Here is a 72,089-nt window from a genome sequence, read left to right as displayed (position 1 = left end):
GTTATAACTAGACTTAGTTTTAAACCAACAGAGAGATATAGTTTACATATTAAAAAAAAATAAAAACAAAAGAAGCTCTGTCTGCTGAGTGGACAAAGTCAATTTAGCCAGGCAAGATCTAGACAGCATTCTCTCTCCATAAACAATGTAAATACCACACCTCTAACATCATTAAAATATATGTAGACATCAAAATCCCTGGGTTCCAGGTGCTACAAAGTTAACTTTTATTGTCATGCAAGAAGTCGTGCTCATATCAACAAGTGCTGCTTACGGAGTTATCTTCCACTTGAGAAAGAATGTTTGGCTTGAACTTTCATCATCCTCAAGACCTTTTATTCTTTTTAAAGGTTACTGTCAATCAACATTTGTGCTAAAAAAACCCCAATTTTCCTCTGCTCGTGGTTCCTTAACTGCTTACATATTACCTTAAGATAATCTTAAAACATTCCTAATCTTCTTTAAAGCAAACCCCTTTGGGTATAGGAACACAGAGATTCAGAGCAAGTTTTTCTTCTCAATCTATTTGTACCTGTCTTGCTAAGTACAATGTGTCAACCAAGCCCACATCCTGGATTTAAATTTATAATGCTCAGTTCACCAGAGGGATTTACCTTTGCAGGCAGGAAAGAGGCCTGTTCAGATGCATCTTAATGCCTGAATCATTTTCAGAAAAAATTATTATGCAAATGAACATGAATAGCATTAAAAAACATATCTTGGAGTTCTGAGTTGCAGTAGGAAAAAGTTGGTTTAGTATGCTTCCCTTTATCCATGGCTGATCAGTACCCATATACCATGGGCTGGTCTGCACTGGCCATTCAACACAACAACAGGGCAGTCCCTGCTGTAGATATGAGAGCAATTCTATGGTTTCTTCCACTTGCCTTCCTCTTATCCATCCTCTAAATCACCCTAAGAAGGGTTAGGATCTGTTGGATTTGGATTACACCCATAGTCTAACATTTTAATCTTCTGTGAAACGCCATTCACAGGAAAATGTGTAATGTCCTCAAGAAGCTGTTTACCAAGCACCGCCTTATTGAGGCAGCATAATTAATGAATATTAATCCAGATAATAACTCAGCAGACAGACAGGAATGCAGTGTCAGCACCCAGCAAGATGAAAATGGGATGCCTTCCTGTGTGCAAAGAAAGCAAACACTTTAATATTAAAGAAATTTCGGGAAATGAAAACAGAAAAGGCTGGGGAGTTCAGCTGGAGGTGGATTTGCACACTGCCAGATTTCTATTTCTGGAACAAGTTTTTACCTTTTTGGTTTTAAAATGAGGAATTATGAGAAACTCTTCAGTGTCCCAGGAAGTCTTAAAATGCAGTAAAATTCATCTTTCTAAATTTTTTGATCAGGCAGCAAGAAGTGATTAAACTCCTTGTTGCCCAAACTAGCAGTAGGTAACTGTAATTTCAGTTACAGCACTGGAAGGAATACTGGGAGAACAATCTATGTTCTTATGTCTCTGTGCTGGCTATGCCAAATCACAGGAGGGAACTGGAGGCTGGATTGTCTGCCATACAGCCTCTCCGGTCCTTGCAATCTTATCCCTGGTCTCAGAGTATCTGTTGCCTATGCAAAAACCTGCTCTTTGGATCTACTTCTCGGATGTAACACTTGGTTTTATTTGAGGAGTTGAAGTTGACTCTTCCCAGGGAAGGGAAGAAGCAAGTACCCAAGTCATGGAAACCTGCTGTGAAGGTCCATATGTATCTCTCTCTGCTCAATATGGAATTGCACTGTGATGATTAAAACAAATCCAGATTTTTTTCATTATACTCCTTTTCCAGAGGAAAAATAAATTATATTTTTCATAAAAATTATCTGTTTTTTTTTTTTCTTTTTAGCTAAACTTCTTTAGGGTGCAATTAGTCTGGAAAGTCTTATATATTGTGTTTTCACATAGGGAGCTATATAGTTCTTTGGAGGACAAACATAAAAGACTTCATGAGAAAACATGAGCTAAAGATATAAACATATTTTAAATACAACGCAATTTTTCCAGAGCTGTGGAGAGATAAAAACATTAATTTGCTGAATAAATGGTTATAGGATCTGTTGACATATTGTTACTGCTAACTCTCAGCAGTACAAAAGTTCCTTGAGAAGCAAAACTAATGAAAACTGGTTGGTTTCCTATCAATCAGGATTCCACAGACACTCTGTCTAACACTGTATATGCTCAAGGCACAGATTTCCCTCTGCTTTCAGGACATTCATAACATCACTCTCCTCTGCTGATCTCTGCTGCCCAGTAACACATTTATGTTGCTGCCTTTATGTGAATGCGGACATGAACAATATATCTCCTCTACTTACTTCCATGAATCATGCAGTTTTGTAGGCTCAGAAGAACTAATTATCTTCAGAACTTCTGTCAAATTTGGTTAAAAACAGTGAAAGCAGTGAGAAGAGTAAAAGGAGATGTGTGCAGATGTGCAGACAAGCACAGAGCATGATCTCTTAAGCCATGTTTCCTGAGGAAAACAAGCTAAAAAAGGAGTGCGGCAGTAGTTTTTTCAAAGCTCGTTCAAATAAGGAGTTACATTGTATATCCTGTTCAGCATGCCTTTTTTTATACTATTGGAATGCAGTTGCATTCATAAGCAGCTATAAATACATGCCATAGAAACAACATATAGTTGCTGCTTCTCCTTGCTCCCAGCCAAACCTCATCTCTCCAAATCTAAGACAAGAGCCTATTTTGGAAACTGAACTTCTGCAATATGTGTATTTGTGCTATTTGGAAAAGGACAAGTTTTTTTGAGAAACAAAACCAACATAAAATGCCCTTGTATCGTTAGTTGTACAGTTTTCCTTCGCAGCTTAAAAGAGCAGTAATTTTAACCTTGTAGGCATTAGGATGCAGAAGCTTTAAAAAACTTATAAAAAACTTCTCAAAAAGGTGCTTTTTTTGTCACCCTAAAATAAAGCAAATTCAATATCTCATACCTACTTTGTAAATACACCTCACAGACAAAGAACAGCAGCTTGCTTTCATAGTGTTGGTATCTTGGAAAAGTTGATACATGCCTCTGGCATATCAAAAATATTTTTCTATAACATCAGGGAACATTTCGGGAATAGGGCCACATGACAAGCACAGCACAAATTCATAAGGGTGCTCAATCCACATTCTCAAGAGATTATTGATTTGAGAGGACTTTTGTCCCTAAGTGGCAAGCTTGCCATTGCAAGGGAAGAGGCAGGCTTAGCAACATGACTCCATGTTTTCTGTACAAGCAGCAGCAGTAGTCCAGGATCTACTCCAGCGGCACAACTCGTTAGGATAAGGCCAGCAGTGTGGAGCAATGGCTTTCAGCTTTATGTTCACACAGAAGCTTGGAGCATGATGCCAAGAACTTGTAAAATCACTTAGTTCTTTTCCAGCACTCCCTGATCTCCAATTCCAAGTTTGGAAGGCTGATGTTTAATTGAATGTATTAAGTTTAGCTGCATACATTTGAGGGAGGAACAACCAGACTGTATCCACGGCTCCTGCAAGCTCTTAGATGTGCCTACAAGACCACAGGCTAGAACTATCACTGTAAGCAAAAAGTCACAGGTAATGCCTGCCCAACAGCCTTAGCCAGTGAGAGGAACCCCTCATCACTAACTGGGAGAAGCCCAGTTTAAGAATACAAGTGGTACAAACCTGCTGACAAACCCCCTGACTTCCTGCACTTCCACTACTGGCAAGAGAAGCTGAAAATCCCTCTGAAAAGTGAAGAGACCACAGCTCTGCTCACAAGATAATTCCTATGACTAAAAAGTCTTGATCAGAGCTTCTGACTATTGCCACTCTTCTGTATAGCAGAGCATTTGGTTTTAAAGCAATTTGTGCTGGATCAAATCCATATGCAAAATGCTGGGCTATGGCAAACTCATTCTATACAAGCATATTCTAAAAGAAAAAAAAAATTAAAAACTGAAGGGGCATCTCATTTCTAGCATACTTTATGCCGGATTAGGTATTGCCTTTCCTCCCACTGCTGGCACAATCCCAACATAAATTCCACTCTCTGTTCTGCTTAATTTGACACTTGATCCAGATCGTATTTGTGCTGCTTAGTGACTTGGTATTAATGAATAAGAATCAGATTTAGGAAGGTCTTTTCCATCCTAAGGTCAATCAGGGTAATTATGATAACTTAGTTTTTTATTCCTGCATTACAGAGATAATTTCTTCTAAAACAATGCAGATCTACAAATTTAAAAATGCTTAACAGCCATAGATCGTCCTTCTTCTAGTAATCTTCAGAGATTATTGAATTCCACAAGTTACAAAAACCATAGCATCAGAACTGAGTGTTTTGTAAGCTATTTTCTCCTTAGTTCGTCTCTTCACCTAAGGGGGATACCCAAGCAAACACGACTGAGGGAAAATAACAACTCTATAAAAATAATGACTGTAACCAAGTTCAGAGAGCTTATTCATTAATATGCCACTGATAACTTGCAGCAGTGCTGTGTGGAAAAGGCTTATGCTCATTTTCCTCTAACAAGGTCTCCTGTCACTGCTACCCTCTCCTCTGGGAGTTGTGTGTATGTGCTTAGACTGCCAGGTTACTCTTCCCCAGTCAGGGTCATTCCCAGAAATCCATGCATCCCAAATGAAGGGTAACTTGTTCCAGCTCATTGCCTGCTCTTCATATCTATCCTTGGCCCAGCCCTACACTGGGTGGTGCCTTCCCCTGCAAAAATTTCCTCTGACAACAAATCCCAGACTTGCAGAATCGCAAGACATGATTATCCTTTTGAGACACACAATAGGTCAGGAGTTTCATGCATACATATCTATTCCCATGCAAGAGTTCAATCAAATGGTTTAACCAAAGCAGTTCAACCAAATACAAAGATTTAAAAATTAGGGATTTATTCTTTAATTTAGCAAGAACACCATCACTAGGTTTGAAGTTCTCCCCTTGGCATCATTAGCACTGACTTCTACTCAATAGGCCTGACATGTCATTAGTGCATCAAATTCATATATGATAACAAATACAGGACTGAACTGTATTATTATAGGCTTAGATCTCAACTCATAAGACAGACTTGGATGTAAGTTATTAATCCAGTGATCTGCAAGAGCCAGAAATCATCCATAACCTTTTCACTATAGCAACTGGAAGATTTATATAACCAAGAGTAGTCTGATGGGTTTATGATTGTATTGAGCTATTCATCAAGACAGTTTCTCAGAGATCTAGACTTGTTCTATTTTTGTTTAGAGTTGATTTCAGATGTGGTAAGGCAGAAACAAGCAACATTTACAGCCTTTCTTCATGGCAGATAAATAATTGAAATATTCATTTCTCGTGTGCCATCTCCATATCTGTAAAGAACAATTTTAAAAGCAGCTTACACCAAAGCCAAAAGAGCTGAACACAGCACAGATGAACACACTGTTCTTACTAAACCAATGAGCCACAACGACCACAACCAACTTATTTACACACATGTCTCCAAGGTGTCCATTGAACTTATTTATTACTGTAAATACCTACCATTGCAGGTCAGATTTTTGTGATGAGATGGTCAATTAACAAGTTGATATCCAGTGAGTATAGCACGGGGTGAGATTATTTATTTACATGAGCAGAAGTATAAATGATGTACTTAAATATGTACATAAAACAAATAAACACAAAAAAACCCAAAGAAATGCCCATGTCCCCCCAGCCAATTTCTTCTATTTGTTTTCTTCCAAAAATCTTTGTTCACTTTTGGCAATGTTCTCAGATACTGTGTAGCACTGCCTCCAAACAAGCAGGGTTTTCAGCACAGAACTGGCTGAGTTTTCATGCGCCATGCTCTAGTGCAAGCATCTGAGGATTATGGTAAAAACTTTGGTCATGCTCCCACCACTTCAACACAGTCTGAGGAACAGGACTCTTTTTTGACAGGCAGCGCCACCATCAAACTTGAGAATGAAATAATAAAGTTGACTGCAAAGCTCCCAGAGCAATCCAGCTAGCTCCCTTGATCCTGTGTTTCCTAAAGGAAGATGCATTAGATTGTAAGAGAGAGCTGAATTGCCAGACAGTGAATTTCTCAGCCTTCCTGTGGATCTCAGAACAGCAGGGTTCATGGTCTCCACCCCACAACACGTGGCAGTGATAGAAGTTGGCAGAAAATCTTGGGACTATTTCACTCCTTGGGACCAGACTACTTACCAAAGCGAAGTGCTACAACCACCAAAGGCTGTTCAGACATACTGAAAAGCAAGTAAACCTACATGAGGAAGACTAATTAGGTGCTGGTTTACCTAGTACTTATTATTTCTCTTTAACTCTTAACTTCAGTTTCACTCCCCACATTGTGGTTAAAAAAACTTTATGTAAAAAGACACTGCACACAAGATAATTGTCCTCAGGTGGCTGGTTTATTTCAGAAATAATGTACCTAAACCATCTGTTGAGCTGCAGTCCTGTAAGGCAGCAGCAGCCAAACTTCTACTGAAGGCTAACATACTACACAAAAAACCATATTAAACCATCACATAAACTTGTCAGATTTCCAGCCATTACTTACCACTGAACAAAAGTAAGTAATACCTTTTACTGAATGCACTGCTTGCACTGTAACAGGAAATAATGCTTCTTCATTCTGGGTACACTGTATTAAACACCCAAGATATATGTACATACAAACGCATATACAAGAACAAAAAGATGTAAACATGGCTTCCAAGTACACATCAAGACTGGAGAAATTCCTCACTTAGAAGGCCAGAGGGGCATCTGGGTGTTTCTGACCTCACAGCCTCCATAACACACAGTGGTGATCTTCACCCACATGCATCATATTCGTAACTGCAAAGTGCTGTACACAGTCATATGTCACCGATCCATTCCAGATCCACTTAGCGTTGCCTACGTGCCAGAGAGAGGTGTGTGTCTTTCGACACCATACCAAAGGTGTATGTGCAGTGTGGCATGGCTTCATTGTGCTCCTTGATGGTACCCTGTCATCAGCCATGACAATGATGCTGCAGGATAAAAAAGAAAGCAGCAATATGGGCACATCAGCACAGCTATGACATCTTCTAAGACAGAGCTGTAGTAATGGGTGCCTGGGGTTCTCCTCCAAGAACAGTTTGCTTCCAGGTCCCTTCCTCTTCTCCATACTCTTTTCAGGTTTACAGGATATTATAATAATGTTTAGGAACTGCAGGCAAAGAGAAAGAGCCTTCTGTTTCAAGCACTGCACAGCCTCAGAACCAAAACTGCCCCAAGCAGTTTATCCATACCAACCTTCCCATCATTTTCAGAACAAGTAGAAAAATCCTTTTCTACAGACATGGCAGCCACAGCCCTCTTCCCTTAAACTCCCCGTGCTTCAGCCTCAACTCCTTCCCTTGTTCCCTCTGTTTGTTCTGAGCAAGCAGTCCTACGCTCTGAGCTGGCATCTCTTTCACAGTTTTGGACACAGGAGCCAGACAGAAAGAGTCCATGAGGAAACTGCTATCCAGTTTATGAATCTCAGCAGAGCTCTACCCTCAGATGCACAAATAAAGCCCGTTCTGACACTATTCCTGATTGACTTCAGTTGATGGAGAATTCTCCTAATGCCAAAAGGGAATATCTCTCCAGCTTTCCCAGGGAACCACATTTGCCTTCAAAACCACAAATCTTATTAAGGATTTCAAATCCTGGAGAATGAAAGAATTCTCATGATATTTAATGAGGGAGTCAAGCAGAATAGTAGCCCCAAGGAGTACAGGTCGCATAAAACAGACTAGGACCAGGCTTTCAAAGCTACAACAGAGCAGAAATTCCCAGAAGGCTCTTCTGCTGGTAAAAGGATTCTGCACACTTAGAATTAATGTAAAACTTAATTAGAATCTCAGTTAAAAAAAAAAATCCATTTGGAGATGATTATAAAAAGGAGGCAGTTATAACAATTATTTATCATCTCTATTTTTGGAAGAGAAATCAGGGGCTTCATTCTTGGAGGCATTCAACAAATGTAACAAGAAGTCAGGTCCTGCTGGCCAGCACAGAGAGAATCTGAAGGGTTTGCACCTGCTCTGATCACCTCCACTCAGCCAGCATTACTGATGCATAACCAGCTGAGTTATTCCCTAACACAACTGTTATTTCAGGATCTCGACCTATTGCCTCACTTGCGGGCCACTCTTCCTCACCACCATCCCCATGCCCGGGAAATTGGACTTCTTCCCATACAGCACACAGAATCTGTGATGCCTTGTGGCCACAGGACGACGCCACCAGCCTGGTGACAGATGTCCTGATGCTGTGAAAACTTCAGCTGATACGTCATGGAGCACAGGAGGTTGGTTATCAGTGCGCCGAAATCCTGCTTTGCATGCGTTGAAAAAATATCCTATAGACAATGCTCTTGGGAGCCATCTACTGGCATTTAGGAATTAACTATTTGCGTGTCCACAGAGAAATTAAAGAGCCACTTGTAACTCTGCCACCTCAGGGCATCTCCTAAACTCCTGCATTCATGACTGGAATCTTTTGAGGGATCACCTGCAAGCTGGTTATTTAACCATAGCTAAGCATTATAGCCCTATTTATTTAATTATTCTGAGCCCCTCATAGGCTCAATGTGCTACCTAAACATTACCATCTTTCCTAATATGCTTGGACCCCAAAAGATGGAAAGCGCTGTAGAAGCCGTGTTATTTTGATGCTAAATGCAAAGCCCTAGTAGGCACTCTCGGGGAAAGTAGGAGGAGATTCCAGGCCACACAGCAAACTCAAATGCCATGATTTGAAGATTCTATTCCATGACTGGAAACACTAGGTAAAGAAGCCAAATAATTCCCAGGAACTAGGTGGGAAGAGGGTAGCTTTTGGTTGCAGTGGAACATCACCACTGGGACAAGAACATGAGATGCAGGTGGACAACTACTCAGTGAAGAGCTGGTCTTCCCCCACCACAGCATGACAGTGTGAACACAGCCCCTTGGGCTACTGCAGATACATTGCAGGTGTCAAACTGGGAGAGAGCAGATGCTGATTTTGCTACATCTCATGCTTGGATGGTTTAAATTGCTTCCCTACTAAATGCAGGTCCAAAGGCAAGGAAAGACTCCCAGCAGTATTGTTGTAAGGGCTGAGGATAATTAAAGGGGAAAAAAATACATGCTCAGAAAAAGGGGTTACCTTTCCAGGAGAGGAGAATTTCCTGGCACAGGGATGTGCTCACAACACACATCAGTTCCCAAGCCTGAGGGCATGACCCAGTTACATTCATGTTATACAGAGGACAGACTTGCAGCAAGCATCATTCACCCAAAATGCAGGGAAGAGTGTGGCCAGCACATGCAGGTCCCCCGCCCTCAATGCCCAGGATTTCAGCTGGAGGTAGCACATGTGCTTCAAATGGGAGCCCTGGCACCTACCAGCTCATGCATTTTGTGGTTAACCAGCAGATAAAGAAAAAAGTCTGGGGCAGTCTCCCAGGACACAGAGTACAGCCAGACCAAAAGTGATTCAGAAATAACAATGTCTTCCAGGAAGGTCTCAAAACTAATGCCTGGGGACTCACAGCAAAGTACCAGGAAACCAGCAAAGAGGAAGTGATTCATGTTTATCCTACTAGATTTTGCATGGCAGAAGGTTTCCAGGGCATTCCAAGAGCCTAGCAGACACAACACAGGTGGGTACCAAAGTAGAAAACGAAATAACCTCGTATTTATCCTGTGAGGATATTGTGCTGTAAATGCATAGACCAAAGAACAGAGGTGAGAGCCCGGGAAGTAATGTCATTGCAACACACATGTGCAATATTTCTTAACCAAAAACATATGAAGTTTGTTTACATAAACACAGATTAAAAGGATCTCACTTATCACACCACCTGCTAGTTACAAAGAAGAAGATGGCAGCTTAAATATATATATCCAATTCCCATTGTGTTTCATACTTGGGTTTAGATTTAAAGCCATGTTATTTTAAAATTAAAAGTAAACCCAAAAATGCCCTGCTCATATATCACCTCTACATCAATGCTCAGTTTTCAGTCAACCATCATTAAAGCACCAACTCTGCATTAAGACCTAAAATGCTGCCAATTTTCTGTGTCCTTTGTCAAGGTCCAGTTAATTTCTTGATGTGAAGTGGTGCTGTTTCTCAGTCCAGTAGCAGTAATGCTCCACGTATTTGGGTCTTCCCCCCCCTCCTTTCTCTTCATGTCATTTTCTGTGCCAACTTGTTTTAGTGAGGCTGTCTGGCATACTTTCCATTCCTTTTAATGGTTTAAAAGAAAACATTTTTCATCAAATGAAAGCACTTTGAACATAAACTATTATGAAGAATAGAATTTTTTTTTCTCCTCAAATGTCAGTTTTGTAGGGCACTAAACTAATCTTTTGAGGTTCCTTATATCGTTAAATTTAGAAAGTCAAGTAATAGCAGTGCTACGTGGGCCAAAGGATGATCTAAGGATGAGGAAAGCAATATATCTTTTTAATAATTGAAAGAGTTGGGAACATTTCCACAGTGAGAACAGACTTAGCAAATTTCTCTGCAAGCAGGACACTTAGATGCATGGAATATTTCAGCCCCAGTAGTAATCCTGCAATGTTCTGTGCTGGAAGTGGAGGTCAGCCTTAAAGGAATTATGTTAGACATACAGTCAGACAAGGCAGGCACCTTGCGGAATAGCTCCTTGCATAAATACAAACACACCACCTGCATGCATGTCATTGCTTCCAAGATGCCACAGCTTCTCCTCTCCTCTCCTCTTCCTACCTGCCTTTTAGAAAACCAGAATTTGACACCATGCTATTTTGAACTATCCACAGCTTTCATTTATGTGTAAAACATCACTGCACATGCAAGTAAACATGGAGCAGACAGGACAACCATTCTCAAAACAATGCCCGTGGGCACAGCCAGGCTGTTAACACACAGGTCTGCATTCAGGACTGTGTTGTCTAGCCCTGCTACATAGGGAACTCCACGTCAGATATTCTCAAAGAATATAAAATACTTTAGGTTCACGAGAGAGAGGGCATTTCCTCCAACAGGTGATTTGATGTCAAAGCCTGATTTATTGCTTCTCACCACTACTCAGAGACACTCACCACCCAAGTATGATCACCCATCTTGGATGACTCAAGTTCAACACTAAGTCCCTCCCCTACCCAGCAGCAAGTGATTCACCCAAAGAGCTCTGAACAGACCATCTCAGGACTTAAGATGGAAAATTCTCCGTGCAGGGCCCAGCTGTTTTGGTACAACAACCACAGCTTTTAAAAATCCACAAACACAACCTGCTGCAGCTTTTTGGAGAGTCCAGCCAAAGCTGTAAGTCTCCACCCTCAAGACACGTGCAAGGCCAGCTGAGTTCCTGAGGGAGAGAAACTCCATGGCCAAGTCTAGACTGGAGCACGTTCTGGGTTTTTTTCCATTCACAGCAGAGTGGCAACATATTTGAAAAAGCAGCTTGAAGCAGACATTGTTCTGGGATCCAGGGAGCACCACACACACATACCTCGCTTTGGTTCCCCTCCCAGCACAAGCTCTTATATTATGAAATCTAACCACAATTACTCTTTTATAAAATAGTGCAGTGTCAAGATCCTGCTGAGACCCAAGTCTGAAATTTTAAAAAAAGAACATTTACAACTAGTCTTGCTTATTTGGAGTTCAACCACAGAGCAGGAGTAAGACCTGATTTATAGCAACCAAGGAGTTGATACAGCTAGAATAATTCCAGACTGATGAAGGACCTCAGCTGCAAATTACTACTGTTTTGTCCACTCTGTTTTAAAAACTGCTAGTTTCCAAAAATGTAGCTCTTGCAGAGACAGCTTGGGCAAGGAAAACAGGATTTCTTGTTCTTATGTATATTCTTAGCATGGTTTAATACACATAAACAAACTGAGCTTGGTTTTCAAACCATAACCCAACAAACTACCTCTTTTTTTTTTTTCTGGTGGCACTGGACAATGAACACCAGAAATTTAGCAACAGCTCATTGCGTGTGTGCTTCCTATTTTTTAATTATTTTTTGTTGTAAGTTACAATACACTTGTTGTATATATTATTACAAAAACAATGAATACAATAGTGAAAGTTGGAGCCAGGACACTTGTGGCCTATTCTTGGCTGTATGCAGATGTGCTTTTCTCATCTTGGGTGAGGTATCCTACTGTCCCTCAGCTGAGGTACTTCTGTAATAGGTGCACTAGGTACCTCTTTCAGAGGATGTTGTGAATTAAGGTCTCCACGTGCTTTGAGATCCTGCAAAGGATGGCAATGTACCAAGCATAAATTCTTTAATAACTGGGAACCAGAAACAGAAGGGCAAACTAATTGCAAGGGTTGCACAGATATTTTTTTGAGAGAGGACAAGCAGGAAATACAAAAAGAGAGCTTGGGCTTAGCAGGCTCAGTGCTGCTTGGTGATCTGTACCTCTGAACATCTAAGCCAGCAGTTTCAGTTCCAGGCTGAGCACCAGTTTGCCTGCAAACTGCAATGAGGTACAGCTGTTCATCAGGCCAAGAAACCCAAAGGAGGATTCTCGCCAGGGATCTTGGGGTTTTATGAGGCATTGAGTGGTGACAGCTTCTCTGGGCGCTGGAAACACATGGAAACCTGCAGGCACGTGACTGCACTGAACAAAAGAAAGATGGTTTCACTTCTGAACTCCTCAAGCCTCCAGACAAAGGGCTCTGCAAATGTTCCAGCAAGATATCCCGGACCAAACACATTCAATTCACTGGAACAGACAGTAACATTTTAAGTTACTTTCACAGAATGTACCTAATTATGTCATCACAAACTATAAAGGCTGTAAGAACACGTGCTAGAGCCAATATCTTGACATCATGCACACATGCTTAATGTCTTACTAAATCTTACAAGAGCAAGAATAACATCTTTGTTTAACAACAAAGAAGCAATGCTGGGTTTACTTGTCTTAATCACCTTATGTATAAGATTATTTTTTCTAGAAATCCCTGCTCATACAAATGAATGTTTGCTGCAATGTTGTTACAGCAGTGCTGTCTTCCATTTGCTGTTTAATTTTCTTTCTTCTGGAAGAAGATTCTCAATGGGCTTCACAGACACTAGATCAGGTATAATTTCTGTTTTCCTTTTTCTAATTATTTGTGTAAAAATAAGATTATGATTAAATGAAACAGTGTAATATACCCAAAATAACTACTGTCAGCGACTACTGTCAACTATTGGCAGTAACAACTAGCCAATACTTTCAGCTGCTTCTGTGAGGACTTAAGCAAGCGAAGCCATTAAGCATGAATAATCTGAATTTTAGGAAATGTTTGTGGAAATCAAATTTGGGACTTGAAATTTTAAGTATCTGCACCCAAATCCTGATCCCAAGCACTGGTTTAATGCAATCAAAGTAACCAACACAGCTCAAATTTTTTATCCCATGTAGTCATGACAAGCTGCTTGAGAACAATCTACAGATCAAGACAATTTCAATGATGAATAAATTCATGAAAGCCCTACACTGTCCAGAAATCATTTAAACACAGGAAAATTAGGTTTAAAAGCATAAAATATACTGTATTTTAAACTACCTCTGAAGAAAACACACAAAAATACTGAAATTTCGATAAAATACTTGAAAAATACGAGCACAAGAAACATAGTCAATATAAACAATGTTCCAATAAGCACATTCACCTCCTACATTAACATCTCTATGTCTTAACCAATCTCTAATTCTTTGTTGGAAGCATTCACCCATTTCCATATTTTTACAAATCTGGCTTTTAGACAAACACCAGATATTCAGTCCTTAGTTAAATGATAATATCTGCTGGGTATATGGTTCAAACACCAAAGAAAACTTAATTATCAGGGCAAACCCTTAATATTTAAATCCATCATCCCTGCAAAGCCCCCCATATTTATCAGCATCACGACTAATGGGTGGGTGGTACAAATAGGAGGGACCAGAGGTAAATCACCCACTTAGGTATGTCCCTTGGAAGCTAAAAAGTAATAAATATGGTAGTGATGTGAAGAAATACTTGGAAAGCAGAGTTTCAGGGCTACATCTGGAAAACAATCCCGAGAAGTGAGGAAGAATGTTCAAGAGGAGTATTTATGGCAAATGCGAGCTAGAGCAAAAACACAAGGTATTCCTCGGAGTTCAGGGCCCCAAAAGAAAGAACAAATTTTCAGCCTCCATCTTGTCTCAGCTCACCAAGCTATCGCTTAAGACATGCTATAAAGTGGCATGTCTCTGCTGCAGACTTCTCTAAGGCAGATAAAGCAAAAAGATAAGGCCTCAAGGCCTCGTGTCTGAGGCACAGTCCCGCACAATGAGACATGCCCCAAGGGCAGCAGCAACACCAAAATTCTCTCTTCTTGAATCCCCAGCTGTGCAGCCTCCAGGCACTCACCTCTACAACCTTTAGGCACACCAACAAATGGAAGGTGACAGCTACACTCTTCCTATTCCTTCCCTTTCTTTAACACTGGGAGCACAGGCAAGAGAGTTGGGCCAAAGCAGCAGTCGCTGTGGATGAGCACTGCCGTTCCTTGGATCTCATGACGGCAAGCTTACCGTGTCTGTGGCCATGCACTTCCCGAGATTCCTCTCTGCTTCCTGCCATGCTCAATTTGCCCCCACTCTTCACTGCCTGTTTTGCCTGGCAGCCAGGTTCCAGGTTTTTGTCCTTTTTTTCCATACCTACCTGGCACAGTGTACGGACCTCAGCCCAGCCAATAACTCTGCCTTGGCCAAGAAGCTCAGAAGAGAAGTCCTCACAGCAATTAGGTTGTCAGCTTTCTTAACCACCTCAAGCAATGAGTTCTAATGACCTTCTGGCTAAACACATCCTCCCTCCTATTCCTTTTTCACCATCTAGATTAGAGATCATGGTAACATAGGGATGTTGGAAAGCACATTATGCCCCTAGCAGGTGTGCAAGAAAGCTTGACAGCAGCAAGTTCCCAATTTCCCTGGTTATGCTCAGATGAATCTGCATACTAATGGAAGAAGAATCAATTACAAATTTCTGTTTATCCTAATAAACTTCACAGGACAGATCATGAAAAGAAGATTTTTGGAAGCCTTCAATTTTTAATTTGAAGCCTTAAACAAAAAAATCTGTTCTGAACTGGCTTAACATACCAGAAGATTTAACATATCACAAGCTAAAGATGCATACATGCATTGGTTTTGTTGCAAATAATTAAATATTAGTCTGATTATAATTACTACTTCTAATCCTTCAAAGGATTAATTCAGTTTTTATATGTCTTAGTCCCACCCTAATTTAACCAAGATACTTTGAATTGGAACATACCACCACAACCAAGGGTCCAGCTCTCAGAGTTCCTGTTCTATCACTGGTGGTATCCCACACAAGTATGTGAGGAAATCTCCTTCTGCCTCACTTAGCAAGAGTGGTCAAATATGTCATAGCTGTGCATATATTTTCAGAATTTCAGCACAGAAAAGAAAACCCTTGATACCAGTTCTTATACCTTGAAATAACATATTTACCTGTTACAGTGTTCTATCTGAACTACAGTGTTATCCAGAGAACTCTGATGCTTTACACAAGGCTCATGAAATTGGCTGGCAATTTTAGCATCATAAAGTACAAGAGAACATATCTGCTTAAGTGTTCAATTGAGCAGGAACATTTATGACTTATTACATGTCTGAAGAGTGGCTGTAAATGCATAAAACTAGCCAATGGACTTCATATAAAAAGAGATGCTGGTCTTTTGACTACACTGCACAGGAAAGAGCAGGAAAGAGATCCTTGTGGATAATTGGGTTCTGAAACTGGAATAGTGGCAGCGAGGTCTCACTGAAACATGCCTGCACTGGACAGGCCAATTCATGCAAGAGAAAGGCCTAAGGAGCTGTTGCTCTGATTCTTAGCTGACTGCATCACCTCACTGGAGGTGTTCTCCTGGACATCATGTCACATCAGTGTGACCTGGATCCAGCAAATGAAGCCCTTGGCAGAGTTCTCATAGACTCTTCTGGATGAGAGGATGAAAGAGGTTTTCAGAAAGCTACAGCCTGTGAAATCTGAAATGAATGTGAAAGTGGGGACGGCACTGGACAATAGCAACAGGGACAAAAGATGACTCATGCATTAGAGTCCAACTGTCCAATTAGGAAACTATTTGTACCCTTTTATTGGCTAACATCCCTCCACCAACTACATAGACAACCAGAAAATGTGCACAAAATGTACTCTAGCTAGAATCCTCCTAACCTTGTTTGCATATGAAAGAAAATCAACTCTTGATTTCCTACCTCAGAAGTAGTTCAACTGGACTGAAGAAACTGCCCACCTGGGAGTAATCTTTCAACCACTAATTCCAGCATCATTTTGCAAGTGGGATACTCCCCTTACTTCCAGCAATGCTGTTAGCTGGGAGGCCTGGGTCCATTAATGCTTGTGCACAAAAGAAAAATGTTTCCATTATTTTCCTTTTTTACTAGAATAAGCATCTTCTAGAAAAAAAGGCTGAAATCAAGGCAAAATAGCTTTTCATGTGAGGAAGAGAATAAAGTCATTAGCTATCCCAGGGGGAGCATTTGTGTGCTGTCCCACAGGGTTTAAAATTTCTGACCTGTAAAAGGAGGGAAGTCTGGATTCCCTTCTCATTCCTGTCATCTTTATCTGCTCTCTCTGCATAAGTAGGTATACTTACAAAGAGCCCCTTTAAAGGAAATATGCTTAGATGTCAATGGATGTCCCTTTTGGCACTGAAGATATATTTAATGTATAGTAGTACACACTGTGGCAAAATAAAAAAATTTTAAAAAATAAAAACCTTGCTTGAGTTCCCCAAGCCTTTGCTGTGAGCCAGAATAGATTAAGGAATTACAATAAAGAGGAGGTTTTGCTTTGAAGTTTTTTATCTGAGTGTTGCTTAACTATGTGACTGTCATGGACACCTAGCCACATATCTCAGTGGACAAAAGGCAAAGAAAGGAGCATGATATTTGCAGTTGTGTTGTAGCAGAACAAGCTGCAGCCTAAATCATCTCCCTGATCTTGCAGGCAGGTAGAACTCTTGCATATGCATTTAAACATTGCAACATCCTTACTTGCTCATTCACAAGGACAGAAGAGGAAGAAAAAAATGTGTCTGTCTTCTGTCTTTACAGAAAATGTTTTGTCCCAAGTCTGCTTCTTAGCAGGAACTACAGCATTTTACTTGCTGAGCAATTTTCTTACCCCAAAGCATCCTTCATTAAATGGAGAAATGCAGCAACTTATACCAGGCAGAATAAAATTGCAAACTGCACTGATAATGCCTCTGTAACTCATGCTGCTTAAATCATTAGTTATGTAGGAACTGGAAAGTCAATGAGCCTTGCTCAAATTACAGAATCTTATTAATTCTGCCTTTTATGAGTCTTTTTCTACCCAGTTTGAGGACATTTGGCCCATGTTCACATTCAGAAGCTAGAAGAACCACCTCCCAGAGGACTAAATGCTTAACTGATTAAAAGCACAAAATCTCTCTGGTAACCCTATGGTTTTGTGATATTTTTAGCACTCCCACAATGAACCCTAGCTCAGAAGAAGATCATCAGAAGCAAACAAGACATGAAGAAATAAAACTGGGAGCTCATGTGCACATATGAAATCCTGAAGAATGTGGTTTGGTTTTTTTGAGGGCAGCAGGCCATAACAGGCACAGCCCTACTAGCAGCTCCACTTCTAGACTACTCAGAATGTGGTGCTGGTCTCCAGCATTTCCTTTCCCTGTGTGTGTTCAGTTTCCCACCTACAAACTGGGAAAGGGAAGATGGAAATTTTTCAGTTGGACCAAAGATACAAGAACCAGGCACCACTGACTAAAGCCCATTTGCTTTCAAAATCCGTGGATTCTCTTGTTAAGCTCTTTAGGTCACAGCTACTGACCTTTATTTTACGTACTGCAAGGCTATTCCAAGCAAAGCAACAGCTCTCTATGATGCTCTTTTACTAACAGGGCTGGACAGAAAAATGCCTAAGGTAACAACACTAGATGTTATTCAGGCATGGAGAACAAGTGCCTTTCCAGGGTTTCCCTCAAGAATTAGCCTCTGGAACATTCATGCACCTGGCTTTGCCAGGGAGGTGTGGTACTGTGGGTGTTTTTCATGCCTGAAAGATGAGTCATAACTTCAGCCCACAGAAGCAAACCTAATGAAAGGTGAGATTTTTCTTTTCCTTGCCACCCTTTGACATGTTTCTGTGAAGATGCCCAGTTACTGGAACTAATGCAGCCAGGAAGCATCTGCTATTGCTGTCCAACTATCAAGAGGAGCTCATGCCAACATACACTTTACTTACAGGCACTTCTCCTTAGTAATGCTGGATAATGCTTTGTAAATAAATAAATGTAACAAAATCACTTAGTCTTCCCGGTGAGTAAGAGTAGAGGAAGCCACTGGAGACATAAACACTGGCACATGGAATCTTACTTGTGACCCATCTATTCTAACATCCTGCCTCTGGCCTGAGCCACACACCAAGTGTCCTAGAAAAAGAAACAAGGAAACCTGTTAGAGGTAAGGTTTCAGATATGCCACTCCTTAGAAGGTTTTTTGGGATTTTTTTTGTGGTGATCACTAGATGTTAAACCCTAAAGCTTGAGGCAGTATTTCCACCTGACATGTTTGTCAGCATTAACAGCTATAATTCTAGATATTCTGGTTATTTATACAAAAGCATTCAATCCCTTGCTTAATCCTGCTAAATCCTCTGGCCTCAGCAACGCCTTATGGCAACCATTTCCACAGTCAAATCACATCCATGGTCAGGGACTTCAGAGCTTGCAGGCTTGCTGCCATGGAGTTGGTTAACACAGCAGCTCTGCAGGCCTGAGGTGGCTCAGCACTGCCTGCATGATACAAGGAAATACCAAGAGCAATGCCATTTCACCAGCCCTGCTGGAAGGCAAGGTGCAAAAACTAAGGCAGAGGTGGGCTTCTGGCCCCCAAATTAATTCAGAGTAATTTTGCTGTCTGCATCAGATATCTACAGTGTAGTCCTGTCCCCATTCCTGGCACTAGAGTAGAACCCAAGGCTCTATGACATCTCTCAGCACTCACAGATGATCCAGGACTTCTGGGTTCCAAAATCCCCTTTAGTTAGGATGGTTGGCAAGCAACCTATACTTAAGAAATAGAGCTGCTGCTGAAGCAGTACACTTACAGCTTGGGCTCTAAGGCTTTATTTCAAAGTGAAATCAAAATAGACTAAGAGAAAGGTACTTCATTTTTGACTTACCATAGAAAACTTAATCTTTTTTTTTTTCTTCTCTACCTCTATTTTAAATGGAGCCAAGGTTTTAACTTCTTTTTCAAAATCAAAACTTTTGCACCTGTGCCAAACATACATTTGGAACTCACGCAGTCATTCCTGTAGTCACTGGAGGACCAGTGAAAGGTGTAGTTGCCCTAAAAAAGTGCAGCTACAGCCAGGATTTTGTGCATGGACTTTGGGAGGCTTTCTATCAAAATAGGAGGTCAAAATGGGAAACTGGGGACCACAGACATGATGTGACGCACACAAAAGTTTATCCTCATTATGATTTGTTATCACTACTGTCCACTGTTCAGAGACAACTAAAAGCAGCAAGGTGGCTTTGATGTGCCAGTTAAAAACTTGCTGCAAAGAGCCTGATGCACTACCTTGACACACCTCTGCTGAAAAAAAGTCAGAATTACTTTGCATTTGAATCTCCCCAGGTGGGATACTACAGAACTCTATAACCACATGCCAGTACCATTTATAAAAAGACTCACTACCTGGACAGCTTGTGAGAGGTTCTATATTCTGTCAGTATGTTGGCTGCATTCACATTATAAAAAAAAAATAAGCCGAGCATAGATCATCATTATTTATGATAGCACAGGAACTGTCAGGCCTCCGCACACTGCCAGAGTCTCACTTGGAATCTGCAGAGGCTGACTATTAAAAGTAGTCCATGAACAAATTCGTGTTGTAGATGATTCTCAATATATTTATTTTTAAAAAACCAAATAAAAAAAATTTGCCTTCATCAAGGAGACATTCTTGTATAAACTGAAGAGAGAAACAAAAGTAGTACTTTTGGCAAATAATTTATGACATGACATATTTAGAAAGTCGTCAGTGTAATATTGGAGGTGAATCTGCCAGACAGAATTAAGACACCTTAGACTATGCCAGCATAAGTATTTCTGGTGGTTTTGGTGCTCTGCAAGGTCTCAGAGAAAGCTGAAAATTGGTAAATCTGGATTAAAAGAATGAAGTTTTAAAAAAAGGAAATAAAACCACTTTGGATCAATTTTGAAAGTCTTGTGACATTTAGACCAATTTCAAGATATATTGAAAGAACAGGGAGAGAAAGAAAACTCCTGAGCTTTGAATACTTGGATTTGGCCGCCATGGACAGTTCCACTGGCTTTCACATCATTATGGGATTCAGATCAAAATCAATCTCCTTGTTGCAAAAATCCTTCACAGGCTTAATCTGACCAACCTGTGAACTGTGCCCCCTGTATTCAACAAGTACTGGCTTTCTTTCCGTCCTTTCACTCATTCTTGCCTTTCTCTCCCACAACTCCCTGCATCTGCTTTGTGAGTCACCAATCCATCCACACAAACAAAACTCAGCAACAGCAGCAAAAAGCAAACTCCTGCTCCCACAAAGTCTCTTCTCCCCACTTTATTTTCCCCTTGATTTCTCTCCCCTTCCACTATTGTTCACCATTTGCTTTGGTACCTCTGCTGATGTCCTGACTGCAAAAGGCTTCTCAGACAAGGAAAGTTGAGACACCTCACTTCCACATTCCATATACTACTCAATATAGTTACCTCTACACCTATACCAGACTGCATATGCTATTCTATTTATCCCTGCAGTGATGGTGGCTACTACGTGAGGGATGCTTTACAAAATAAAATGTGTCATCCAGGTTTAATAATAGGATTGTAAAAAAAAAAAAAAAAACAAAAACAAAACCAAACCAAACAAACAAACAAAAAAAAAAAACAGAAAAAACAAACCAAAACCCACAAAAAATTCCAGACAAACATGATGCTAAGACTAGAGACTGCTAAGGTGGGAAAAAGTAGTTATAAAATAAATAGATTTTAGTGCTTCGCAGAAACCACATGGCAATATCTTCTCCCATTGACTAAACATCACCTACACCAACATTTCTGTACGGGAATAGTAAACCCTTGGTGGCTCTGCTTCAGAAAGAGCATTAGACTTTAAATCCTCCCTGAGCACATTTATGTTTAGCAGTTTAAGCAGTTTTAGCAGTTGTGCGCTGGAAGAGCACAACAAGGACTAGATGTATATCTACACATATATAACTTGCAAATAACTTATAAACTTTATTGATTTTGGAAGACAAGGCCAGGTATCTCAAATGTTTCCCAATTTAAAACATTCCATGCAAATGTTCGTTTATGACAGCACTAGGGGAATTAAATATGTTTATATTTGAGCTGGCAGATTTTGACTCAAAGGAAGACCTGTACCAACATCACCTCTGTAACCACCTGGAGGATAGAAAAACAACCATACAAGTAAAAAGCTGTAACTTTTCCTTGGGTTGCTTACAGTGGGAAGCCAATAGAGAGTAACTCCAGGTTCCTGTTCATCACATATCAGATATTTGCATTGGGTGGAGAGGAAGAACATCTCTTCAAAAGATGCAGGATGTAGTAGTCAGTGTTAAGAATCCTACCCATATATACCCAAATCCAGATCCTAAAGGAATTCAGCAGAAAAACTGCATTCCATGGAATTATTCTTCTGGTAAGGAAGAGAAAGAGGAGTGCCAAAACACAGGTTGCAGCAAAGGACATTGATTTCTTTTTCTTGCTCCATGAAGTTTTACTCATTTTCTCTGCCTGCTTATAAATCCAACAGCTGAAAAATCAGACCTTTCAATGGCCCACTCTCCCCTCTGACTTCACCTTTTTATGGTGTACTTTTCTGACCTTTCACTGTAAAACCTTCTCCAGTTTGTGCCACAACTCAGAGGTCTTGTCCTTCAGACCACACTTATCAAAATAAATTCTCAGCCACAAGGAGGTAAAACCGTTGATTTGATCATCTGTTCTATTATATGACTTATATGTTCATGCAAACCATTTTGGGGTAAGCATAATAAAATATAAATATTCAATAAATATAACTATAGGGGTTATTTTGTTACATGGAAGCACATATTATCAAGTACCAATTATCATAAGCCTGAAAAGGATCCTCCACACCTATCCAGCTTCTCAAAAAGGAAAAAATTAGTCTGTGGTTAAGTACAGCTCTGCCATGAGTTTGGTCTATCCAAAATATCTTTTCATAATTCCAAAGTTGTGACACTACTCTGTGCATATACAGTTACTAAAGAGACAGAAGAAACTAGACATTAGAAAACAGGAGCCCTGTCAAAAAACAAGGAAGACCAGCACTTAGTTAAGGAATGAAAGCAGCAGTCAGTCACAGAGCAAGAAAGGATGGGTGGCATTTTGTCCTGCCAGGAAAGTGGAGCTAAGAGGAAAACAAATAGCACCTGGTAGCTGAGACACTGCACACAGGAGTACATTCAGGTCCGTACTTGACAAAGGAACTCTATATGAGGCACTTGGCTACTATCCATAATCAAGTCGTAGTAAATTTCAGTGAGCCTTAAGGAAGCATCCCTGTACTGCCCCAACCTAGGACACAGTGAAAACTGAGGATGCTTGGAGGGCATTGTGTCCTGCATCATTTCAGGGGTGGTGTTGTCATACATAATCATGTAATTGTGAAAGTCCAGGAGCAGCAAAGAGATTGTTCCTTACAAAGTGAAACTTCATCAACAGGCACAATATGAGAATGGGGAAGCAGTTCTGTTTCTATTCCCTATATTCCCCTTTCCTGCTTTGTTTTACTCTCTCTCCATCTTCTGCTTAGAGATCATCTCACAGACCAAACCCAGCTGGCACTCTAGATTACTGAAAACAGTCCAGAAGTAATGCACAAATTTCCTTAAACACTGGAGATGAGGTATCAATAAAAGAAAAAATCCCTTTTGTCCTTTGCATCTCTCCAAGAAAAGCACATCATCATTAACTACCAAACACCATGCAAGCTTTTAGCCAAAAATAGGTTGATTGATATATTATGTGTTGGCTCATCTTATCTAAGCCTCATGAAACAAACTCCTTGCTGGTTTATTTTTTTCCACTACTGGAAATATTTATATTATTTGTCATTCTTAAAAAACAAAAAAAGCTAGTACCAATACAAACAACCCAGATACACTCCCTTAAACCACCAACAAATCATTAACTGAGCACCAAGTTAATAGCTTAAGAATATAAAGTATAATGTATTGTAACAGCAGTGATAGAAAGAAAAAGATTTAAAGGGCATGGAACTATTAAAACTAGTTTTGAAAGAGCTCAATGTGAAATCAACCAGAAAATGATCATTCCACAACTATAAATACAAGTACTAAAACCAAAACAAAGTCTCTAGCTTTGTGAAAAAAAATCCATAAATTTAAAAAAAACACCCCCTAAACCATTTCGGGGGAAAGTATTTAATGCAGCTATAAAATACGGACTCTGTTTTCTTTATATTAAGTGTAGCTTTGATTGAGTTTGTGGAATTAAACACTAATGTTATTGTAAGTAAAACACAAGGAACTGGAATTTGTGTTTGGCATATAATGAAGTGAGTTGCAAAGCCAAAGGATGTGATATGCCTTTATATGGCTTACTTAGGGTTACTTTTGATGCACTGTAAAATAAAAGTGTTCCTTATGCAAAGATACAAAACTCTTTGCAAATATACAGAGAGCTCACAATCTAATATTCTGTATACACGCACTGTGATCTGAAAGTACAGATTCACGTGTATAACACTTTTGGACTTTGGATGGACATGTTTGATGTTCTCAATTACTTTGTAACAGACTGAAGGAATACATCATTTAAGTTTTTGAGAGTTTTACAGCATTTTAGATGACCTACTGCAATTGATCATGCCCATAAAATAAACTGGCAATCAGAAAGCCCAGCTTTGCCAGCTCCAACAATTTCAACCAAAAGTGTTACAATGTTTGATGTTCTGGTCAAAGTTCTAGCTCCCAAAAGTTAGCAGTTATGTGAGACCTAAAATTTCTCTGTAAAACTAACAGTGGTGAAAAACACCCCAAAACTAACAGAACACAAATGAAAACTCAAATGAGCAAACAAACAACAAAATTCAAAACAAGACCATCACTTCAAATCATGACTCAACTAGCATCTTGAAACTCAAAAGGGAAAATACTTTGAAGTATAAAGCTGCCTTATCACTTAATAATTTGCTTTTGTGTCCTGCATCTCACAACATAAACCCTCTGTAGAATAATCTGAAGACCTTTTAAGTACCTGGGACTGGTAGTACCAGAGCACAGACAAGACATTAAATGACTCCACCTGGAGACCTCACCCTGAACGATTTCCATTTCGCCCCTTCCCCTGTCAAAGCCAACAGAACCCAAGGTCTTTGTAAACTGAGCCACCAGTTATACAGATATTGCTAATGTAATAGGACAGCAGTAGCACCCAAATTTGAGTTTCCAGAGCCTCTGGGATAGGACTAGATCAAGCTTCAAATATATAGTGGCTCTAGGGACATACTAATGGCTCTGCCATTTGTTCAACTGTAGTAGTAAACTGAGACACTACAGTTACTCTGAATTATTCTGTAATCTCAATCCTCTCAAAACCCTCTGCCTAGATTTCCCTGCTATATTTCCCATCAGGAATCAACAAAGCAGACAGGGCATGTGTAAAGAATCTATGTGACAGAAAACTAGTTGTAGCAAATTTCTGACTTAATGATAAAAAATCTTTAAAAGGGTAGTAAAACATACTTACTGGTGCCCAACGGTCTAAACACGTATATTAGGCAGTGGCAAGTAGAGGAGAGTTCTCTAAATTATGAAATAGCCAGCCAGTGTATCAAAGCTACTGCAATGCACCCACATTGCAATTAATATAGCTAAATGTCTGATTGCAGAGTCACTGTGGGTTGGGTGCTTGAAAAGCCAAACATAAAATGACTGGGGTTAAAATAAGGACAGCATTCACTATCAGCTGCATCAACATGACAGTGAGGACAGCAAAGAGAGAAAAGCCAAGAATCATTAAGTAACAAAGATGAAAGGAGAGCTGCAGGAGTAAAAAAGCATCTTTGGTTTGTGTGGAAATGGAACATTTCTTATGGAGACATCTTTGAACTTGATACAGATAGCGGACAAGCTGTGATGGCTCAGAAGAGCCACAGCCAATCCAGCATACAATTGTACTGTAGCTGCTCCATATACCATTCTGAAATCTGCATCTCTTCTCCTTGCTAGCTATCCAATTGCATTTTACTTTTCTGCAGGGAGAATCTAGTCTGCACCTGTTGTTACTAATTATAATTTCAAATATAAAATGAAAAGGATAAGGATATATTGGTAGAAAGCCTACTGTGAAGATTTAATGTCTAGTGTAGATGTATTTGTGCAAACTGACATGCACTAGTACTACACTGCATGTTAGTTCACACTGTATGTGGGACTTTATGAATCTAAGTGGTCCTGGAATGACTCTGTGAAATCAAATTGGTTACCAACAGGTTTGTAGAGGAGATTATACTTAAGCGGTTTCTCTTTTTGGTTTAAGGATATACAAGTGATCGTATTATCACTGCAAGTAATGATGTAGAGTATTCTGTAGGCAAAGAGTATTCCTACCTAGTTCATCAGCATGCCATGGTGAAAGACTGGAACAGAGGCCATTATCACATAAAGATCCGAACCTCTCACTGTGATACACCCAAATAGCCCCATACTGGGAGCTGTAACACTTGGAAAGAGTGATCAGAGAGATCACAGGAACAGCTTTCTCCTGTGCCTTCACATAAGGACCTGCTTTACAAAAAATCACTAACAGCACTAATAGGGAATCAAGGACCTGCTGAGTACATTTCAACTGCTCTTCAGTGCTTTGATGCTGAGCACTTCCTGCAGAAAAAAGGAGGAAGTATGCTGATAAGATGAATACATCTCACTACCCTCTGCACATAACCAAGTGGCACTAAAAAAAAAAGAAAAGTAAAAAAAAGAGAACTAAATTCCCTTTGGCTGAGAGGTCTGGCACATATGATCTGAACTCAATCTCAACAGCAATTAGTTTCCACACAGAGGTTGGAAGGGACCTCTGGATATCATCTTGTCCAAATCCCCACTCAAGCAGGGTCATCTAGAGCTGACTGCTCAGGACCACATCCAGATGCCTTCTAAGTATCTCTAAGGAGAGAGATCCCCAGGGCAACCTGTGTGACCACCCAATCACCCTCGCAGTAAGAAAAGTTTTTCCTGGTGTTCAGGGGGAACCTCATGTGTTTCAGTGTGTGCCCATTGCCTCTGGCCCTGTCACTGGGCACCACTGAAAATAGTCTGGATCTATCCTCTTCCCTCCCTCCCTTCAGGTGTTTTCATATTTTGATACAATCCCCAAGCCTTCCCTTTTCTAACAGACATCTCAACAATCTTTCTTAAAGCTGGGTGTAAGCCAACACACATTTCTGCTACCTACACACATATACCTATTTGGAAGTAAACTGGGAGCAATTCATTTAGTATTTCATCCAACAAACATGATCATGACCCATACTGGGGATTTTGCTAGCTTATCTGCAAGACCCTTTGCAATTCAGACTGGGTAGATACTGGGTTTTAGGTATAAATACGCTTAAAGGGAACGAATTCATTTGTTAGATTGCTTATGTGCAAACGTGAATATTGCCATTTCAACCAGTTCCACTTGCTAAAATTAGCAGAATATAACTACATGTCTTTCACACAAAGTTATCCTAAAATGTGTGTTAGTACATGGTGAGGAAGAGGTATCACATGATAAAGTACCTACCAAAGGTCTTGACCCTGTGACCAAAATGTCTATCGAGATACCTATGGCAAGACAGAGTTTTCCAATTGAAAATATTTCAGCTAATAGCTGAATCTAATATTTTGTTGGTGGAAGAGAAATATGAGTATACAGCCTTTAAGTTGCAAAGACAATTTTCCAAATATTGGTTTCATGAATCATTGCTAGTATCGCTGCCTGCCTTTGCTCACAATCGCGCAGGCCTCTGAAACGCAGATCTCAACCCCTTGTATGCTGCTTCATAGCATTCTATCAGTGTCTTCTATGAGGTGTTAAAAATACCCCACAACTCTTCTGAAATGGTTTCCAGTTCTTTAAATGAAGTAAACTCAACCAGAAGCCTGGAAAGAGTTTGTGTTTGGAGTTTGATTACAGTTTAACCCCGGTAAATTTAAACCGATTTAGTTAGCAAGACATTTACAAATAAGCGCTAATTCAGTTATGAACTGGGATTTTTTTCTGTGTACTCTACAGCACCTTGAAGCAAATTTGAACTAATACAAAAGTGGCCATTCCCAAACTAAACATCCACTATCTGAATCCCAAATTTAAAGCTGATTAGAGTTCAACTAATGTCACAGTCTTTCAAAAGCATGGCTTTCCTTCCCCCGCCTTAAACTACTCGTTGGATGAATCCATTCTTCTTTATCTTTGATTCCATAAATTCAGTCAAGTTACTACTTGAATTTACAAAAGCACTTAATGTTAACAGATGTAGTTTTGTGTGTCTCACTAGGAAAACGCTGCCTCTTGAGGCAAAGACAAACAGCATGACAGATGTCCAGAGAAGTCTAACAATGAATTTCTGTGGCAGTCTACAGACAAGCTCTCTCCACTCTCCAAACTTAGCAGAAATCTTGGTGCACTAAATTGGTCATAATTGGACTCAGTCATTTACACCTCTGGCTTCACCACCATTGATGGAGCTCTGTTTGTATTCTGAGACTGAGTATGCCCTACTGAAGATATAACTTTAAAAGCTGGCCTCACCACACTTTGAACTATATGCTATGTAGAAAGCGCAAGTGTTTTTCAGGAAGCTCCAGACTTCCCACAGGAATACCAACCCAAATTCTGCATGAGCAGCTCCTGCCTGGGAGGTGAAGGATTAGCTTATACCAGTGCAGCTGATTCTACTCAGGGCTGGTACATCATCTTACTTAGCCACAAGCACAGAAACACAGAACAGACAAGCATTTCAACATTTCTGGCTAGGGGATCTTGCCCTCAACACACATACTGATGCTTGTACATGGTCTCCTGGCTGTCTATACTGCTGTCCATCTGTTGGGATGGCATGACGCCAGTTAACAAGGTAGCACGCCAGCCTCACTAGCACAAAGGTGCCAAATAAAGATAGGTTCTTTTGAATGCACTGCTTTCAGAAGACAGCAAGAGCCACGTCCCCACTAAAGAAAAACAGCAAGAAGCTTCTACACATCCCCAGAGCTACTACAGTTATTTTAGGTTTGATCTCCCCTTTATTTTCAATATTCAAGCACCTTTCTAAACATGGAAGTCTAAACAAAGTTGTTAAATATCAGAGATTGCCAGGCAAAGCAGGCAGTATTTTAACAGACTCGCTGGTGAGACCATTGCACGCCTGCAGGAGGTCCTATCCCTCCATCTAGTCACCCACTAAAATCCTTAGGAAAGAGCTTTCCCATCTAAATCTGCACATTCCTTCACTGTTTTCTTTCTAATTGACTCTACTCCTCCATATTTTAAAAGTAGCTCTTCTCATAGAACAAAACCATGATTTTTCAAACACTGATTAGCCTCTTAAACAGAACCAGAGTTCTTGCTGTTGGTAAGTATATAGGAAAGCCTTCACATCCAGTAGTACTCATTTAACTTCAACTTTAATGTGAGCTTGAAAATTACAGAAATAGCTCAAGAATCTGTGATATCATTGTATTCATAAAAGTAGACCTTTCCCTATAAGTACTAATTTAGAGGTCTGGAGAAATGAAGATTCCCTTTCTTTGGAAGTTCACATGTACTTGCGAACCACACGGCCTCAGTTCCCCGAGATCAGCAAGTCTGCAGAGAGCCATAATAGACAGGGTTTAAGAAGCCAGACAGCTTGCCAGCTCTAGGCATTACTGAGCACTCTGGAAATACTGGAAATTATCTCCTGTAAAGTTTTACACCCGAGCTGTATTTGCCATATAAAAAGAGCTGGCCAAAATTAGAGTTGGGTAGAGGGGCAGAAAAGGAATTTATGTAATAAATATTGTTGAAAAGAAGCAGGGAAATGGAAAAGACAGTTAAGGCCTAAACAAAGCCAACAGAAACAACATGAACTGATCCCTCCTGGGTTAATATTCAAGCCATCATAAAGATACTCCAGCAGCCACAGAAAATTACAGAAAAGTTGGTTTTCCTTTAAGAAGAAAAGCTCAGACAAAGCTACCTGTACACCTCCAAATGTCTTTCCACAGGAGTTACTTCTCTGAGCATCACATACTGAGCTTACTGGTGAGTAGAGATTTAATGAGCATGGGCACCCTTCTTGTTCTTACACAAGCCCTGAGTCCATGCTCCCCAGCCACCTCACAAATGGCACTGTGAAGGGACAGAAACAGAGGAAGGTGTGTCTCACAAAACAGTTGACTGACAAGCCGAGGGTTCTGCCTGCCTCTATCTGTATCAAGTCCCTAGAAACATTACATGAACAGGATAGAGTCATTCATCCTTTTCTGAAGTCAGCACAGTAGTGGAGCCATTTCTTCTCAGGCCAGTTTAGCCCAGCTATTTAGCTGCTCTGTCACTCAGACCCCACTGCTTTTGATACTGGCACATTGCTGGATTGGGCTCAGATAGAGACCATAGTATATGCTTCATGACTCCAAAGCCAAAGAACAAGTTCCACCCTACCCTTTCCTTCCTCTCACAGAGATTCTGCCCTAAGAGCAAAAACAAAAGATCTGGCTCTTAGCCTTTAGTGCAGTTTGTCACTAGCAGCCCCAGACAGGTGTCATACTCAGAAGCATCATTTTTGACAGCAATAGAGTATGTGCTGGTGGGGGGAAACACAAGGCGTGGAGACAGGCAGATCTGGGAGAGGTGTGTGATAGTAAACACAGCCAGCATGAAGGTAACCATCTGCTGGGAGGGTATTCTGACATGTAAAATATTGAGCAAGCATGAATGAAATACAGCAAACCCCACCTGAGCACCAGACACAATCAAATCTGACCCCCTTAAATTTTTTATTTGAGTTAATGTTACCTTGTAATAACCTTTCACTGCTCTCTGTAAAGATAACAGGTGTCATTAAAACAGCTGTCACCGTGCCAATCTTCCCTGAGACACCTATTTATTTGGATCTTTCAAGAGAAACATAAATGAAATCAGTCATTCTATATTAGAGGGTTCCCAGGGACAGTTAGTTGATTGGCATCTCATACTAGTGGGCAAGTCACCACAAGACTCTTGTAGAAGACAGCATTTTCCCTGAAGTCTTGATGCTTTAACATCTGACAGGAATGTGTATATACATATGGATTGATTTTTTTTCTTATTTTTTCTTTTTTTTTCTTTTTTTTTTTTTTGATGAATGATATTCTGTGAAATATCAGAGAGAAAAATGTCAGACATACCTTGCATAGCAATCGAGGGCTAATGAAGATCCAGGTATTAAATCAATTAAGAAGTATCAAAAGCTACCTAATCATCAAGGAACAAAATTGGCACCACAATATGTAGTGAGTATGGGAAAGCCTAATTTACTAAACATACCCTGCAGTCACATAATTGCATGTAATTTTACCAGCATAATTAACTAATTTAATTACCACTTCTCAAGTGCATCAATTATTGACATTACAGAGTTTTCAGACAGCAGAATTACTGTGTGGTACATTCAGAGAATGCAAAATGCTTTGTACGCCTATTTTCCAGTCACAGTCAACAACTGAGGGAACACAAGCAGCAAAAGCAGAAGGAATTACAAGTTCACCACACGGAGCACAGTTTAGCTGTCAGGTTTAAGAGATGAACTAGACAAAACCATGTTTATGTGGGACTGAAAAGTCAACAACAAATAACTGGAGAGACCAAGAAGACAAAATGTAAGCATGGTACTAAACCAGACAACTCTTATTTCTGAACAGTAAGGTCTAGATTAAATTAAATCTACCCAGGAGGGAATAAGTTCTTTGAGATCTACTAGCCACCCTTATCTCTCAACCAAGGGCTTGATCTTACAGTAATATCTGCACGGATGTACAGGTGCACCCAGCTCCATTGGCCTCACTAAAAAGCCATAAAGGTGTTAGGTCTGTCTGCACAAGTCTCAAAGCAGAATCAGAGCCCAGAGAGACTCAGACTAGGATGTGATAAGAAACAGTGTGTGCTTGAAAAAAAACCAAGATGGGCCAGGGGGGGTTGTGTGTGAAACTACAAAGATAAAGTATGGATGCATTCTTATTAATTAAAATGTAGCTTTGCCATGTGGGATCATTACTCAGACTTGAAGAACTATTGATCCCCTGCTTAATGTTTAGACACTTTATGTAAATCTTTGCATAAAACCCTTTTGTTTCAGCAATGAGCTTTTCAAAGTCAAGAGAGATGTCAGCATCTGCTCCCTATGGAGTCTTAAGAGTCGGTGTCAGTAAAAAATGGGCAGCGTCAGTGAAAATTATGCCCTGTGTCAGTAAATTTGTTAACAGGATGGTTGGAAACCCTGGGAGCTGTGGTGTCATTTTCTTCTCCCATTGCCCTCTTGTACTTGACCTTTGCACAGCTGTTTCACAGTATCTGGAGATGGCTGAACTGTGAAATAGTGATTACAGGAAAGGGGGCATTTTAATGAGAAAATACAACCTAGAACAAGAAGAGGGCATTCTTTCAAATGCCAGTTGAGATCTGTAAAGTCTTTTTTGTCTTTCAGATTCAATTAAGAACAATCACGACAACTCCCCTTTTAAAATCTAATGCCAATATTAAGTTACCCTTCTTAAGGTCATGAAAGCTTACTGGATTCATTGTGGTGATTATAACAAGCAAGCAGAGACACTTTGTTAAAATAAAAGCCCAACTAAATCATCAATAGCCAGAAGAACCAAGCGAAGACTGTTCTTCCCACAAGTAGCTCTGCAGGGATGGTGCTATAAACCTGTTGCAGTCTGTCCCTGTGAGGGCCTTTTGTGGATGCAGCTCAGGAAAAACTTACGTATGTGTTTAAATTTAAGCAATGGTTTAAGCTGAACCACTTGCTTGAAGTATAGCAGACAAGTACATATTTTACTAGAGATAATCAAACTGGCCTGGTGCACGTGGCAGTAATGAAATTTCCTGCATCCTCCTAAAGCACAAGAGATTCCTTGAATCTTCTTCAAAGGTTTCTATGCAACAGCAAGACAAAGCCTAATCCTATCTGGACTCCTCACTCAAAACCACAACATGAAAAATCAAGACAGTGAGAAAAAGCACATGTTGTGATCACAGGCAGCAGAAGGGAAAGAATGGAGGAGAAAGGGGACCACAACTTTTTCATGCTAAGAGACGACTTTTTGTAAGCAAACCTGATGAATGATGCTCTTCATGCTGCTTGTTCTGCAGGCTTCTCTCTGTACACCTGCCACGTGGCTGCTATCAGTAAAAGCAATTCCAGTAATGACATTGATGTGTGAGGGGCCTGCTCCTGTGAGACGCCAGGCCTAAAACATTATTCATTGAAGCTGTAAGTGGGTGGTGGAACTTAACCAGTCAGCTGAATTAGTTCATATAAATGAGCATAAACAGACAGCAAAAAGAGTAGATGAGTCAATAGCAACAAGAAGGAAAAAAAGATAAAATACAAAAATCCTCTTCATACACTGTCAGCCCTAGCAGGGATTGCCACACTACTCCAGCCTTCAAATGTCCTCTCAAGGGACTGCAAAAACTTGAAAAAGTTTTGGGGTTTTTTTTTAAAAAGAGTTGTGTTTTTGTCAAACACCAACAAGAGTTACCCATCTGGGGTGTATGCGTGCTACTGTACGTACTTAGCAGCCTGAAATACAAATTATTAATAAGGTAAGTTATGCATTACACAAACATCCCTCTTTCTGATTGAAAAGACTTACATCGAACAAACTACTAAAAATCATCATCCCACACACATGCCATACACCCTGCAAATGTTGTGGCCTGTCATACATTATTTGTGCCGTCACTGATCTCAGACTCTGTCAAGATGGAAAAGTTTGGGGTTGATCACAAAAAGGGCTCTAACTTGTTTCCCTCACAGCTTGCAAACAGAGCTGCTTACTCTCCTATTTCACAGAAACTAAGGAGTGAAAGCGGAATCAGACATTCATGCTCATCAGTGCTGTAGCATCTCTCTACCTGGAGATCAGACAGATGAACTGGAGAGAATAAGATGTTTCCTAAGTTGTTCTTCCCAAGACTTTACTTGAAAAGCTTTTGTCAGCCTCTCTTCTCAAACAAATTAATTTGGATGAATGCTTCTTACATATTCCATTACCCTTTGATAGAGCCTGGAAGTTTGGTGACCTTTCTAGGAGAACCTTACTGCCATTGGTAATGGAAATCCCTAACTCACCCAGATACTATCACCTCCAATGATGCCATGATGATTTTTTGCCCTTTTTTACATATACTTTTTATATACCCTTTTATATAGCTTTTATGTATCCCCAGTGCTTTTAGCATGCATACTTGTAATTCCTTAAGTCTGATAACTTAGCTTAGACCCAATATGCTGTTAAGCCAGGAGACCAAACATCCTGGAGGCCTCGCAGCTGGAGGCCAGAAAGCCCCATGCCATCCTGAGAAACCAAGGTCTTTTCTAGAACACATCCTGTAAATTAAGACAGGCCCATCCATGGGGGTATTCCTTGAGATGGGGGGGTTCATTCGAGCCTCTCATTGGGGAATCTTTGATAGATCTGCTAATTTGCAAGGTCTGTAAATTGGATACGGGATCTATTGTTGGGGTGCATTTCGGGGTGCATTTGAGTGTGCATTTTGGCGCATTCCACCTGGATGAAGTGGTGCACCTAAAGCATCCTTAAATAAGTACCGAGGTAAAAACGCCTTTTCCCTTTTAACCATGTTTGGTTCTTAATTTTAAGAGCAGAGAAAGGCAACACCAAGGTATCACCAAGGTTAAATAATCTTCAGCCTTAATTCTGAGTCTGGTAATTTGGACAAAACAGCTTTTCTCCTCTGCTGCATTCCCGTGATTTCAAGATGCTTCAGTACCACTTCAACATGGAATGCAGCACTGCAGATACAGATGGGAACAAAGCAAGAAGGGCAGCACAACATTGTAAAAGGTGCATGACCAAGAATAGCTAACCATCTGGTTCTCCTCACTGGCATTCACAGGATGCTGGTTTTCTCTTGCTATTGTAAGAGGAGTGAAAACAAGTTGAACCTCCTCTATTACCACATATTTGTAAACCAGTATGCAAAAGTTGCCCTAAAGGGTAGCACATCTGGCTAATGCCTCAGTACCACCCTAATTGATAACACAGAAAATCTGTTGTGAGCTGCTCTGGATCTCTTACATAGCTGGACTTCAGTGTACTTGCCATCCATTCACCACACAAGGCCGAGAAAGCAGCAACCTGCACACCCAGTCTATTACCAACACACAGTAGAAGGCAAGGAGGGGCAGAACTGAGCCTGAAATCTCTGTCTGACCCCTTCAACTAAGCCAAGTCAACATGGAAGTCCCAGCAAGATAAGCATCAATTATTAACTAATTCTGTCAGATCTACATTAGGGAGAGGGAAAGGAAAATCATCAAAGTCAATATAATTCAGTAAATGTAAGGAGGGGGGGAAGTTCTCTGTGTCCCACAGAGTACCTTCCTCCCATACAACGTATCGTTTTGGCAGATGAGAAAGAATAGGAACAGAATTCAGAACCAGTGTTCCTTACATACAAGTGAGCAGGGCTCCATCACACCTGCTACATTTTTACAGCACATGAAACCATTTGCCTTTCCACTTGGTGCTCGTCTAGGGTCAGCTTAAAAAAAGGTGAATACAATTAGGCCTGAATTCACCCAGCAGGAAAAACCAAAATATGAGGGAAAGATGACAACAACTGGCAAGAGTTTAAGAATATCTTGTATTAGATACCTCAAAAGCCACTGTGTAATGATTCAAAATAGAATCACACTGGTTACTGAATTGCAGCCAGGCTTTCAATGGAAATGAAAGCATCTGCAACTTTTCAAAAGCCTATAACAAATGGAAGAAAGAGGAAGGTGAAAATGGTAAGTAGAAAACAGAAGTTAGGCATTGTAGAAAATGGAGAAGGGAAACAAAAAGACAGTACCAATACCCAACAGAGCCAAAGGACTAAAACAAATATTTTGAAGTTCATTAGGAACAGAAGGACCTTTCACAATGACAGTAATCTATTACTGGATGAAAAAAGTTGTCTTGTGAGCAATAATAGCAAAAAGACGTAAATCCTAAAAAAAAGCCAGGTGATCTAACACTGCTAAACAAACCAAAACCAAAATTCCCAAATACGCCCTGCATGCCAGAGAAAGATCATGGTCCTTCCAATGTCTAGTTAAAATAGAACAATAAAGCAAGATTTAACTTGTAGAGTATTGTAAATGGGAGCTAAAATGGAAGACTTAGTATCTAAATCCAACAAAGGCAAAATATGATTGAAAGGCAAATTAAAGCTTGAAAGATGCAGAAAATAAACCTCAAATAAACCTGAGATTCTTATTTTGAACTTTGCAAGTATCTAACCCACTGGCTAGTTCACTGCTTAACAAATGCTTCACCATTCACATCCCTGGCTCTCATGGACTAGCATGACCCAGGGAGAGATTACAGTGCACATGCTGATTTATACTGGCAGGAAATTTGGCCCTCCGGGTTTTGGGAAGAACTGTGTTTTATTCCTATTTTTGTTCTCTTAAAAAGATGAAAGAGCAGAAGAATTCAGAAGCTATTCCAAAGGTGCAGGTGCTCTGCGCCGTTCTGCTGGGAGGTGGGCAATATTGGCAGAACCTCCTCACCACTGCTACATCAATACCACACCTTGGCTCATCAACCAGTGAGACCAGCTGCAGGAGAGACAGTTAGGAAGCTTCCTTTTACACTAGTCCAGACATTTCCTTTCCACTACCAATTAACTACCCACAACACAGGAAAGCTTATCAGCAACATCAAAGAATGCATTCCTTACTAACACACACGGTATGGCAGATAACGTCTCTGGCTGCATCAGATTTTCTAATTAAGCATGTGGGAATGGGGGAAAAAGGGGGCGGGGGGGAGGCTGAAGAAAAAAATCAAGCAGAGCACACTGTGTGTGTTGTTAGCAGTCAGTACCGTAAACTGAAATACAGGTGCCATTAGCAATCTGCTGTCTGCTGAGCTGCACTGCTCTGAGGCCTCACTTCCAGCGCGTCTTTTTTGTCTCTGTCTCAGAGAGCAATGCAGAGAAGACACCTTCAGTGCAGCAAGGTGAAGAAATAGCGCAGTGATTTTACTTTTGCCTTATACATCTACTGTCTCACAGCAAAAAAAAAAAAAGAGAACAGATACTGATTTCATTAAAAGACCATGTTGCTTTAAAAAACAAAAGCCAAATGGAAGAAGCAAATAACTAAAATGTAATAGGTTGAATTGTCTATTAAAACAGTTGAACAAATAATTCACTATAAGATTTTATTAGCTTAATTCAGCTCTCCAATCCCCTGTTCTAAAATTCACTTGAAAGTATTCAACTGAATTGAGAGTAAATCTATTTCAACTCTCCTGAAGGGCAAGCACAGTTGAATATTTTCTTTTTAAGCTCCATGAGAGTTAATTGAGACTATTTACACTCTTTTTTGTTTCCTGAGTGAAAGAACACACATGCAGTTTCAGCACAAATAATTGTGCATATAGTTTAAAAAATTGGTGTCTTTACATATTTGTGGTGGCAAAACTTGACAGCAAGAGTATTTACAGGAAGCAAACACAATGAAGACATTTCTACAGATGAAGCAAATTAATTTTCAGATTGAACATTCCCAAAAACATTGTCCAGCTACAGACAGATCATTATGCTGAAGTATGAACTGTGAAAAATTAATGACAGAAAATATGCAGTGCCTATTTTGCAAACCTCAAATCGGGTAAATCACCTTAGGTCTCATGGTTGTAGTAGCTGCATTAATTGCTCAAGATCTGGTTCCTAGATAAACTTCTCTGCATGGAAAACAAGTCTTTGTTTCATTATTAAATCCTAATGCGAACTGATGGTGCTATGCAAAACAATTTCTCTTGAAATTCCAGCAGCAGCTCAGTTGAGTTCAGCTTGGAACTGGAAACCTGCATTGTTCTGGTTTAGATACAGGAACCTGTCACATGCTGCTTTTTGTTGCCTGTAAAAAAGAGTTAATATTTGGCTAATATGTTTATCTTTGCATAACATTACTGTCTATGTGCAGGAAAGAAAGAAACAGCTGTTGCAAGCCTAACCCTTACTCATTAATCTTTCATCATCTTGGGACTTCCAGCATTGTGTTTTGTATTACAGCATCAGCTTTCTATTCAGCAGTGGTATCTGAGAGCAAATTCCTGACAAAACTGCCATTTTCACTTGCCAGGTCCACTTGTACTTAACCTGGACACTGAGGGCTCACACACCCTATCACCCAGCAGAGGCCGGGGCATGAGGTAGGTGGTATTTCTACCTTACCAAGGCTTGCAGAATCTGTTTGCTGGCAGCTGCTTGTTTCAAGGGGAACAGGAGGCCTCCCAGTGCAATATTTCCTTCTGGTAGCACAAGGAGCAATTTCAGCTCCCTTTCTTCAAACTGATGTTCTGAGTTCTACTCTGACTTAACCACTTGGCAAAAATTCTGAACCTTGGAGTGCCCAGGTTACACCCAGAAACTTACAGATTCAGCAGCAGAGGACTATCTCCTCCTCCTCCTGTTGCAATGGTCTCATAGTTGGCTGATTTTCTTCCCAGCCTCCTTTTGGATGTATGCCCAAATCCACAGATGTGCACAGGAGGTAGATGGCACTAGAGGTGCCCTTAAGCACCTCAGCTGTTACTTCACACTGCCTCCCAGGTGTTATTAGCAGAAAACATGCATTGTAGAAACCACAGTAGGATTGTCTTTATACCATCCTTGTTTTAAATCTTTATGAATTCTCAGGAAACAGAGCCAATGGGTATTAGGGAGTCAGAGCTCTATGGCTTTCTCCTCCCCCCCCCCCACCCCCCATTAGACTGTATTTTTATAACCATGCAGTAAAGCATACCTTGGTCTTAGAAAGCTGTTTGTAGTGTGTCAACTTTATCTGCTGTAGTAAAGTCACCACTCTGGCCAGTAAACACAGCTTTGCCCAGCTGACCAGGTAGCATCATGCACATCTTGGCTCTGCCTTCTGCCACCTGTCTTTGGGCACTCAGGCCACAGGCACCAGATGGGAAAGAGTGCCCTATGTAGCCACACCTATGCTGCAGACAAACTCCATCCAGCGCCTTATGGACTGTCTTTAAGCAATTCTGGATGGGTCCATGCCCCACCCACCACTGTTGCACTGACTTACGTATGAAATAAATACAGTGAGAGAATTTAATTCCTCACACCATGTGCTCATGCTAGGGAAGGAGTTGTGGTATTACTGATGAGGTTCCTCACCACCATTACACGTGCACACACTACTACAAGTATAACCTGGACCACATTTAAGAATAGTGCAAGCTAGTCAGGACAAGAATAATTCAGTATGTTTTCTTCCAGAAGAAGAAAGCCGGTAGAAACTTTGGTCATTTCATAGTACGCTTTACAAATTATTTGTGCAAGCATGCACGCAGAACACTCACCAGCACTGGGTGTGGGGGAATTGCTAATTCACGTAGCACTTGTATCAATAGAACTGAGAATAAGACTGAACTCATAAAATAGATAACATGGTCCCGTCCAGAGGTTAATATCTGTACTAACTTTTATTTGGTTTACTCATGTCCTCCATGCCATTTTTCCTTCTGGTCATCAGCTTCACGAGAATCAAAGGGCATTCTTACCTAACACAGTAAAGGCAACCTAATTTTCACACTAAAAACCGAATAGAAAAAAAAAGCTCCAATATCTTGTTATTATTTGTACAAGGTGTGTTACTCATGCTTACCTCATCTGACTTTAATAGGTTGCCTTCATACTCCCTTCACGGAGTTACAAATTCTCATGTTAAACACGGAAGCTCCTGACAGCTCTCTCTTTCCTAGGGCAAGATTGCTCAACTAACAATAACTAAGATACCTTTTGACAAGTGCAGCTAAGAGCCAGCAAAGCTTAGTCAATCTGCATCAGCCTGTCTTGGCACCTTTCTTTCAGCTTCATATCTAAACACTGGATGCCAAAGTCTCTAGCAATGATTATAGAAAACTATAAAAAGGGAAATGAATGCAAAAGCAGAAATCATATTAATCAGTTGAAGGAAAATACTTTTCCAACTACAATTGTGGCTGAAACCCATAAATTAGATGACTGGAGTAATAAGACATGTGAAATGGCTTTTAAGTCCACTACCAGCTCCATGCAATAAATTTCAAATGACATCCAGGCTTTTAGTGGAGGGGATGATTTATTACAGTCTGCAGGAAGAGAGCTTTCATGGATTATCTCTAAAGTGGCAAAACTCTATTCTGAATTTTTCAAAATTAGCGCAGCTCAGTGAATGTCACTGACAAGCAAGTCCAAAAGCACTTTAACAGAAAATTGTAAGAAAAATAGCAAACATATTTTAGAACATCAACAGATTTTTCTAAGGGAACTACATCTCATCTTTTCCTAAGCCATAAAAATCCCAAACCTAACAAGAGTATAACACTTGCTGCGTGTGTTGTTCACATGGGCTTCCTATAAACAGAGGTATTTCACAAGTGAACATTCTAAGGCTTTTGATCCTAAAAGCCTTCAAAACAATTAGGAAAATAGCACAAGTTTCTTCCTGAACCTATAAACCTAGATACACTCTTTCTTCTCTGTTTAGTCATTAGGCAATGTGAGTGAAATACTGACCGCAGAAATGCTCTCCAAAGGCAGCCCAGAGCCTACAGGGTTCTGTTTCCTTTGAGCACACAGAAAAAGACTTATTTCCTCTTCTCTGGTAAATGGAATCAGAGAAAAATGCGTCTCCACATGGAGAATCATGGAGTACCACAACATCAGTGTACCAGAGTTGTGATGCTCACTGCAGAGATCCTGAATTGTACCTGACTACCAGAGTGTTGCACAGTGTGCTGGCTCTGCTGTCCCTTGAGGTGAACATGGGTGGTAGGTGCCCTGGGATGTTGTCACAACTCATCCCTGGTACACTCTCATTCAGCACTAAAAGTAATGGTGCCTAAGCAGAGGATGTTACAGGAGACAGGCACAATCCTCTTCAAGAGGCAGAGATGTACCTTGGCTAAAAGCTGTTAGACACAGTCCCCTAATTTTGATGGCTTTGCAGGCTAGTGATAGGAAATAATTCTGGTAATTCTCAATACACGGAACACTGAATTTGCATACCAATCGCAGTTAAAACTAGGCTATGTATGTGTTAAGTAATGGAAATGTTACATACGGAAAACATCTTGCACTTTCTCGACACCTTTCACCCAGAGTAGTTCTAAAATATTTTATGAACTAAGCAGAGATCTAATTCCACTGGCATTCAAAGTAGAAAGTGAGGATCTATGCTTTATTCAATTTGTTTATATAGAAAATGTACAGTGGTGTGATTTAGTCTCCCAGGAGAGAACGGAAGACAATACACCAAGACTAACAGCTCTGCTTTTACATGACTATTAATGATGCTTTGGTTTTCACTAAATTCTTTCCTTCTGAAGACTAACCACTAGCTTTTTAAAGCATGAATTCAGCACTGACCTGCATTAAGATTGGTATTTCATTGACTCCACAGTACTTACAGCTCTGACATTTCTCCTGCAAGTCACCTATGCAAAGTCTGATACTTAGTTTATGAGGATTTCTGGAAGCAATAAGGGATTCATGTGAACACTTTTTTTAAAATGAAGTCGATCCTAACTTGAGACATGACCTACACTGTAACACAGCTGGACAAAATTTATTCACAACTTTACTACCCAACCCATTTTCATATACTGGTGGCATTTTTGTGGTTTGAATTTTGTTTGGTTGGTTTTGTTTCGGGTTTTTGCTTTCTTTGGTATTTTTTTGGCAGGGGGTGGAGTATGAGTTGAATAGAGCATCTTTTATGAAGCTAGTCACAGACAATATCTTAGTTTTCTAGACAGAGACACTGAAGCATAACCCAGTGAAAGTACTGACTTAAGAGTTGCTGGCAGGCCAATGACAAAGCTGAAAACAGAACAGAGATTTTCACCCAAGCACTTTAACAATCAGATACACTGCAGATAGCACTGATTATAAAGTATAGGATGTTTTTTAATTTAGTGTATATTTTTTAAATCCTATTCCTACCCGTGTTCAAGCAAAGCCAGACAGGTACTCTTCTTCATCCTTGGCTTAGGGTATCCAGACACATACTAAACGTAAGTCTTACTCTGCACTCCGTGTGACACAAGCCACAAAAATACACTGAAATCTTTTAGTGATGCCAACTACTCTTCTTCATCAAGTACAGACAAAATTCAGAAGAAATCTTTTTTGCTGTCATTACTTAATAATTATGTAATTTCTCAAATGTTCACAGCCAGAATTATGTGACTTAGTGCATCAAAAACCAGCTTCTACCTACTTTGTTGGAGACACAGAATAGAAGACATTTTCTCTGACTAAGCAAGTCTCATTCTGTCATGAGCCCAGCAGAACATCCAATACAACACAAAAGGACAAAATGGACTCCATTATCAATGAATACATAAGCACACTGCTACTGTTCACTTCAAATATTTTAAGTAAATTACAGGCTGGGTATGCAGCACTTTCCAGATTTTGATCATGTGCATATCCTACATTTTAGGCATCGCAGAGAAACCATGTTTCACATAGTGGCAAAGTGATGATAAATGACAGAGCACTTAGCAGCATTGCAGCACAAACAAGCTTGTCCTATTTTATGGAAAATAAAGAGAGAAAAATAACTTTGATATTCTTTCCCCATGTCTTAAAAAAAAAAATTCTGTAAATTTCAAGAAGAAATGGCATAGAGAAAACAAACTTACATCAATTATTTATATATTCACGTGGAAATGCATGCAGAAGTCTTTCCTTCTGACCTGTGTACAGAGCTTCATTTGCAGTTATTCTGTAGAATTCTACACCAGTTTAATCCTCCAAACCAAAATCCCCTACCTATAGACTGACTCTATAGATGGGGCCATGTCTAAAGAAGCATTACAGTAAGCAGATAACAGAAGGCTCTCGCCTTACATGTCTAACTCCCTTTCTCATTAGTGGGCAATATGCCTGCTCAGACAGGAAAATTTATCTCAAAGTCTGTGATAAATCAGTCAGATTTGATCTGCTCTATGTAAAATACACAGCCAACACTGATTAAATGAGCAGTGGAGTGCTCTTTCAATAGTGCATCAATGCTTTTCAGCACATAGGCATGGACAGACAGCTCAGGCTTATAAATGAAGGAGAATCATGACTTATGCTTTCAGTCACTGGAAGAATTCATTGTAAAATATGAATAAAATTATGTGGCTTCCTTTCCCATTCCATTTTCACGTGTCCATTAACATATTTCACTGATCATTCATATTATGTGAAACAATTTGGGGTGCAAAGAGTTTTATGCACACTGCTGTGTCATTTTAAAACACTTTGTAAATGAGCTTGGACAGCAGTTCTGTACCATAACACATTTTTAATAAAATACTTTTTAAAAACATAGTTCTAATTCCCAGTCACTATCTCTCCTTCCTTCATCCCCTCTACCCTTCCTTCCTCACTAAGGAAAGCAAAAAGTTGTCAATAAAAGTTGACCAAATACATTTTCCTAAAAGACAAATCACGAAAATCAAGAATTGTCCACTTTGAGCCTATAGTAGTGATCCAAAACAACCCCTATTCATATATCTGACAACCCAAACATCAGAAGCAACCCATTGCCTTTTCTCTAAAAGCAAATCTACACAGAACTTTACCTACAAGGTCTCTCACAGATCCAATTCAAACAATTTTCCTAGCTGTTTTCTAAATTCCCTCTCAGGCTGCCAGTCCCATGACAGTAATAAGTGACACACACACACACACATATATATATATATATAAAAGCAATCTCCCATGAGCCCTCATCAGCACGAGACCTCTCTGTTCAGGAAGCCAAGGAAAGTCCTGCAGCCTCAGCCACAATTCAAGGCTCTGAGATTCAGGGGACTCCTCTTTCCTCATGTTGTTGAAGCTCAAGATTGGAGGAAAAGGAATCAAAGAGGGAAAATTTCAAGCAAATTTGGAAAAGGAATTGAAGAGGGAAAGTGTCAAGCAAATTTGACAGAAAAACGATGCTTCCAGAATGATTTGTGAAGTTGCACATAATAGATGAGTTCCCACACAATAGCAAAACCATAGGAAAGCCTGACCAAGACAGACAGGTTCACTTGGGATGTTCAGGAAAATGTATCAGGTCCACCACTGACACAGAGATTTGGCATGTACTGGGGTAGGAGTGGGCTGAGAGGATTCCTAAATTTCAGAGATGTTCCCCTTGTGATCCTGCTTGACACATGCACTCTGGTTAGCACTTTATCCACAGATGCCTTTCTCTCACTTCCACTTTGTAGGTTTCCAAATTTGGTTTTGCAGCTCAGGCTGCACAAGCACCTGTTCATAAACACCTCAGGTAGGGACAGTGCAAGAACAAACCCTTGTCAGAGTTTCAAGAGCCCCACCACAAAAAGAAAGAAATATCTGGCATCTGCCAGCCCCTTTAAAACCACTCTTTAATAAGAGAAACTCTAAAGTAAAACAATCTTTACTAAGAAGTAGAACATGAAAATCAATCCCAAATTCTGGAGACAGAAAGGAATTAAATACTGAACTTTAACTTGTCCTTTGCTGAAGGATGGTCCTACATAATTTAAGGGTTCTCCTCAGTCAGGAATCCCAAGACAATGTAAATGCAGAAAAGGATCTTAATTCCTCAGACTTTTTCCCTTCTTTGAGGTGATTCCCCTTTCACAACAGGGTTGCAGTTGAGTGCTTCCAGAGAATCTCTGTATTGATCATTCATTCAAAGCACTGACTCCTGTCTTAAGCTCCTGAGATCCTGCCTGTCACAGTACCTTATCATAGGAACCTCTCTGAAACACCACTGCAGGGGTCCCAACCAGACCTAACCCTCTGTGGACTGTACTCGGACAAAATCTCCTCCTAGAAGAGAGAGATTAGTACAATTTACAGACTCATTATGTATATTATGGAAAGTTTTATTCCAGAAATAGTCATTATAAAATTCCAAAGGAACAAACTATAAATGTTGGGTGTTACTCGTGCTAAAGACAAGCAAAAGTCGGCAAACCAGCCTGAGACAAAAGTTTGGATTGGAATGGCTGGATACTATTCCGAGACTACTCAAAACACAGATACTTACCTCCTCAGCAACAATGCAAAAAACCATAGGAAAGTCAGGAAAGTGCAAAAGAAAGGAGAAGAAAAAAAAAGTAAGTGTAAGAAAAATGAACCACTTTGCAAAGTAAGGCTGGAAGAAAAGGTGTGAAATTGAGAGGGAGAAGAGTAGAATCAGACCAAATAAACTAATGTCCTGGCACTCTGGTCTATTCATTGTGGAATAATCTCTCTGAGGAACTGAAGCACAACCTCATTACCTGTAATGCTTTTGCTCAGATACCACTCTAATGAGTTCATTAACACTAGAACATCAAAACCTAACTGAACCAAATGCTTGGTAATGTAATGCAAGGGGAAAACATTACACAGACAGAACAATACTTCCACTTCTGTCACAGTAACAAGCCCTGAATGACTGTGTTCATATCCTAGTTTAGTTTACAATGTTCTGTGAGGAAGGGAAAGAAAAAAAGGGGGATGAAAATGGAAAGAAAAAGGTTTAGGTAGAAGAAATCATGTCACCGAAAGGATGAATAACCTTATTTTCCATTTGTAAATTAAAAACCTTTTTTAAACTGAAAATCTTTTGAAGCTAGCCATTGATGTGAATACCAAGTACTACTCAGCAAAGGGAGATTTTGCTTGCATTTATTCAGTATCTGATTTCTTACAGAGAATATCCAATTTCCACTGAAAACAAAGGGATGTTCATACATTAATTCCAATGGAAATTTGGACAAGGCCCTTGAATAAACTAGGAATAAACAGTTATTTGGACAATATTGAGAAATTGGAGGGAATTATTTAAAAAAAAAAATACACAAGGAACCCATAAAAACCCAGATTTCTTTTGTTTATTTCCTTGCCCAATACTTTGCAGTCCAGCAAAAAAGATGCCAAGTTGCACAAAGTTTGGTTCTATTCTCCTTATTCTGCCTAAAGACTCTATGACCTCCAAACCCTGAACAAAAAGGATGAATCCCAAAGAAAGAAAATCCTATGGAATCATACATGACATTTTTCTTCACACAAACAAAACTACGTGGATACAAATAGCACTAAATTAAAGGGATAGCAAGTACCTTTACATTCATATATTACACTTACTCAGTGATACGTGCCAGAAGATCCTATACATTGATTCATTCCATGAAGATTGCACAGGCTTCAAGGTCACTTTTGACATGTTGAATCAAACAGTGCATTTGAAGAATGCCTACCAGACACAGGTCTTGATATTTATGAAAACATCATAAAATGGTTTGGTGTTAAAGGGCCTTGAAAATCATCCAGTTCCAACACCAGCCCCGCCATGGGCAGGGACACCTTTCACTAGGCCAAGTTGCTCAGAGCCCCATCCAACCTGGCCTCGAACACTTTCAGAAATGGGACATCCACAGCTTCTCTGGGCCACCTGTTCCAGTGTACCACCACCCTCATAGTGAAGAGTTTCTTGCTAATATCTAATCTAAAACTACCCTCTTTCAGTTTAAAACCATGCTTCTTGTTCTGTCACTGGACGTTGGTTAAGAATCCCTCTCCAGCTCCCTTCTAGGCACTTGTAGGCACCAATACGATAAAGCTGCTCTAAGGTCTCTTTCTCTTCTCCATGCTTAACAATCCCAAACTCCCTCAGTCTGTGCTCAAGGGAGAGGTGCTCCAGCCCAATCTTCAGAGAAGAAACAGCCACAGAGTAACAGACCTGTTTTACACTAACAGGACACAGAATCCTCCAGCACACAGCTGAATTGGAAGCAAGAACAAAATTGAATCCTGACTACAAATAGACACATGAATAGTAGTGTTAATACCAGAATACACCTGAGTAGATGATCATGCCTTCTCCTTTAGCTCTCCTTGCAACCCCCAGTCACCCACCATTGCCTGAGTGTGGCACATACACAAGCTCTTTCACTATCAGGCAGCTGCAATCACCAATGGTCATCTCTTAAAGCTGAATGAACACCAGGACAAACACCCACAATGCAAAAGCTCAGATATTATTTTAGCTATCAACTGCAAAGGTAACAACTATGTAAAAGCAACTGCATGGACTTCCTAAGTCTTTGGAGGTCTTATTTCTCTGAAGTGCCTTGTTCAGCTGGAATACTGTACAAGCATACAAGGGAAAAGGGAATGGAGTTTGTCCCAAAGAAGTTTCCTTTTAAAGAAGCGAAAGAAACAAAACCCGAGTGACACAATGAAAGAGGAACCTGGAAGTATGAGGAGAGTACAGGACACCAGCAAACTAGCAGCTGACAAGTTGGCTAGCTCAATTTTAATGTTTTTGTTTCTTTGGTCGGTTTTAAGGGGCATAATGAAAAAGGACAGTATGAAGCAATGGTTATGGATATGAAGAACTCTTCCGGAATGGCACAGTGTGGAAGGAAACGCAGACATTTATTCAATCTTTAATGTGAAGGATGCAGAAGCTGACACTGTGGGCCACAGAAAAGCAAAATTATTTTAGTAGCAAATAAATGGTTAAAAAACTGGCAGAAGTCCAAAACACCTTGGAAATGAAGACTAAGATTACATACAATAGGAAAAGGAGAAGCAGATGAAAGATGCAGAGAAAGGAATAACTTGGACAAAAATACAGGGTAGCAAAGTGATTTTTAATCAACATTTTATATGAACTTATGTGCATTATTTTTTAGATTGTCTTCTTGCATATTACATTTTATTACATATGTGCTAAATTATTTATTATCTTATAATTACTGAATCAGAAACTTTCAATTCAACAAGTACACTGAAAAAAGGAAAATACATAGTTGCATATGTTTATGCTCCCTTTATAGTGAAAAATTCTACAACCTTGTTTTTGTAAATGTGTGATTTTCTATGTTGAACATTTTCCATGACTGACAGAGAAATGGGAGCTGAAGGAGAACAGGTGTTTCTGTTTCCAGCATTCCCCCAAAATCTTCACCTATTTGTACATTATAGCAAAAGTGTTCCCATCTTCACGGGAACAAATGTACTTTAAGAACTCCTCTTGGAAATCTATGCCTGAATTTTTCTTTGTTTGAGCAACACAAGGAAGTAGCTCCAGTTTCTTTCATGAATAAAGTCCTTCATTCATACTTTTCATGGTGCAATATATGGAACTTTAAAAGTTTCAGTCAATAGCTTGGTCAAGCAACCAAAACTGAACTCTGTTATTAACAATTCAACCTTCTGAAACAAATGAGTCATATTATACCTTGCAGTAATGGTGGGTCACTTTCCCTAAAAATGTTATCTGAGGTTGGTTAAGTCATTTGAAATCAAAAAGCAGAAATAAATGCATATGACTTTTTAGAAAATAGAGACTGCAAACCATAAGAGGCTTTGCATATTTTAGATAATTGGGCTGCTCCATGGCTACTATTGTGCCCTCACACTACACTGCTGCCTGTAAACAAAGATTTGGCATCTAAAGGAACGAACATGTGGGACAGAAGTATAGAAAAGGTAGATCGAATAATCTGTGGTCAAGTTAGAACTATTGTAACAGGAAAGTTTGTCCAGCACATTTTGGTGCAAGCTGGAACAATTTTCTTGCTATTATACTTTACAAGTGTGATTACACACAAGTGAGTACCAGTATTTTCATTAAAAACACTCTGAATTAGGCAACAACAAGAATTTTTACAAGCTTGTTCAAAGTTCCGCAGGATGCTTCGCATTTTAAATCTGTAAAAAATTCAATAAAAGCTAAAAACAATCAAGTAAATTATTTTTCATCAGTTTTTAGTCTTTTACAAACACTTAAAATTTCTTGAAAAATAAATGGAATGTTTAATTTCCCATCAAATAACTATACTCAAAACATCATGGCTTCAGCCATTTTAAAGTTCAGCTGACAAACATAAAACCTGTTTAATCCAGTCTAAATTCCCTCTCCAAATCTGGAAACAGTGAACAAACAAACAAAAAAAGGTTTTCAAATAGCTATGTAAGTCCAAAACATCCTGAATGAACAACAGCCTTCACCAGCTTTGCAGAGATCATCCCATTTACAGTATTTTTCCTTTGTTTCTGAATCTGCTTATCTCTGTCTACTTGTATCTGATTAAAAATGGTGTAAGAAACAACAGTCAGTAATGCTGCTGACTCTTTCTCTGGTCTGAACGGTTTCAACGCTCTTTCTAAAATAAAGAAAGAAAGAGATCATATTGTCCTTTACACTACTCACATTGGACACTCTGCATGAGACAAACTGTTTTATACCAATGGAAAAAGAGCTGACTATATTTTGGTAAAAATTTTAGTGAAATTCACATCTACTGGTATATGTTGAAAAAGAGAGGGTAAGAATGGTAAGCTAACTTCTATCTTGTTCACTGCGGCCACTGTATAAGCATATTTCTTTTCTACAGGCGGGTTCTGTGTCATGTCCTATTGCTTAAGAAGTTCAGCATTTAGGTGGCCAAATACTGCTGTCCTTAAGAAAGTATTTGGGGCTATACATCACCTTGAGTACCATTTTTAGAAGCCAAATGTCCATGCCACAGAAAGGGACTACATGATGGCACAGCTACTCTCAGCAGTAAAAAGAGGTTACCAAACTGGGAACGTGTTGTGGATTGTGACCCACAGCATTTCTGTCTACACTGTTAAATATAGCCAGTGCCAAGTCAGATTCCCTCTCCATGCACAGGACTGTACACAGGTATAGGCACTAAATCCTCTCACCAGGTAAAAAGGAGTCACCATGCTACGAGTCCTCATTTTCTGCTTTGAGCCCCTGAAGTGCTGTGGGCATGTCCAATATCCTAATGGCTTCTGATGTCAAACATATAGGAATAATGCAGTCAAAGCCACACCAAAAACTGAGAGGACCCAGATGTTCTGGGGTCTCCCAGAGAGTCTCAAAGTTCAGTCATTTATAAACTTCCCGTACCAAGATACTTTTCACGAGAGAAATCTGTTCAGATGAAGATGCCTGAATGATTATTTGTGAAAGGCCAGAACTACAACTGCAACACACAGGGATAAGCACACCAAATGCTAATAATAAAAGGGATATCTGACCCAGCAAATGTGGTAACAGCAGATATTTGGGGTCATCAGCACTCAGCAGCAGCATTAATACACAAAGCAGCTGACTTACGACACCCAAATCAATATATTCGCAACTCATAGCAACACACCATTCATTCTTCTGAACTAGAGAATGATATTCAAAAAAGCTCAGATCCTTCTCCCATACTCAGTTGGAGACCATGAATTATTTAATTTCTTGGTTGCCTTTGTGTGTGTAGCAAGGGGACCTAGTTTTCTTTTGGCTTGACAGTTATATCATGTTGTATTTTTCTCTCCCAAAGCCTTCATGCAGCTTTTGATGTGAAAGCTTAGCTTTCTGTAGACAACTGCTATTTCAAATTAAAAGCTGCATGAGTTGTTGACAATATAAGACTTCATATTTAATTCTCCCTTCATAGTCCACAGAACGTCTTTTTCTATCATTCAGTCCATGTTATTTCATAGAAAAGATTATTATTGCAGCATACACCCATCAAAGACATCTTTCTCATCAACAAAACGTTGTTTGTAGCAGCCACACATCAATGAAATTTCTTCAAGCCTGTGACTGTTGCTTTTTCATAATTATATTTTCTAATCCCCCTTTACACACAAGAGCTCAATTCACTTCCTGGTACAATGCATTAGCATCCTCTTCAAATCCATTAGCAGTACCACAAGAATCGCAGCATCTCTCCCTCTTCAAAATAGTATGTTATTAAGTTACCATACAGCAGGCTGAAGACTATGAATATTTTAAGTCCCCTGTATGTACCAAAGCAAAGAAATCAATCCTAGTCTTTTACCATACTGGCAATATTCTAAGACACACTTATGGGCTTTGTTAAACTTGAGTTGCTGGCACAAAAGTATATGGTATATTTAATGAAGAGATTTAATGCGTATTATGATGGCAACAGCATAATCATGTTCAGCCCATAACACTCAATAGTGGGAGACCACAGTCTACCACCCAGCTAAGACAGGACCAATATCCCAAATACTTTCAGTAAAACAAAACAAATTAATTTAGGCATATTAGGCGTCAATAATATTATCAAAACAACTAGTAGGATGTTTCAAAATGTGTCATAGAGTCTGTAAGTGGGTTGACATACTACAGACTTTTTGGGTTTTGTTTTATCCCATTCCCCAAAAAAATAATATTTGTTTTGAAGCATTTCAGGAATTTTCCTGAATCAATTCTCACATGTTCATGCTAAAACTCATTTAGCCTTTTTGAGTTAATGTTGAAGTCTGCAGTTGCAATGAATAAGGCAAAAAATACGAATTACCCTGATTTGCACCCTTTGCAAGCACAGGTCCAAAACAAGGTTGACAACCCAATGTCCAGCACAAGGGCATCAGATGCAGTAAATTAATTCCCAGCTCTCACAGGCTCCACCAGCAACAAATTCCAGACCTTTTTCACAGGCATCAGCAAAAAAGAGCCCTCTTCTAGAGATTTTTCCATGCCAGAAATCCAGGTGGGTTTACATATGGGTTTTGAAATTTCTTGGGTGGCATATGGAGCCTCTATGTTTCAGTCTAGGAGCTCAGATTCAGCAAAAAACACATGGAACAGCAGCCAGCTCTTAATGTTATTCTACTGCATACCCCTGCAATGATTTTTAGGCATTTTGCTTGCAAGTAACCAACCTCCCAATGCAAAGAGTGCTGGTGGAGCCAGGATAGGCTATGTGGGCAGAAAGCAGCACAGGAACTCATGTCACAGCACAGATCTCTCCTTTCCTTTTATCCTCTCCACTCCAAACCAAAGGCTTATTTCATTTGACCAGCTTTCCCAGCATGAACTAACCTTTATTTTTATTCATTCTTCTACTACTTTCACTATTTCAGATGCCACATTTTGTCATCTTCCTGCTACACCCAGGAAGTGCTTCTAAAAAGCTTAAAACAACAGTTAAGAAAATCCCCAACCAGTAAGTAGTTCTACACAAAATGTTTATGCAAGATAACTCCCACTCTCAGACACAGAAATATTTTTTCAGAGTGGTGGTCTTTCCTTCTCAGTTTTACAGCTGACATGCTTCAAGCAAATTAAGGGTGAGCAATTTGACATCATTAGACCATTTGCCTCTGACTGAATTTGAACCCTTCAGATTTTCAGCAGTTTGCAACACCCCTTAAGCTAGTTATGGGTCTGGCATGCCTTAGGTTCCTACAAAACAACGATGCTCCTGCTGCACAAGATGATTGTTGTCAAAACAGATGCTGACATACCAAAATCAGCAAGAATTCCTCAACTAAGAATAGCCAAATGCTCTCTCATAGGAAAACTGTGTTTCTTGAGCTGTCTGTATCCTTCTTTGGACTACAACCATGTAGAGAGCCCATAAAATAAGTAGGATCCATTATTTATTAATTAGTTTTATTTAGATAGTAAAGTCATCTATATCATATTTGAAATTATATCAGTAGCTGTATCTTATACAAAAGTAAGGACTTTTGTAGCATTGTGTGAAGGTCCTGTCCTATCATCAGCAAATTTGCAGACTACCAGTCAGGAAAATTAACCACGGACCAAAGACATAAACCACTGAACAAATAACTGGAATAGAAATATGATGTCAGGGTTTAGGGGATTGAGTCACTGTTTCATTACATTTGAATTAATTTTCCCAGATTCTGAGGGTACTGGATGCAAAGGGTTTCTATTCATCACCTCTAATTTACTATTACAAATTGCACATGGTTCAGTGGTGTCTGCTGAGAAAAAGAGAGCATGCGAGCAAGTAATCAGCAGTGCAGCTCCCAATAATCAGCCAGATCAGCTCCCATCAAAGTGCAGAAACTAGAGCTCCTCATCAAATTCCATGCTTTCCTCCCATTTCTTTTCTGCAGGACCTGGGTGAGACAGCAGCCACAGCATGAGACAGTAATCTCACTAGTTAGCATTAACAATAATAAATATGCAAAAAAACTCTCTTTCCACGCTTCTCAGTATAAGGCATACAGAATTCAAATATATTCCTGCTATTAAAGCCATAACATACTATAAAAGAATGAGACAGGGGAAAAAGTTGGAAACAGCATGGAACAACCCAGTGGTGACTCGCAGTGGGAATTATCAAAGCTATTCAGTAGGTGAATCAGATACCTGAATTGGGTAACTGAGTTTGGTCAGAAAAAACACCCTCTTTATATCCAGGTACTGCAAGGATTCATAAATAATTTGGTAAAGCACAAGGGCTCAACAGTGTACACACACACATCCTTTACAGCCTTTGTGTGTTTACTCAGCAGGGGTATTTGCTTTCACATGTAGGTATGTTTTGATCTCAGAAGAGCAGTTGCTACTTTTGCAGCTTTAAAATGTTTTGTGACTCTTACTGACAAACACAATGTGTGTTGTGTAAAAAAGATTCACTTAATGGGATTGATAATCTACAGACCAGCTCTGTCATAACTCATAACTTGCAGTGGTTTGGTAAGAATCAAGACAATCACCCTAGAACTGAGTTTGGTCTGCAGAGCTTCATGACAGTCTGTCTTTCACAGTGTTGCAGTATCATGAATACTGGAGTCCTTTCCTCTGAGAACACAACCCTCTCTATAAACATTGGCTAACGAAGCATTTCTTCACTGCAGTAAGACTGAGAAATAGGTCACCATTATACAAAGAAGGAAAAATGAGGCCTGAAAGGGTCTGTCAGCATTTTAGGCATAAAAGAACAAATACTTTACAGAGAAGGTCAATAGAGTGACTGTCATTTACTAAGTTTACTGAACCACCCCATTATCCCTAGACACATTTTTCACAAGTAGTTGACCAGATGACTCTGACACTACCACCATGCATTCACTTTTCAACTGCAAAGTACCCGTACAACAAATCTCACCAGTGGACCAACTGTTCATGTGCTTCACATGCCCAAAAAATCTGACACATTCAGGGTGCATCATGTGCACTGTGTGTATCTAGTGCAACTTCAGATCCAGATGCATCATTGGCACACCAGGCAGCATAATTTTTAAAGTGTTCAACATAACAGCTTCAGAATTTTCAATCTTTTATGTAGAGCAGGAGATTCAAAATGCAGATACTTAAGTTCTGCCCTGGTTTAATTGTTCTGGCCGCTGTCTGGCCACTTTCATGTCTTTTCCACTCACTCCTCTTCTGGCCTTTTTTTTTTCCACTATGAGCTTCATGAAGCAGGAACCGCCCGTTTGTTTGGGTTCCTGGCATGCAGGACAAGGACCTATGGGTCATCTCAGCATTTACTGAGCTGCCTTCTGATACAAATCAATAGCATGAAGTATAAAGCTGACAGAAATCACTTTGCCTTGTGATCGCCTAACGGGACTGGTGTCTGCCTCATTCTCAGCACGAGTTACACAAGACACTCAACTGCCTATGTGCAGGTGTCATGGGCTCTTTCAGATGTCAAACAAAGTGATGTTTGTAGGTGTCACACAGTATCTTACACTGCTTTACCTGCCTCTCCCAGAGAGCATGCCCATCCCATGCATCCAGTGTTGTATTTCACAGATCCATGGAGGTGGGTCAGATACCCTCGGGCATCACCATTCATGGTTAGGCAATAGAGACTCCTGGAATATTGGCATTCAGGTACATCAGAAAAACATGTGAGAGACCCTACAGAATCCTTTCTAGTAGTGTGCTAATAACTATTTTCTCTTGTTTTGCTTATTTGGGATGCAATTGAAATAGCAATTAATTAACACTATATTGTAAATCATTGTTGAAACCTTACTTGTTAAGTCCTTTGAAGGACAAATGAACCAGGTAAACATTAGTGGCACTATTTTCTCCAGGTCTTATTTTCAGTAGACCACGGCTTGGTAAACAAGAACTTTTGTACCTATTCTCAATCTTTCAAAACACAAAGGCAGACATTAAGGTACAGATCTTTTGAAAGTATTTAGACATACAACCACTCTATGTTCCATGCTCTGGAAGTCTCAGGCCCCCTTGAAGTTGTGGTTATTGATCACCCATGTGCTGACAAATGATTTGTAGACATGTGCTGCAAGTCAGATCAGGGTTAAAAATAAACACTGCCTTTCAGAGGACAACTTAAACCAGCTCACTGAACAGATTAACAGTGCATGGCTCGACAAATAGTTGTATCAGCACAACTGACAGGGCAGGAGGCTGTGGTTTTGGGGTGGGACTGAGCAACTGCAGCTGGTATGCCTCAAGTTTGAATCCCCTTTTCAAGGTACGCAAGCTTCAAGCATATCTGAAAAAGTCTGGCTCCTGGTTGTTTTAAAAAATGTGCAGGTTTTTTCCAAGTGAAATAGCAAATTATGAAACCCAAGAAAACTTCTCAGAGAGTGATTGCAGCAAATAGCACAAATGCATTAACATGGTATTTCCAATTAAGAGGAACACTGTGATTAACAGCATTCTGCATGAATCCTACAACTCTGGTAAAAGGGAAATTAATAAAATTAAGTCTTGTGTTCTTTTCCATCTCTCCCTCTTATTTCTGTATAATTCCTTCACATATAGTAAAAAACCAAGAAGGTAGGAAATACTGAAAATGGAAAAGGTAAATCTTACAAAATAGGTGAAGTTTCTGGAAGTTTATCATCCTTTTGCACATACTAAAGAATATAAATTTTCAAGGAAATACGAACTGCCTTCCTGTGCCCTTTGAACTTAATTGAACTTAAATGAGTGTAACTATGAAGCTACAATACAGCAGGATTAGTTTTCCACAGGTTCATTTATTAGCAGCATGCTGCAATTATCAACAAGGTGAATCAATAAGCATGAAGTACACAGGGCTGCCTATGTCTGGGTAACACAGAGCAAGTTCTCTTGCACTCGAGCCAAGGAATGCCATGCTGTTGCGCAGGTCTTCAACTCAATGTCCTACATCAGTGCCAAAAACATCCACTCCTTGCAAAATGGATGACTTATTCAAAACCAGTTTGTTAACAGGCAAATTCCTGTGTTAGAGGGGGGAGTTTTCAAAGCAGAGCTAAGGATTCCACGCCTTTGCAAACAAACACTGTAGCAAGTGGGATTTTATCTCATTAATTTAAGTGGCTTTGTTTCAAGTCCTTAATGATGAGAGGGCTTATTCTATCCTTAGTTAAGATACACGTCACTTTAGTCATGGTGATCTGGCTAAATGGTAAGAGCAATAATGCGTTAGTAATGTAGTAGCTCACCTACTCTTTTCACACCAGCAACAAGAAACATTTTCACTTATCCATTAAACCACCACAAAATATTCTCCAGAAACTGCCATGCACATGTGATTTGATCTTAGAAGTAGTCCTAAACGAGCAATGATAGTGACATTCAATAATTACTTTGTACTTCAGTCACACACCCCAATAATGCTTAAAATGAGGTAAGTCTATCTCAGCACCCATTTCAATATTTGTACAGTGTCCTAATTTTCCCTTAGCTCTAGTCTTGCACATGGTATTGTAGAAAGGGATTCATCCTTGCAGTGCTTTCATTTACAGGTTTTCCACAACCTGGAAGGCCACACCAAGACAGAAACACCACCCACAGCTTCTGGGGTTTTCCTTGCAGTCCAGCTACAGTGAGGGAAGGTGGGACAGGCACACTCCTTCAGGCTCTAGGGAGACAGGCTAAGCAGAAGCATAGTGGTTTTTCTCTAGAGACCACGAGCAAGACATGAGGAACTGGAATGAAGCAGCACCAGGGAAAGTTTGGATTAGGCATTAGGAGAAGGAGGAGAAGGTTCCTTACTGAGAGGCAGTTGGTCACCAGAACAGGACCCTCAGCAAATGGGTCATGGCATCAAACCTGCCGGAGTTCAAACAACATCTGAATTATACTCTTAGCCATAGGATTAGCCCTGTAAGGAGCAGGGTGTTGAACTCAATGATCCTTATGGGTCCCTTCCAACTCAATATATCCTATGATTCAGTAATTAACTCAGATGTCCTGATGTAACCTGTTTGTTCATTCACTGCAGAAGAAGACAAGCTTCTCTAGGCTAAGGTTAAGCACTGACAATAGACTTAAAATATTTTATTTTCTCATTAGGCTTTGGTGTATGTTAAAATAAAGGAAATCATTATTTATTCCAAGAATATGGTGAAAGGAGGCTAAGTGTGTCATTAAATGAGTCCTTTGTTGAAGCTCCTCTGTCCTATTGGAAATACATACCACAGTTGCTACACGACACAGGCCTATACATTCTCCTGGTCCTAAATGTGAGCACTGTTCATTGCAATCACAAACCATAATAAGTTACAAACATTCCCAAATCGTAAGACACCTTTCTAAATAATGTTAGCTTCCTTCTTCCAAAGAGCAAGTCATGTTCTGTAGTCTTCCCTACAATTTCATAGGCAGTGGTAGCCAAACATAACCAAAAGTTGACATCACATTCTTGAAGAGCTTTAGTACCAAATTTAGAAGTCAGTCAGTCCACCCCCCTCTCTCAGCTTTTATGTTGTAATGTCCTTACATACATTTGCTGAGGCAAAATTCTCACACATGAAGGGATATATATACATATTCTTGAACCAAATCAAGTCAACAGTACCCCCAGCCTACCAATCAGCTAACTAAAACCTAATCTCTGAGACTCCTTATTCCTCCTCCTCATTTTTTAAAAATTGTATCAGAAAGTGTGTTAGAAGTTTTGAGAAGGGTTTGGGGCATTTTATGAAAGAGACGAATCACTGAATTTGTACCAAATGTTATTTTACAGCCGATTTCCACAGAAGCCTAACAAACGTTAAGTTTAACATCAGCCACTTATGATATGTGAGTTACCCTGCTCCCAGAGGATACACTAGAGGAGGCATTGAGGCTAATTAAATATTCATTTGTTTGCAGTATTTTGTCCTTTAAGTTCAAAACCAGAAAGAGTTTTCTGGTAAAATATTGGCAGTGGACCATGTTGGAGCACTGAATGGATTTTAAACTGCTGTTCCAATACCTTTGCACTGTAGTTGCCTTACAATAATCAATACAGAGTTTGGTACGTCTGTATCATATTAGTTATATTGCAAATGGAACAACTGGCTCAAAAGCTTTTCTTTTTTTTTTTTTTTTTTCTTTTTTTTTAATGAGCTTAGACCATCCCATCAAATAGAAGCTAGACCATGAAAAGATGAGACAAAAAAACAAACAAAAAACACCCACACGTATCTTAACTAGGATATCTGTATCAGGACTTCAGAGAAGAATACTTGGGATACTTACACAAAGCCCATTCAAGGTGCTTGACCACTTTGGTGTCTGTTTTACTCTTCTGAGGCAATCTTGTCTCATTGTAATTTATCCCTTTTTATTATTTTTTGTTGTATTGCATAACTTTCCAATTTGCTCTGAAAAAAACCCAATAAAATCCATACATTTTCAGTATATATATTTTCACAATTCTAACTTTGACCTTTATTAGACATCTAGTGAGTCACAAAAAAACCCCTGTGCTAAGAAAATTTGACAATTAACAAATGGTTCTGACTTCAGTACAGATAAAAGTAAAAATTTAAAAAAAAAGTCAAAATCCTGAAAACCAAACCAACTGATAACCAAAAATTTTACATTTTTTTTTTCCCCATTTTAACTCTCAACCCCTGCTGAGATAATGTTTCTATAAGTAAAGCTGGAGCTTTATGGTATGAAAATGTCATTGTAAGACATTTTGACAGTTCAAATCCTTCCCCTCACACACAGAGAAAAATTTTCATTTTGGAGAGGCTATCCAATAAGCCTGTTCACACAGCAATGCATAGTTTGTGAGAACAGCCATTTCTGTATGATAAAAATTTTTCTTCATCAACGTGAGGCCAAAAGGTCATATGTGCCAGACTGTCAAACACAAGGGCATATAAAATGCCCTTCACTTACAGAGGAAGACAGGTCCGTAATACCTCGCCTAGCAGGTATCTATGTCTTAAACAAATGTAATCTGGGATGGAGTGTCTATTACCAACTGCCTGGAAAGAAAGGCTTCTCACTCAGAAGTCTGTTATTCCCCATGCAATATCTGTCTCGAATTTCTGGCAATGTAAAGCTTTTTAAATACCCACAGCATCACATATTCTAGACACAGACTTATCCAGTTTCACTCCTTACAGATGAGACTCCTATTTTGTCCATCACACACCTCATTGCTTTATCTCCCCCAGTTCCAGGGCTGGCAGCACAATGCCACGCTCCGGAATCAGGTGGATGCAGCTGTGTCTGGCACAGGGCTTCCAGGGAGAGCCAGACCCTGTACCAGGGAACACCAGCCTCCCAACAGCACTCTGCACATGCAGGGAGCCCTGATGTAAAGCAGACTCTTCCTGGCTGCAGCCCATTTGTGTCACATAATCCGGTGTGGGAGAACAGGATAAAAAAGGATGGGACAGGGCAAGCCCACTTATAGTCAAGTGAGCTGGCATAGAGAGCTTTATGTGCCAGGCCAGGAAAAAGCCGAGAGGCCTCTGTATGGCTCCATTAGCCACACATAAATGTGCAGGGTAGGTGAGGAATGCTACACCTCCCTGCTGCAGATACCTGAGCAGCCAGTGTGAAACACTCCTGCAGCGTTCCACACGTTCCATTTTTTCCTCTTCTTAGTGTATCTCTGCCCACCAACTTTTAAATGCTGCTTATTTGCCATTTTCTTACAAAGAATACCCAGATTCTGACTGCAAAACTTACAAGTTTGGGGTTTTTTAAAAAAGATTTTTTAAAAAGGTATGAATTTCTATGGAGAAGCTACTGCTTTGACTTTATTGTCATGGTTCAGGCCACTTCACAGACCTGGCAAGAAAGCAGTCACTTTTTTAATGAATACATTGAAATTCTATCACTGCAGTGAGCTCATAAGTTGTTTCAAAACCACGCACACAGAAGAGGACAGAACCTTTCAGAAGATCATGATCTCCTTCTCAATAGATAAAACAACATACAGTGACTTCAAGCAGCCACAAAGCCAAGTATATGCTCCTTACAATTTTGCTTACATATCAGGCTTGCAAAAAGTTGACATATAGACGCAAATATAAGGTTATTCCCAAACAAGACTTTACATATCATGCTTTAATCTAGTTGAGGCGTTTGCACCTATCTCCATCTACATAAATTAGGTGCATGCAACATCCATATATAATTTAGACTGTCCCAGACTTGCAACTACCTACAAAATTCCAGCAAGCAACACTGTAAACTATAGCTCAGCATGATCAGAAAACAATGTGAAAGGACAAATTAAGAAAAGACATTATTTCTGCTCTTCCTGTTTAAATGTTAATAAAGGCTTGTAGTAATGACACTTTCCTGTGTGTTGTGATTGTGCTTTAAAGAAACTGGAAGCACACATTCTGGTATAGGAAACCTTATCAACAGCATTGATTCTGAAAATGGAGGAAAATGCAGTCTTTTCCATGTAGTCAATGTTAAAAATCCTAAGTACCTTAAAATGTCTGATAAACAGTATACAGCTCACACATGCTCAGACAGTAGGCTGGTTAATATTTCATGGTTTATCTGATAAAGTTAACAAAAGAATTTAAGTCGGAGTGGAGGCATACACTGAATATTTCATCACCTTCTTAATTGCAGAATACAGAGAAGACTTTTTTTTCCCCTTTGGGACAAATAAATGTTAAGTTATTACTGATGGGAATCAGTTTGGCAATTAGGTTAAATCCAACTGAAACCAACCAGAATTTGAGTGCTGAAAACATCACAGAGCTAAAACATATTCAGCCGACTCTATTAATTTGCATGATGAAGCAGAAATGTTGATAGCAAAGCTTGTGTAACTCAGCAAGCTGAGGTTACATTAACGCACAAAAAATCACTGCTTTGTGCTTTTTTCTTATAGTTAATTTGCAGTTTTCAGAAGCTGCTATTCTTTTGCACAGCAGACAATATGATATACCTAAGGCTTTTCATTCCGACTTCTGATTTAAAGGTCTTCAGCTTGTGCTACAGACCTTAGCCTTGAAGCCAAGTGCAAATTAGCTTTAAATCAATGAAGCTGATTAAAGCTTCATTGTGACTGAACCCTTTAATAGAAGGAGAAGCGGGGGATGGTAAAGACCCACTTGAACATGGCAAAAGAGCTGCCTCTCAACTTGGAACATATGTAATGCTTTTCAGCTCCACTTTACCCTGACAAAACCGTGAAGGGTTTAAGGCCATTTACCTGCTGACAGGGTAAAACCAAAGTCCCAATTCAGTGGGAAAGGCCAAGAATCAGATGTTGCTAGGCAAGCCGAAAGTAAAAGGTTGCTTTCAAAAATAGTGGGGGGGCTGAGGGGGATGAGAAGGGAGGGTGGAAGACGGCAAAGCCAGGAGGTAGACATCAAAATATCTCTCCACAATGGAACCAAGGAATAAACTTCCCACCTGTCCTTCTGCTGTAGCAGAATTTTTGGGTTTCTTTGGGTTTGTTTTGGTGTGTTTTTTTAATTTGTGTTTTATTTTTAATACACAAGTCACTATTTAGAGAAGTAAGTTGTAGGCAAGATGTAGTGCTATGAAGGGAAATAGTTCTTTCATGGAGTTCCACACTCAAAACAAGCCACTTGTCTCCAGGGGCTCTCCCTCTCACAATGCAGACAACCTGCCAGGTTCAGCTTTTAAAAAACAGTAACAGTACCAAATGAGAGCAGAGGAAGAACCTTACCCTGCTTTGAATACCTCTGTGGGAATCCACATTACACAAATGCTGGGATTGCTTTACTTTCTCTCCTTGTCCTTTAGTACAGCACAAAAATATGTAACTTTTATCAAAAAGGTTTCCTTCTATGTACATGTTTGAGAATCTTCACAAAATGTTAAAATATAAAAATAATATCATACTGCAAGATACCAAAATTCACTTCTCCCACCACAGTAGATACTGCTCAGTATATTGCTAAATTACACGCAGAGCAGCAAGATAAATTTCATCCCACCATCCTGTTTGAAATCTTAATTCTTGAAGGTGAATTCCTCCTCTGATGGCAACTCAGTCATCCCAAGTCCCTTAAGTTTTTAACTTTCACCTCCAGACATAAAATAAGAGACAACAATACTGAAATTCCTGAGACTATAAGGTGCTGCAAAGGGGAAATGAGGTTGAAATGCATTGAAAAGTTCAAAATTATGATACAAGTAACAACAATCATACTTAAAATAAAAAAGCCCTAATATTAGAGACGAGGATTAACAATACAGCCCAGTGTTTGACAAATTATTATCTGAGAAAATGAAGAAGTCATGCAAAGAAAGTGATCCTGGATAGCTTGCTTGGTACGCAAAGTTAACATCTTAAGTTAGCGCTACTTCACTTACTCTTCCCTGAACTATTATACAATCACTCAGAGCAGATGCCAATTTAGCCCTAGCACCACACTCTACAAACTTCAAGTCAGTCACAATAAACGATAGCGTGTGGTAATAAAATATTAAAAACCTGTTACAAAGATTCACTCACACAGAACTCATTTTTTGGAAGATAAAACAAATCTCACAGGTAAACAGACTTCAGGATTAAAAGCTGAAATTCTCTCGGAGCAGAGTTCAACACATGGACGGTCTACCAGTTGCAGTGTCCGATTCCCTGATGTTATCACCTCTATTTTGTGTACAGAAGTCCTTAAAGTATATTATTGTCCGTTTTCCTGGGTTATGAAAAATATTTGGGTGCACATAAATTTTTCATCTGGCTATCACTCATGAACTAGCTCTGTTGATTACTCTGGAGCATAAGCATTCAGCAGCTTTGATGGGAGACCATTTGTTAGAGGACTTCAGTATGAAGGCTGAATTCTCACACTGCCTCACTTCAGACAAATGCACAAAGTCAGTCCTCAAGCTCTCATAACTTGAGTCAGAGCAGCATATTGGGTCTCCACAGGTATATTGTCAAGTTGACTATGTTTAAAGCAAGGACTTAAATCTGTACAAAGCCACATCACAGTGGATTATCTTCTTAGAAACATAGAATGGCTTGGTTTGAAAGGGACCTCAAAGATAATGTAGTTACAGCCTCCCTGCTGTGGACAGGGACACCTTCCACTAGACCAGGTTGTTCAAAGCTCCATCCAGCCCGGTCTTGAACACTTTCAGGGATCGGGCATCCACAGCTTCTCTGGGCAACATGTTCCAGTCCTTCCCCACCCTCATAGTTAAGAATTTCTTCTACTAGTATCTCATTTAGACCTGCTCTCTTCCACTTTGAATCCATTCACCCTTGTCCTGTCACTACATGCTTTTGGTATAAAATCCCTTTCATCTTTCTTGTAGCCTCCCTCCAGGTACTGGAAGGCCACAATTAGGTCACCCCAAAGCCTTCTCTTTTCCAGGCTGAACAAACCAAATTCTGTCACCCTTTCCTCATAGGAGAGTTGCTTCATCTCTCTGATCATCCTGGTGGCCTCCTCTGGACTTGCTCCAAAAGGTCAGCGTCCTTCCTGTGCTGGATATCCCAGATGCGGATGCAGCACTGCAGGTGGGCTGTCACCAGAGCAGAGGGGCAGAATCCCCTCCCTGGCCCTGCTGGCCACGTTGCTTTGGATGCAGCCCAGACACAGTTGGCTTTCTGGGCTGTGAATGCACATTGCTGGCTCCTGTCCAGCCTCTCATCCACCAGCACCCCTAATGCTCCCCCAAAAGTTCCTTCTTAGATTTTAGTAATAAGAGATCTACACTGCATATGGAGAAAGAAATATTTGAACTTCTCTACACAGTGCTTTTCTTTGACCACTCTACACATCATCCAGGATGGGAAGCAACTTTTCTCACCTACGGACCAAAACAAAATATACTTTGAATGACAGCGGCGCACCTCTGACTGAATAAACAGAGTTACAGATGACAGCAATGTCAGTAGTCACCCACCTCATACCTAAAGGTCCAACAACAAGGGACCCAGTGCAGAAGGACTCACAGTACAGATTTGCAACTTTAAGTTCTGGTCAGCAAGTTGGCAACTTCCTTTAAGAGGCTTATGCATTTTTGGTTTGGTTTTTTTTTATTATCTACTATAAAACATCAAGGGGTGTATTTGTTGCACCGATATTAATGCTTGTTATCTCATTTCCATATTTTGTTAGTGGACATCTCAAATATTGCAAGTTTCACATTACCACAGATTTGACCAGATCAGCAATAAAGTCTCACTATAAGTGAAATCCTCTTCAGTGGTAGATGTTTCATGTTTGACACATTCCACATTTTGGATTTTTTCTTCTTCTAACACACTAACATCGCCTGGTGGTCTGTGAGCTAACATTTCCCATACCCTTTGAAAACTTTTAACATAGAATTTGTCACCCATATACTTCCTAATTGGAATTCACTTTGCTGCTCATGGAATATATTTTGGTATTTGAACAAATTGAATAACAGCACTAGGATTTGGGGGAAATGGGCAACTGTTCTGTGTGTGGGAAGCTGATGAGGGACTCATATTTTCTGTAGCATTAACTAACTGGCAGAATATAAAGGTTTTTTGTTTAGTCACTATTCACAGCTCTCTGAAAACACAGTTTGGAAACACACAAAAAACCAAAAGTTTACTATAGAACAGAATACCTACCAAAATTGCAACAGGCATCTCTCAAAGCCTTCATGACTACTGAGCAAAAGTGACTGTTCTACTCAATGCTGATATCAGTACGTTAGGCACCATAAATTAACAATTTGCTCTCAGTGCTTCCTGTAATAGGAAACAGACAAATTTATGGGAGTCAGTTTTCTGATCTGTCCATAGCTGCTCTTGGCATAGGATTCAGAGACCTCATTTCACTTCTAGCTGCACTCCACACAAGCCTCAAAAGTCAGCACCTTTATTCCCCTATTTACAGTCTTTGAACAGCCTCCGCCACGAGGCAGTAGAGCAGACAGGACTGGTACAACCACAGTACTCCAGACACAGGTTGTTGAGCTATCTGTACTAAGACAAACCTGTTATGCCCCTCAGGGGGCTCAGATCCAGCAACTTCTGATCCCTCTGTCTCAAGATATGTGGAATACTGCAAAACATGGCTTTCAATGACTGCATCAGAGCTGCTACAGACAAGACTTGTAGACCACTAGTTTAAGACATTTTAGCATCTGAATTAAAATAAATTTAGGTCCTAAATTAAAATAAATATCAGGTGCCCATAATTAAAGACTCCCAGAAAATTCCAGAAATACATTGAAGTCCAAGAAAGACCAAACATTACTAGATGTGACTTCATACTTCACAAAACAAGCAGAAAAAATAGAGTTTTAGAGAGCCTTCAATAGTGACAGCTAAACACTCCTAAACAGTGCTTGTCTGCTACCAAGACAGGCACTGCCTATCACTATATCCCAACAGTAATTGCCGGTATTGCAGGAAATGTGATCCAGAGCCTGCAGTGTGCCGGAGAGATCTATATGGTTTTCATCCATTAATTAGGGAATACACAGCCATTTCCCACTATTCTGACATTAGAAAAGATACAAAACAAAAAACTGACTTTAATTTCTATTATCACAAATCAAACCCCAATTTTCCATGATTCCAGATAGGATTTGTCTCCAATAGCAGTTACTTTGTGAAATGCTTTCCTGCTTTAGGAGAATATGTTAAAGGTCAGTTTGATAAAACCCATCTATTGCAAGACAAGTAGTACACTGAAAGCTCTCCTTCTCCTCCCAGTTTACAGTTTATCTTAAGCTCATTAAAATTATTTTGCATTGCACAAACTTGCTCTAAAACCAGAATCACTACTTATAACCTTAAACATACATTACCTGGCTTTCGAAGTCTAACAACCTCACTTCTTTGGCAAATTCAAAAATCTGACATGAAATTTCTAGATGGAGCCAAAATATGGGCCTGAGCTTGCTGTTCCTTTTTTCCCCCTTTTGTTTGGTCACTTAGTAGTGAGCATGAAGAAAAAAGAAGAAGAGGATCTGAGCAGGCTAAGCACATTTACCTTTGTTTAATTTTATTTAATAAACCAGGATGAGCTTAGAATTTGGCTCATAATCTGATCTCAGGCAAATGGTAAGGTATACAAGCTCACATTACTATTGTTTAGACAGTCCTAGAAAATAGAGCCCAAGCAATATTCTCACTACAAAACCAATACCAGGAACTGAAGGTAGTTGATATGTTAAAATCAGGGAAATGGATATAAATATAACCTGAAGTGGATTTGCATACAATGCATACAACATCAGTTATTTCTCAGGTAGCTTGGAAATACGACAATAGCTTCATTTTGCTTTGAAAAGCACATAATATCAAATTTAAAATTAACCAAGTCAATTTTGGATGCCATATTTGAAGACAATAAAGGAAACAAAAGGAAGATGATCTTTCAGTTGATAATAAAATTCACCCTCTTCCCTGCAAGATGTGAAAGGAAAGAAAAACCCTGAAGAGTTCAGAGCAGATATTACTACTGAGACACCATAGGGGTGATAGATAACATGAATTGTAAGAAACGTGCAACAGGCCAGCTATTTGAAATTTGTTTTTCACACAGTTACTACAATAACAACTGCTCCTGCAAGAGAGGTCAATTTACCCACACATTAGCCCCCAATCAAGCAGCACTCTGAAAATCAAAATGTGATTGCAAATTTCTTGCATGCCAAGATGAAGGAGTTTTTCATTTCAATCTATTACTACCAGCATTTTACATTCATTATGGTCAGGGGGGTGAAGTGAGAACTAGGTACTTGCTGGTTCTGAAGGCCAGCACTTTATTGATTACATTACCAGAGAATTAACATACAGAACCTGTATTAAAGCAGTAGAAATGGGCTTACAGCCACTTTCATAGCTGAGGATTTCATAGCAGTTTTACATTCCAACTCAGAAGGTTAAGAGGTTAAAAAATAGCCGTATAACCTATCCATTGCTGCAAAGAAAGGTCTAAAAGATCCAGGCTTTCAGCATCACAATGACAGGAAGGCTATCTGTTTTTGTAAGCATTTCTTTAAACCACACTCAGTGGGCTAGCAACCCCTGGCTTTGAGGGGGGGAGGGTTTTTTTGTTTTGGTTTTTTTTTGAAGCTGTCACTGTCAAGCCCAAAATAAAACTACAAAACTTTATATAACCTCCAAATCTACAGCAGGCTAGCCTACGTCCTAACTCTTCACACTAGAAATTACCAAAATGACAAGTTGCAATGACTCCTATAAGGTCATTACAATCTGCAAACCTTGGAGAAGGTCCACTGAACACTTTTTAAAAGGAAAGAAGATCTTGCCTACAGCAACAAGTGGGATAAGCAGTCTTAAGAAAGCTTAAGACCTTAATACACCTCTTGAAGATCTTCTCTTGCCATTTACAACATAAATGTACCCCAAGCACCCCAACTAGGGACCTAAGTAGCAAATATTTCCATAACGGATTTATGCCTTAACTCACCTGCATTAGGATCTAGGATTTCCAATAAATGCAATAAAAGAAATGAAAAGCAAGGGAAAAGACAGTGACTCTTACAAATGAGTCAGTGCCACGTATATTATTAGCTGTTGTTAGTTGCATGACAGATGTTTTGTTAATCCAATCATTCTCTGAGTGCAAGTTATGAGCAGTGTATTACATAGCATTCATATAAAATAACTTGAGTCGCGTACCTTTTCTAAAAATAGTTTATCTATTCTTTTCCCAGTGAACTTTAATCACTTCAAAGAAAATCCTTTAGAAAAAAAGCTTCAGCATGGCACTGCATTAACGAAGATTTATTGTTTTCAAATTCTAGTTCACTTGCATAGGGCCAGTTCACACAGTGGGCACAGTGAGCTTCAGGGGCTTCCAGGTGCAAGAAACAAGGAATGACTGTCAGAGCTATAAGCTCTGGAGCCAGCAGCTGAGCTAGCTCCATTCTTTGCTCTACAGGATCAACCAAAACAATTTACTCACTAAAAAAGGAAACGGTACCAACAGTGTCCAACTCAGTATTGCACCACATGTGCCTTGTTGTGAGTGATCAAATGGATATCACACACCACTTCTGCTGCTAAAACAACAGGGATATAGCTGGATTACCTGTAGAGCTAGATCTTTACTCCTGGTAGAGTCAAGGTACTCCTTGACACATACTAATATGGCATTTCTATTTCCACAGAAGCAGACAAGTTGGGTGATCATTTAGGAGCCAGATTCAACAGCTGTAAAATATTCCATGGCTTCAGACAATTGGTTAGACAAGCATTTGTCAGGAAAGCCATTGCTACAGGTGATCTTGCCAGAGAATAGGGAGATGGACTAGAGAGATACTGAGGGCCCCACCAGCTATGCTTTCTAAGGTTGTTGGTTTTCTCTCCACTTCAAAACTTAAGGGGAATAAACCAACAAGTGTTTGCTTCTCAAGATATAGCTCATGGCAGTAAGAACAGCACTGTAGGATTTTGTGGTATTTGTACAAAGGTTCTTGTGAGAGAAAGCAGCCTCCTTGTTCAGTAAAAAACGGCATTCAACCCACCTAATTGACAGAGGAAAACCAGATAATGTAATCAGCAAAGCTTTTGATACTGCCTCTCACAATATCCCTCTGGATAAGATGTCCAGCACACAGCTGAGCAACCAGGTTAAGGGATGGGTGAGCAACTGGATCATAGATTGGGCACAGAGGATGATAGAGAATGGGGTCACATCAGGCTGGCAACTGGTCACTAGTGGGGTTTTGCAGGTCTCCATCCTTGGCCCAGCTCTCTTCAGCATCTTCATAAATGACTTGGACACAGGACTCAAAGGAATACTAGGTAAGTTTGCCAACAGCATCAAATTACAAGTAAGTTGTCAACTCCCTCGAGGGCAGAGAGGCCTCAACAAATCAGAGGACTGGAGAATCACCAACCAGATGAAGTTTAACAAGGGCAAGTGCCAGATTCCTCATCTGGGATGGGGCAACCCTGGTTGTTTGTATAGACCAGGGAATAAGAGAATGGAGAGCAGTGCTGTGGAAAGGGACCTGGGGGTCCTGGTTGATGGTTGTTGAACATGAGTCAGCAGTGCCCTGGCAGCCAGAAGGGCCAACCATGTCCTGGGGTGCATCAGGCACAGCATCACCAGCCAGGCAAGGGAGGGGATTGTCCCCCTCTGCGCTGCACTGGGGCAGCCTCACCTTGAGTGTTGGGAGTAGTTTTGGGTGCCACAATATAAGAAAAATATAAAGCTAGCAGAGAGCATCCAAAGGAGGGCCACAAGGGTGGTGAAGGGCCTCACACTGTTCTTACAACAGCCCCATAAAGAAGAGATTCAGCAAAATATTCTAGGGATTTACAGCTACTTTGATGCTACTGAAAGTCAGGGTGAACAGTGACAAAAGAGGCTTTTTTGAAGGAAGGTTCTAATCAATGAAAGAAATGGAAACACCAGTTGTCAAGTAGTGTTATATGGCATTAATATTTTTCCAGAGTTGTGGCATACTAGAAGCATAGCAATGGAGAAATATAAATCTGCTCACTATAGAAATGCTTTGCATCATCCATGGAATCACTCTATCCCAGGAGCTGTCATTCCAGAGCATTTTACCAATAAAGACTTTGCTAAGAAGAACTTGCACTTAGACAGTGAGTGACCAGCAAAGCAAATTAAGCAGACACCAGGATAAGAAAATACATATTTAAGAGACATTCTGACCACCTGAAATTAATTTCTGAGCATCAGTAAGTTTTTGGACAACCACACACCTGGGTATTTCTGAAACTGATTCCTCAGATCCTACATGTCCCTTCTTCTGAGGGCAAGGGGAATGGTCATTAACATCCAAGACATCTGGGGGCTCATTAAACAGCAAGATGCAAAGGCTGGGGGAGGGCAAAATCAGCAGTTTATTTCAGTAACAGTCACTAAAAAAAAAAAAAAAACCAACCAAAAAACCCCACCATCGTTTATAATGTAGAACTCCCTCCAAAATTAGCTTACGCACTGATATAAATTGGTTTTCTTTGTGGTCTAAAATTGACTTGCAGTTCACTACTTAGTCAGAAAATAGCTACCGAAAAGCCCTGGCCTCAGAGCTTTTGGACTGTGGACTCCTTTCATCGTGTAAACAAATGCTTCAGATTTAAAGCTTTCCCATAATTGTTATGCTAACCTTGGAGCGAAACCTCTCCATTTGCATTTGAAGGAGCTAAATATTAGGCAGGGAAGAAAGTGGTCTTTTTAAAAGCATGAGAAAATGTTCCTTCTTTTTGGTCTTCAACCATCTGGGCAGGCCCTGCTCCTCTCTCTCTCTCTCTGGCAAAGGCAGAGAGAAGGAAAAGGGGCACGGATGGTGGTAATCTTGCTGAAAGAGAATTAAGAAATTCCTTCAAAACATGAATGAATGAGACTTCCTATAGGGGAGGGGAGTCTGTGTTCCAAAGAGATGTGAGAGGTTGTAGGCAGGGGGGAGGGAACAGGGACACAAATACATCAGTGAGCTAGTGAGTGATGTAAGAAGCACCTATGTTTTATTATGGTTTTCTCTCAACATGTTCTGGAACACAGAGCCAGATTTCTTTATAGACCGGGCGTGTGAACCCTGCAGCTAATGGGATGTTAATGTTTCCTCTTTCACCCGTCTGAAGCTAAGAGAAGTCTTTGACTGCATGTGCATGCATACTCCTATGTGCATATGTATTCAGGTGAGAGAATAACTATGGGGGGGGGCGTGTGGAAAAGAGAGAGCAGCCACAGGTTTCAGTCCCAGTTTTGTGATATGGGGATTTCATTAAGTATTTCAGCAAGGACAAAAGGGATAACACTTGAACGAAAATCCCACAGTTCTGAGATTTCTAGTAATACAGTTTAAATAAAGAAATTTTCACAAGAGGAATCATTCTCCTTTTCAAATAGCTCTGTGTGAGGGGTCGTCTCTGTCACTGCACAGGTCAAGAGATTACTCCACTAACTGTTTAGAGTTAAAGCTGTAATCAGTAGAATAAATATTTGATATTACCATAGTAAGCATATAATAGTGAAAAACAAGACTGACAACCTTCTTAAAAATAATCTAGGCCAAATTATCTGCTGGCACAACTCTGCTCTTGAAGTCATGCCAGCAGGGAGTTTGGTGATACATTTTGAGCTGCTAAAGGAAGTTATCACAACACATTTTCTCATGACAAAAACAAAAATAATTAATTGTACTGAAAGGAAATTGAGCAAGGATTAGTAGATTATCACACACCAGAACGACCAAGTTTCTGCTAGCTGTGTTACTGGTTCCTGTCTGTTTTCCATCCATTTCCTTGCAGAGCAATGGATCCACATTCTCACTGAATTTTCTGTCAGCATCAGAAGCAAACCAATAGTTGAACCAGGAAGTGAGATTTGCTGCATCGTGGTCATACATAACATGAGAAATAGAATTCCCTTGATATTTTCCATTACACTGACACTCTGAATTGAATTTCAGTAAAAGTTCCAGTTTCTAAAGGGAGGACAATCCTTAAATACTACTTGCACATTTTACTCTTCAGATAAAATAATTGTTGTGTTTCATTCCAGAACTGTACGGTGCCAAGCAAGGGATGTAGCTACCAGGAGGATTCCGCAGCAATTTCCCGAAACTAGCAGGAATCCTTGTAAATGTGATTATGAGCATGGGTTAGGCCCAGGAGTAAGTCAAGTGTCACCAAAACAGCAGCCCTGCAGTCATAAGCATCATCTCCGTGCTTGTGCACACAAAGGGTATGGGAAATTCATCCCAGAAAGGCCAAGGTACGTAGTGGGATTTAAACCCACTACAGTAACTAGAGAGGTCAAACAAGACAAAAAGCAGGCAAGATCAAGCCTTGCCTTCACTGTACAAGCACTAGTTGTGTACTTCAAGACTCCCAAAATTTCGCTCAGCAAGAAAGTGGACAGATGTGAGGAAAACTAAGTTTCATATATCCTAAACAAAAATGCAGACACAGTTGTCACCAGGCCTTGGGACAAGTTCTCCTTTTTATTAACCAAAAAGTAAATTATGCCTTGCCTCACTCCCAATGAAAAGAACAACAAAATGGAAAAAAAGCGATATTGGATTAGATTTAATTGCCATGTATGTTTTTCCTACCAACACATTGAAGAGTGTCTTGCAAGCTCCAGACTCTTCTTTGCTGTGGGTTGGAGTATAACACTTTTTACTGAACACATTAGACTCCAGCAGCAAATTTCACAATTTATGAGAAAAAAACCCAAAGCATCTAAACCCTGATTTTTGTGCTTATTTTATTCTGAGACTAATAGCAGAATAGGACCATCGTTTGGATCTATGTGGATTGATTGTTGCCTGTACTAAGCAGTATAAATGCTACCATTTTTTCAGTTGTACTATCAGCTGCAGATGTTCCATTTTCTTGGATATGGCAGGGATGTAAAGTCAGCTCTGTCTCATTCATGTTTCACCAGCTTAATGTCAGAAGAAGCAAGGGAGGGAGGCAATAAAGGCATATTGTAACTGTTGGGATCTACCACACACCAATACCTGATTATGATACACCTGAGCTTCAGAGTTTATAGGGATGATGTGAGTTTCCCTTTCCATGCAAAGGGCCCCTTTTCTCTCAGACTGACACAAATCCTATCAATGCCTCCAAAAAGGTAAACATTCTAAAATAAGCTAACAAGTATTACCCTTTTTTCAGAATGGCTTAGAAACTAGTTGAAATTAATTCAATACTTATCAGCTGAATGACTGAGGTTTTGGTTCCCAAATTGTTAAACCATCACAAGCCCAAGAAGGAGGAAGCTAATAGCTCAGCTG

The sequence above is a fragment of the Corvus kubaryi genome, unplaced genomic scaffold (assembly GCF_017639235.1).
Source record: "Corvus kubaryi isolate FWS band 111438036 unplaced genomic scaffold, C.kubaryi_AGA036_p1.0 69, whole genome shotgun sequence".
Classification (NCBI taxonomy): Eukaryota; Metazoa; Chordata; class Aves; order Passeriformes; family Corvidae; genus Corvus; species Corvus kubaryi.
The sequence above is the reverse complement of the archived record's forward strand: the minus strand, read 5'-3'. Positions refer to the sequence as shown.